Raw genomic sequence first — 72,089 nt, 5'->3', positions numbered from 1 at the left:
AAGCCACAACCTTGATACCAATATTTAATGAAAAACCACAAAATATTTCAGCTTCTTCTTCATCTACTCAAAATTGTGATGGAAAACCTCAAGGCAACATAAATTACATGTTCAGTGTTCAGTTTTCAATATTTTGTTTAACGAATAGAAGTGATGATGGCTGTAGTTGGCTGATGGTGTTTCGATGTCGATGCTGGAGCGGTGAAATTAAATGGTTGAAATGAAATTTTAAAGCATCATTTGTACTAAAGTGTTTTGCTACCGCATTTAACCACAATTCAGCAAAAATTCTGCTAAACATGATAAAAGAATGAATGGATGGACGGACAGAGTAAGAGAGGGACAGTTGAACGAACAACCAATATACAATATATTATTATAAAGCCATACAACAAAAACAAAATGATACACTAATATCATGGCAATGAAGCATGAAGAAACCAAAAATCACCACCTTCAATTTATGGCCACAAAAACACAAAATAACAACAACATTTGCTAAAACTGAAGTAACATTAAGAAACAACATTATCATTATCATCATCATCTCTTCCATCATGTTCAAATCACAGCCAAAAGGCTTTTTGTTCTTTGAAATAAACTCATAAATACCGAAAAGCAATACATAAGGAGAAAAGCTGAAAAATTATAAAGTTCTGCTGGAATTGAGTTGTTTTACTGTTTTATAATTTTGGCAACATTTGTACAAGGTGTAACGAGTCTAAATGTCTTTTTTGGCTGATGTTGTTCATCTGTGTTAATAGTGTTGAATGGGGGAACAACATCAACGGCACATCGTTTCCAGAATCAAGAAAATGTGTTGCAAAATCACACAAAAAATAAGTTGTTAATTTAATAACAGACATTTTTCTGTTACAAATCAATACATTATAATGACGACACCGTTGATGAGTTCCTGTTTTTTAGCCAATAAACAGAAAAATTTACAGAAATTTTTATATGTTTTCAGTTTTTGTTTTAGGCTGAAGAATGCACAGTGGAACTAAAAATATCTAACTTAAATTTAAACTATTTTGCAAATTTTATTTCTTAGTTTATTTTATGGTATTTACCACTTCATATTTATGATTGCCTTCAAATCCATCAGTTGCATGTTACATGCAATTGTGGCAAACCAACAAGATTCCAATCAATTTAAATATTAAAGCTTCTGTTTGGCAAATAACATAAAATAAACTGTAAAATACTTTTTTTTTTAAATTCAACAATTTACTATGCTTGCTTAAGCTTTTAGTGATAAACAAAAAATGGTAATTTAAATAAAATATTCAGCTTTTAAAACTTTAAAAAAGTTAAAGAAAATACTAGTACTTACTGGGAAATTAATCCGAGAAACATCAGTTGGATCTTCAAGACGATAGCTGCAGCCATACTTCTTATGATGTCCTAGTTGGCACGTTTTGGAACATACTTCTAATAGCATGACTATCGACCACACAAATATTTCGATTCTGATTGTAGGAGAGGTGTTTCCCAGCTAACTTGATGGCTATTCAACATGCTTGACCCACTACGATCAGGCTATAAGCTAGAGGATCATTTGCAGCCTGGTAGACGAGAGACTTCGCTGATGGCTTCAGACATAGTATAAGGGTATGCAAACGTCTCTTTATTGAGAAATTTGATAATTCTAGTATAGACACCTTAATAAATTTCCGAATGATATTGGACACTGGATACAATGTTATTAGCATACATGCTATGCCACTAGGTTCTTTTTCAACAACTATTGTAGAAGTTGTCCGTACGAAGAAGATGAATAGGCGATAGCTTACTTACTCTGCGTTTTCTGGATTCTCTCTCCGGTGCTGTTGCCATCTCAATAGATGTCACTGGGTGATGTGATAGAGCAACTTATGTTGAATACCTGAACCCGCTGGGTACATTTTGGGGCATTGTCAGGTTGACACTTGGTGGAACTGATCTAAATTAGAAAAAAATTTGGGAAAGACTCCTTTGCGCTCCAGGAGACTAGTACTGATTAAGTATACCTGATTCAACAGGTGAGTATGTCTCGTTTTGTGGATTTGCCTACTCCTTGTTGGGGTATGCATTAGAATTGATCTCATACTGACTGACAGTCCGCACTCGGCAAGAGATTGAATAGCTCGAGTACTCCACTAAAGTGCATGTACCGGCACAGCCATTTCAGAAGTCGCTGGGGAGCATATGACCGTATTTGAGTCCACCCAGTTAATGGAAAAACACCACCGTGTAATAAGTAAGTCAAGACAGGTGTTCACGTTAAGCTCATTTTCATGGAAAATGTTTGCTGGTAAAATCAAAAACCTTATATAGTGATCAATAAAGATATTATAGTCCGAAGTTAGACAAAATTCCTAAGTATTTTCAATCGGTGTTTGTGAGGATTCCACAAAAGCCTTTCAATGTCAAAGAAAGTGTTCCAGAGATTCACTGACTCCACATGGTCTAAGTACGCTCGTCTATTTCTTGTCCTGTCCACTTAAAACCTTGATGCTCATTCTGAGGAGGCCTCTCGTTCTGCTCTTGTTAGGGTTTCATTATGCGAAAGTTTTTCTACTTGCCAAGGTAACTTTATTGATTTTCTTTACCTTAAAGCCGTTTTTTCAATTATTCCCGAGTGACTATATCTGATATTCGTTGGGCCACTTCCGATGTTGAGCTATTGCCTTCCATTGTATGCCTTATAAGTTGATGAAGCCTTCTATAACCGATTTTGACCCCATCAGCTAATATTAAATGCCGTCCGGCTTTAAACACCGTCCACATAAAGTGATCATAAATATTTTGATATAAAACTATATTAAAAACATAACTGCTTGTTTGAGGATTGAGAATGCAATAATTTTTTAAACATCACAATTTCTATTCAGAATGAACAACATTTAAGATTCTTCACAGACAAACATAATGCCAGTATCAAGTTTTCAAGCTCTTTCCATTTTCATCCAAAAACAATTACTATTATCAGACTTTTAAATTACCCTAGTATTAATTAAAGGAAAAATAAATAATAATACAAAACATGTTTGTGCATGTCTGCAATTGTCTATACACAGACATATTGAATTATATGAAATCATTAGAAAAACACGAAAAAGTGTATTAAAAGTAAATAAACTGCACTTTTCTTCTATTGATTGTGTACACACAATACAGACCGATACTTGGACAGACTTACTGGAGAAAAGAAGAAAACTAAAAGAATAAACTTTGGAAAATATAAATAAACAAAACACTACAAATCTAAACAAAAGCGGGAGAAAGGGAACAAAAGAACAAAACAAACTTTTAATACATGTTGGAAAAAGAATTAAGAATTGAACATGTTAAACTACCTGCAATATTTACTAAAAACCCTTAAGCACTAAACATACGTGCGTACGTAAATCGGGGGAGAAGTTTAGGAGGACAGTAAGATTCTTAAAACTAGTCTATACTTCAGGAAACCAAATCAAAAAATAACCTTTTATTCTTTTTGATTCTTTTATTCTAATCCTTTTATCTTAGAACGATCATAACTGAACAGACAACCCTCTCTCCTTGACAAACAAAACTTGATTGTAAGTACTCGAACTTAATAAATGATCAAAATATTTCATAGAACTAAAGAGTAAATTTACTACAACATAAAAATTCATTGCAAGTTATTAAGAATTAAAATTGTGGTAAGAAGTTGTTCACAGTTGTGTTGGATTTTCAATGGATGTGTTTAGAATTGCAAATTTAAAATGGACTACCTTCAATATGGACTATCTTCAAATATGAAATGCTTCACATGCAGTACCGAAATTTTAAAAATATAAACATAATTTTCATTTAATTTTGTTTTAAATATGCATACTTTAAAAATCGAGCTGAATTAGGAAAATTAATACATTTATTGCAGATTTAAAACCAATTACTTTTCCGAATAGGTCCTAGTAAAGGAAAATAAAGAAAACATTGTAGAATACAACAAGTAATATCCCAGTAAAAAATTTGTAGACTTTAGAAAGCTAAGAAGGGACCTAACTGCATCTGTATTCGCTTACTATTAAGCCTTACTGAGAAGCAGGAAATAAGGGAATACCAATGATAGGAGTAATTTTATAATGTAAGCAGAAAAAAATTAAAAGCTTACTACTATCCCTTACAGAGAAGCAGATTGTAAGTGAAGTATTTAAATAATATTTAAGCTTACTAGTGGGACTGCTTCCAAGTGGGAATTCGCTATATAAAAATCATGCCTTATCGAAGCAGGTTTGTAAAGGAGAAAATAGCTTCGTTCCCTTACAAACCTGCTTGCATGTAAGCTCCAATTTTTACTGGGATGGTAATGCCCTACTAACTAACTAACTAACTAACTAACTAACTAACTAACTAACTAACTAACTAACTAACTAACTAACTAACTAACTAACTAACTAACTAACTAACTAACTAACTAACTAACTAACTAACTAACTAACTAACTAACTAACTAACTAACTAACTAACTAACTAACTAACTAACTAACTAACTAACTAACTAACTAACTAACTAACTAACTAACTAACTAACTAACTAACTAACTAACTAACTAACTAACTAACTAACTAACTAACTAACTAACTAACTAACTAACTAACTAACTAACTAACTAACTAACTAACTAACTAACTAACTAACTAACTAACTAACTAACTAACTAACTAACTAACTAACTAACTAACTAACTAACTAACTAACTAACTAACTAACTAACTAACTAACTAACTAACTAACTAACTAACTAACTAACTAACTAACTAACTAACTAACTAACTAACTAACTAACTAACTAACTAACTAACTAACTAACTAACTAACTAACTAACTAACTAACTAACTAACTAACTAACTAACTAACTAACTAACTAACTAACTAACTAACTAACTAACTAACTAACTAACTAACTAACTAACTAACTAACTAACTAACTAACTAACTAACTAACTAACTAACTAACTAACTAACTAACTAACTAACTAACTAACTAACTAACTAACTAACTAACTAACTAACTAACTAACTAACTAACTAACTAACTAACTAACTAACTAACTAACTAACTAACTAACTAACTAACTAACTAACTACTAACTAACTAACTAACTAACTAACTAACTAACTAACTAACTAACTAACTAACTAACTAACTAACTAACTAACTACTAACTAACTAACTAACTAACTAACTAACTAACTAACTAACTAACTAACTAACTAACTAACTAACTAACGAACTAACTAACTAACTAACTAACTACTAACTAACTAACTACTAACTAACTAACTAACTAACTAACTAACTAACTAACTAACTAACTAACTAACTAACTAACTAACTAACTAACTAACTAACTAACTAACTAACTAACTAACTAACTAACTAACTAACTAACTAACTAACTAACTAACTAACTAACTACTAACTAACTAACTAACTAACTAACTAACTAACTAACTAACTAACTAACTAACTAACTAACTAACTAACTAACTAACTAACTAACTAACTAACTAACTAACTAACTAACTAACTAACTAACTAACTAACTACTAACTAACTACTAACTAACTAACTAACTAACTAACTAACTAACTAACTAACTAACTAACTAACTAACTACTAACTAACTAACTAACAAACTAACTAACTAACTAACTAACTAACTAACTACTAACTAACTAACTAGCTAACTAACTAACTAACTAACTAACTAACTAACGAACTACTAACTAACTACTAACTAACTAACTAACTAACTAACTAACTACTAACTAACTAACTAACTAACTAACTAACTACCTAACTAACTAACTAACTAACTAACTAACTTACTAACTAACTTCGCGAGACATTCAAAACTTTTTAAAAAAAGAAACACTCTAACTGGCATTACCTTGGTATGGATCACTTCATATTGAAATTTCTACGTCTGCCAGAATGCTGTTTGTTAAGGCATTGAAAAGCAGAATGTGTGTCCTTCTTGGATAATGAATACTACATTTAGAAGACTTATTACGTATAAGATTACGTATAAGATTAGATTTAAGTACTACTATTATAGGTTTCAAAAATGTTAAAAAATTCAGAATTCCTATTACAGTATGACATTTTCTTGTCCAAGTACTTTCAAATACAAAAGCAGTAGGTAAATCTTAACCCTAATTGTATTGACTTAAATTGTATTGTTTATTTTAAAGGAAACTATGCCAACTACTAACTAGAACTTTGATCAATATGAAATTTGTTTTGTTTACAGTTTGGCTTGGTAAACAAATATAATGAAAGGAAAAAAATCAGGAATATTTCAACACCTTCATTACAATATAAAATGTAATAAAGAAAGTGTAAGGAAAATGTAACTATAGTTGTAATATACATACTACATGCATGTGCTTGACTTCATAGAATGAACTGTTTATTTAATTGCAAAAATTCATAATATAAACAATAAATGGCTAAAAACATTTTTGAATTTATTAAATTTTGTAACCAAGACTTCATCAGTGCAAAACTTTAATCAGATCCAGAGAGGCAGCCTTAAGAACTTGGCCAAAGCCAAGGTACTAAGAGGCGAAAAAACTTTATACGAGCATCGTTTTCATGCTAATATTGCTACTACTGCCGGGGACAGTAACACGTTCTGGTCATTCACTAAAAGAGTAAAGGATAATGCTAGTTCATCAATTCCGACTCTTATAAGGAGCGATTAATATTCACTGGCCCTATTGAAAAAGCTAAACTTTGAGCTGGTACCGCAATGCTCCGTTCTTTCTCCAACTCTAATCGTTATCTTTCTAAATGACCTTCTATGTCGAATTTCTAGTCCTAAATACTCTTTTGCAGATGAAAGCAACATTTGCATTCTTATTAATTCAACTATAAGCCAAGCCTTATGGAGATGGGGGTTGGATTACTCATTTAAGCAAGATATAGCGGCTATCTCGCATGCCAACAGAGTCATGCGATGTTCGCTGGATTAAACACATATTTCTAGTGTCGAAAGATGCGTCCCAATGTCTCGGTTTTCTAAAACGGTACAACACAAACTTCACTTCCTCTGATCTTCTTACAATATACTCCACTTATACCTGACCTAAAATGGTATACAACTCTCATTTTGGAGCTACTCGACTGCGAACAGGAGAGACGAAGGTACTTATCAGTGATTGTAGGGTATCCAACACTATTGATGAAATGTGAGGTGGAATGCGTTCTTCTGAAATTAGGAAACTTGTTCCCGAAAACTTCATATTTACAACAAATGTCATCCATCAAGAATGACCAGTGGATCGCACAATGCACTACAGAGAGAACACTTTCATTAGTCATACTGTCCGTTTCAATTAAAACCTAATCATATCGAGTGTTCACAAACTCGACTCCCTCTATCTTTCCTCCTATAACCTATTTTCCTAGATCCAACACAATACAAATTTCAAAATACATACCTACTATTACATACAACATGACATTTTTGACACATTACACAAGACGAATATGTTAAAACAACTCATAATCATTAAAGAACCGAAAACTACCTTAAAATGTCATAAAACTAAACCAACCATTCATTACTCTAACATCTAAGTATCTGTATCCGTCCAGTAAGTAAGCAAGTAATGGAAAATTCTAACAAACAGAAAATAAATACAAATACCCAAAAGCCATTAATGCTCAACCATGCAAAAACAAACCTTTCATCAAAACTCCAATAAATTTAAAAGAATAATAAAAATAAAAAAAACCAAATACAAACAACAAAAATTATAATGAAAACAAATTGTTAAAATGGAAAAGAAAAAAAAAACCTTAAACTCAAGTGGGTTTAAGAAAAAAAATTATAAGCAACGAATACGCTTCAATATCATGATCCAACAACATATAGCAACTTCAAACCAATGATGCAAGAAGAAACCCATTCCTTTAACACACATATGGTTATAGTACTGTATCTACAACACCGACTCATCAAATCATCCATACAGTCAGCCAGTCAGTCATTCATTCATTTAGTCAACTATTCAATATACAACAACAAAACCAACTTCTAAATAATAACAATAACATAATAGGCACGTAAAGATAATATTTATTCATTTCCATTTCATCTCTTTCTGTCCTAAGATGCTGGGAAAATGTTACAGTGTTGGTTGTTTATATAAGGCAAACGCCAAATTTTAAAATGTTGAAGTCGCGTTTAATTCTGAATAAAAAAAGTACACCGCAAATAGATACTATAATTTGTATTGAACTGCCTTTGAGATCGTTGGACCCTTATCAATTGCAGTAACACGGGTAATAAGCTGATCATGTTCTAAAGAGAACTTAGCAACTATGAGTGATAAAATGGAATCAGTCCACGAATTATTTCATAAACCAGGAAAAACTCTAAGACTTCAACAAAAACCGAAATATTACTTTTTACAAGAAGATGTAAAATCCCAGAATTCCTCAGAATTTGGAAGTCAAAAACCTTAATATTATTTTGATATTGAGAGCCGAAAAAAATGGCTTAGAAACTTCTATTCTTACACTCGTTTGGAAATCAGAACACATTTGTACATATAATGATTTGTAGAATCACTAACAAATCTTGCTATTGCTCTCTCTATGAGTTCAGCACCCCAGTCTGTACTAACATATTGCAAAACGATCCCGTTCTTAACACCAATTTCAAGTGTATTTTTGATAAATCGTCTATTAGATATAGGCAGGTTTTTACCTTTTCTTCGGGACGCAATTCAGTTTACACTGACGGTTCAAAAACTGTTAAAAATTGTTAAGACTTCTTATAGGTATATATAGCACGAATTTTATGTTTGATGCCAAACAGCTGAAGAGTTGGTACAACACTATCTATTTGATTGAATCGCTTTAAGTACTAAGCTATCTAGGTGTAATCATAATCTAAACTGACTCTAAAATGTTATGGCTCATAGTTCCATTTCTTATGCTCGTGGCTCGTCGAAAAATCGGTCGAATTTGCTTCTTTAAACTAAACCCTGAACATCGAATGATGTCATAAATTTAGAAGGTTTAAGTCGCTCTATCTCGGTAAATAATTCAAAATTCTTGTTCATATAAAATAGATAGCCATTTTACGTTACGAGTATCTGCAGATACTCTTGAATCTTTTACATTCATATTTTTATCTTTAGGCGAAAACAAAAACATATTTGCCGTACTCGACAATAATGTCGTTTTAGGATAAGTATGAAGTAAATATGAAGTGGTCCCAAAATTTGGAATCTAGTGAATCTAAGGTAAGAGAGTACTAACCAACCTAACGCGTATAGTCATCGTTAGCACCATTTGAACGTCAGACATTGTGAGACCTTATTGACCTCTTATTTGGAAAGGGTAACGTGGACCTTTCAAAATAGTTCGTGTACTGCAATATTTTGGAAGTTAGGTGAGAGAGTAATAAAAAACAGATTTAAAAGTTGTCTCTTACACCATTTGGAATTCAGACCAACATCAACATTATGAGATCTTATCAACCTCTTAATATTATTAGATTGATCATTTGGACTAGTACTTTTCTTTCTACTATAACTGGATTAAGCTTATGATTACTTTTAAAATTTAAGTGGACTTGGGACTCAAAGGTTGAAATTACTAATAAAAGTTCTATATATAACGAAAACATAGGTATGTAATTCGATCCGGATTTGGGTAAATTGTGGACCGAACTATTGAGCATTTCTGAGAGTGATTAATTTCTAAGTATAAATAATTATTGCGATTTTTTTCTAAATGCCACGACTTTTAAATTATTTTGTTCAGGAGATGTTTCGTGGAATGAATGATCAATTGTGAACCGATCCTCCTGATATTTGGTAGCCAGCTATGAACGTCATAGTCGGAAAGACGCTTGACAATTTAATCTATATACCAAGTGTTAGGTGATATCGTGTACCGATAATACTTAAGTATTTTCAATTCTAAACATATCTTTTTAGCATGTTTGCGGATTATTGTTATTTCCTATCGATCAGGCACTAGACCTTATAAGAAACAAGTAAGAATGTATAGTCGGGCATGACCGACCATATGATACCCTACACCATTGAGTAGTTTGTAAAAAATTTCAATTATCGCAATTTTAAGTTTTTTAAGTTATTTCTGAAAAAGGGGTTATACGGTAAATATGGGCCTATCCTTATAAATATTGGTAGAGAAAGTTACGTTTTCATTAAAGTCATTTTTGCAGAATTTAAACTAAAACTATGTTTTTTTTCGATTAGAGAGTAGAGATACAAGAACATTTGACATAATTGTGAAAATAAAAGACCTATTCTGGGGGTCCGGGAGAAATAATTGACCGATTTCAACTATTTTCAATATCGTTCGTCCTACGACCAAAATTATCTTTAAAATTGCAATCACTTGAGGCGTGAGCACAATATTTATACGAAACTAATATATCGATGTATTACAAACAGAATGACATTGATTTTGAAGATGGGTATACAAATAATACTGTAACCATATTATTATTGACAGCAGTATAGTAACTTCTTCAATCCATTTGCAAGTATTTATGAATGTATTTAGACGTAGACAAATATTTATAACTTATGACTTTATTAATTGCTATTATTAAAACGTATTTTCATTTAACATTCCCTATATACTCTTAGTCACTTTTGTATACATTTTCATATTTATTTACATTATTATTGTTAGTATTAAGTTTTTTTTTTTTTTTGAGGAAAAAGAATATTTTGTTGCCGTGACTTCTTGAAAGTAAACAAATACCGTAAAAATAACAAAAAACCTCAAAAAAGATGAAAAAAACATAAATGAAACAAACCGAAATTTCAATTGGTTTTATTGATTTCATTGTGAGACTATTGAACAATTTTTTTCAAACATATTTTGTTTCCACCATTCTGAGACACTTGTTGTAGTATCAGTTTCTGTTCCTGTTGTCAATCTATGGGTGGTATCTATGGATGTGTAAGATGTCTATGCATTTCATTTGAGTCTTTTGTATCTTTTGTATTGAGTCTCTAAATAAGATTGTTTAACATTCATTTCAGTTGTTAGACAATATTACATTGAACTCACCGTAGGTGGCAGGAAAGATGTTGTTTGAAGAATGATGAAAAAACTTCAAGCATTTATTTTGAATACAATTGATTGTTTTGTAAAAAAAAAAGATTTACATGTAGGTTTAACTAATATTATCATTTGGAAAAACAACACGAATGAACCACAATATAACAAAACACATAGAAATTGGTTCATTTTTTTTTTTTTCAAACAAATAAATTTAAATTTGTTTACAATGATATGTAAATGGTTGTAGTAAATTTTTCATATAAATAGTTTAATAAATTATATATAAAATTTGTCAAGAAAGAGGTAATTTGATAATTTGTTTATAATTATTGATGGGTTTATAAGAATTTAAATGATAATAGTATTTTAATTTAAGTTTTCTAGAGCAAGTCAAATGTGAAATTTGATACTTTAAATAAAATTCAAAGTTTAATTTTATTAACTAACTGAAAATCTTAAAAATTCTAGATTGAAGCTCCCACACAAATTGAAAACTAACACCAATTTATATTGACCTATTATGTGGAAAATTAGTTTGAGTAACTAAAGCTAAATTTAGTTATTAATTTAAAATGTTTAGGGAATGTTAATTAATTTCTTAAAAACCTATAATCCTATATCTGTATGGATTTCAACGTATTCTCATAATACATAATTTATTAGTTTTAACATTTATCTACAATACAACAACTCTTTAGATAAAAACAATTTATTAATCAGATACAATTTTCCAGACAATTTTACTACAACATCATGATGGTGAATATCATCATCATCAGCATCGTCGTCAACATTATTAACCAACATATGAGACGTTGTCATCAGAGTCAAGTGGCATCATGTTGTCTGCATTTATTGCTCGTATATTCAACTCATTCATCCTCTTATCGTCCATAATATAATAGGGTGGTTCTCCTTTTTAAATGTTTCATTATGAAAATTTCAAGTAGACAACATTTATTATGACAATTCGTATCGAGTCCGATAATTCTAAGCTTTAAAGTTTAACCATTTATTTTACAAGGAAACAATTGACCCACAATGATACACATAAAAATTTGCCACCCTTTTGTGAATCTAAATAACTGACCAATACTTCTGACAATCTTTATAAATTATTTCAGATATAGTTGATTTCTATTTCAGTTCCAGTTCAGTTCTATTTCAGTTCTAGTTCAGTTCTAGTTCAGTTCTAGTTCAGTTCTAGTTCAGTTCTAGTTCAGTTCTAGTTCAGTTCTAGTTCAGTTCTAGTTCAGTTCTAGTTCAGTTCTAGTTCAGTTCTAGTTCAGTTCTAGTTCAGTTCTAGTTCAGTTCTAGTTCAGTTCTAGTTCAGTTCTAGTTCAGTTCTAGTTCAGTTCTAGTTCAGTTCTAGTTCAGTTCTAGTTCAGTTCTAGTTCAGTTCTATTTCAGTTCTAGTTCAGTTCTAGTTCAGTTCTAGTTCATTTCTAGTTCAGTTCTAGTTCAGTTCTAGTTCAGTTCTAGTTCAGTTCTAGTTCAGTTCTAGTTCAGTTCTAGTTCAGTTCTAGTTCAGTTCTAGTTCAGTTCTAGTTCAGTTCTAGTTCAGTTCTAGTTCAGCTATAGTTAAGCTATAGTTCAGCTCTATTTCAGTTCTAGTTCAGTTCTAGTTCAGTACTAGTTCGGTTCTATTTCAGTTCTAGTTCAGTTTTAATTCAGTTCTATTGCAGTTCTAGTATTAGTTCAGTTTTCGTTAAATTTGTAATACATACTTACATCGTCCAAATGTAAACTTTCTAATATCGTTAGACTATATAGTCTGCTACCCTAATGTAAAATATAAACTTGTAAATATTTGTGCATATAATAAGCTTTCTTTACCTACCCCTTCTTCTTCACTTTATTTTAGCTTACTCCCTCCTATCTCATCATTTTACTTTTCAAATATTTAGCTCATTTCATTATTCACATTCACTCACAATTGCCATAATCATCCATAGACATGTGTGTCTCTGTACTCTGAGTATTTATTAATTTTAATGCCATGTAATAACATGGACTTAATAGTTGGATAATCCGTTTGAAATATTTCCAACATTTTCTAATACCACTTGATTTATTACAGGTAAATTGGTAATATAAGCAATTTATTAATATATGCACACACAGGCGCAAGCAGAAGTACAGTAAGTAACTCTGTATAAGTATGTAAATTTATGATCGATTAATTTGTGTAGCATATGTAACAATTAGTCTTAATTTAAATAAATCAAATTTTTTGGTAAAAAAAAGAAATTATGTTTTTGGTTTAACAACGTAGTATAAGAAATAGGTAAGTAGAGTTTTTGGGGGTTTAGATAAATGATAAATATTGAAATTAATTTTCTTTTCTTAAGCTAAGAAAAAAGAGAAAGTTTTATATAGAATAGAATTAATATTTAAACAAGCTTTAAAAACTAAATTATGAAGTTAGTGTTATGAATATTTAAATAAATTAATGTAATCATTTTAACCCTGAACAGCTAAATTAACACCTAACATAGAAAATGCTACATATAAAAACAAATGTAAATTTGCACCTGTTCATGATCAAAAATTATATCGAACATTGGCTTTGAAACTAGTAAGGTCATGACTTGGATCCTAGTAACTATTATATATGTAAACAACGCAAATCATGTGGGAATAACTGGTACCAGATATTAACTTGTATTTAAAACCTCTTACAATTCTATGCCCGAGATCCCTGAGGTATTATTTACTATTCTTAAAATAATTATTTGCAGGATTAGGCTTTTCAGATCAGATCCATCTGATCTGCCTCTATGCCTCGGTGTTTTCAAGCCTCGCCGGACCAGTGCCTCTGAATCCCCAGCACCAAGGTATCGTACAATTCAATCTGAGAGTCGAATCTTTTGATTCTTGCTTAGGTCCATGGGGCCCTTTTCTGATGTTAGGTTCATAGGAGGATATATACTACATCATATCCGACATAATACATCTAGGCTACTGTTCGGACTGTTGCGATCTCCTTTTCATCGGAAAGGTTTGTTGTATTATTTTCCGATGTTCAGACATTCAGTTTCATGAACATAATTCCTAAGAATTTTCCAATCAGTATTCATGAGGGTTGTTATATCCGGAATATTATCACTCTCAAGGTATTTGAATCTAATTTAGACGATAGCCTGAAAATGGCGAAGAAGGTGCTCTAGAGTTTCGTTGTACTCCACATGCTCTACATTCGTCTGAATCAGCACGTCCAATTTTGTATATTTGTATCCGAAATCCTATACGTCCGCTCAAAATACGTATCATCACACTAACCTCAAACTTGCTCATATTTGAGGAGGCTTCTTGATTTATCTCGTTAAAGTCACCCTACAGTATCTTTGAAGCTCTACCCACCGTTTCATTAATCCAAGATGCCTCCAAGGATTCTCTCAAACCACCCCCCCCCCTCCCATTTTGAGTTCGGTCATAAATGGGTCTAATCCAATAGATGCATTCCGCCACTGCTCGTGCTTGTGCATGGAAGCAAGTGTAGTGATTAGGTAAACGGTAGTATGTTTCGATCAGTCCCCCAATTTAGAGCCATCCGTGTAGTAACGGATTCCTACGTGTATTTGCTCTAATTTTATTGAACATGTCATTCTATTTCAAAGTTCCCGACATATTTTGTGTCTGGTATGATATCAGCCACGTCCGATATTTGTATATATCCTTCCAATGTATCCAGTATATATTGATGACGTGTCCTTTGATTAATTCGCTTTAAGTTATGAGCCGTTTGGCTACAAGTTCCGCAACGTTCACAGAACCTTGGTTGACATAGTGCTCCTGGTACCACTTATACCCTAGCAGCATGTACACTGAACTCCCTGTAGTAGTTTTGTATAACACATTTTGTCCAAAGAAGTCCATTAGAAGCACAATTTAGAATTGGTCTCATTACATTTTTATAAAACCAATTTTAGTAGGACTTAGGCCCCATTTCATGTCTATGGTTCTCCTACATAGCGCGTAGCACCGATGTGCCTTGTTGATCTTGTACTCTGTGTGTTATCTCCATTTTAATTTCCGGTCACTTAGGTTTACACCTAAGTACTTAACGCTGTCGGTCACCGGTATATTATTGTATTCAGGTTTTAACATTCTGTCATCTCTGTTGAGTCCCACTTAGGACCGTTTTCAGGACCTATTCAGGCCTTCTAAATAAGTAATTCCGATACTTTCCCCTTATAAGTATTACGCCATCATCTGCATAGCGGACAGGTCTAAGTTCTTTTTCGGTTAGGATCCTTAGGAGGCTATATAGGTCCAATGGGAAAGGTTATATAGGTTCAATGGGAAATATGGACCTATACTTATAAATTTTCATAGAGGGATTTATGTAAACATTATAGTTATTTATGCAGAATTTCATCGTAATGCTATTGTTTAGTGAATTATTGATCGTCAAGTCATTTTCTGAAGGGAACTTTGTATGAGGCAAAGGATCAAACGAGGCCCGATCCATACGAATTTCGGCAGTATTATTTTAACTTATATAAAACAAAGTTTTGTTGATTTTTGTGTTGTTGCGTTACATACATCAGCACAAACCCAATAAAGTGGTGTAGGGTATAATAAAAATCAATTTAACACGATTTACATTAAATATTATATTAAATTTTAAATCTTATAATTTATTCAAAAACATTAAATATTTATATTAAGTAATATATTTATGTACATTTTGGTCTCATATGCATAAAAGATCCTGTAAAGGAAATCAATCAATTTATTGTTTTGTTATTGAATGTCTTCGTATGTTGTTGTATGTTTGTTTACAACAAATCACAAACAATTAATTAAAATTTATTTGCTGGTCTATTGGACAACAACAGGAACAACACCATCTTCATCATCATTAGAAACAACAACAACAACAACAACAAAAATATAAAACAATATCGGCAAATAAACAAAAACATACTTCATCAACGACAACAACTAGAATTGGGAACAATATATTCAATAGCAATAACAACAGGAACAACAACAATAATAACGACAAAAGCTAATAGAAGAAAATCGAAGCAAAATAAAAACAAAATCAAATGAAATAACTGAACCCTATAAAATCATATTAAGGATATTCAAGAGGTACGTAACTTGTAAAACTTTGAATCATCCGATGCATTCTCTATCCTTGGGGAACGAATTATTATAAATTCTTTAACAATTTCTAGAAAGATCGGAAACATTATTATTAAGGAATACAAAGTTTTGGTATTTTTTAAACTTTTTTCATGTTAGAAATACCTCACTAAGTGAACACCCCCCATAAATCTGAAAACAATACTAACAATAAATCTCTAGACTTAAGCATTAAATTAAGTAAAAAAGCCAATTTGTCGTAACCAATATATGAGGCTTATTTATTATTTTATGCTATTATTGTTGTTGTTAATGCTTTTGTTGTTTTTTCTACCATTTTTCCCCCCTTAAGCTCAAAGGGTCAGTGATTATAAGGGGGACACAATATAAAAAAACTCAGCCTAGACTTATCCATAGGGTAGAAAAGAAAGTATAGCCAGCAGCAGAACGGGTAAAAAAAAATCGAACAAAATCAAACCAATATGAATTTATCAATAAGAACATAAATTATTTGAATTTTTGCATCTTTTTACATAAATAAATTACAACAATAATAGGAAATCAAACTGAGAAAATAAATGGGGAGACATTGAAAAAGTCTACTTAAGTCCTTCAAAACTAAACACAACTAGTATAAGCGCTTTTTTAAGGATTAAATCAAATCGGCAAATCAGCTCTAAATAAATAACAACTATTAGATATCAAGCTAATACTGCTGGTAGATGGGAATAAAGCAATAAATTTTAGCTGCAATGAAGTGTGTGAAAAAAATCTCAAGGTATAGAAGATGGAGAGGAGGAAAATATGTTAAAATGGAGTTAGCTTTTCTAAGGGGATATACAAATTGTTAAATAGGGAAATTCGCATGGGGGCTAGTGTCAAATGAGATCCGATAATTATGAAAATGTGCTGTAACATTTATGATTATATAAGTATTAATTTTACCCCAAGACCTACTAGAGTTCACTAGATGAATATGGACCAATTTCAACCAAAATCATAGATATTGTTTTAACGGTTCAAAAAATGATGAAAAAGTCGATTGGTAGTAGACTTTCTGAATCGTTAATGTAATATACATGATTTTGGTATAATAGAATTCATTATTTTATGGGTTACAAATAATAACACAAACCCAATATACGCTCCCCACTAAATGACAAAGTTTAAAGGTTTAAATTCAAAGGCCGCTATCAATCGGTTTGTTTATTTTCGATTACCAACAGAGACAGTCTCCAACGGGCGTATGGTCATCGTCACCCTGCTCGGTAAATTCGTTTAGAAAATAATTTGTAATTGTATTGTAATGGACAAATAAATAAATATATGATTTTTTTATTCCATTTGTAACAAATCGAAATATTGGTCGTAGACCCACAAAATTATAATTATTTGGGTTCTTATTAGATTTTACGACGATATACAACATACATACATAACATTTTCTTATCAAGCATATTTGGATTTGTTCCGTCACTTTATAGAGTTTGAAACATAATTGACCCACGTCCGTATAAAAAGCCCTCTTCCAAAAATCACATTAATGTTCGTATTATGTTCGTAATGCAATATTATATATCGTCGTATCCTAAGCCACCATTAGAACCATCATTACCCATTCCGTATAGATTCATAGGAAAACATTTGTACATCTCGAGGTACTATTCTAAAATATAATTGCAGGGCCCAACATTTTTTAACCCAGAGACTAAAGTATACATTTTTAATAGATTAAGCTGAGCTCAGTCTTCGATATTTCAGGTTAAGATGTCTCGAAAAAAGGAGAAGTTATAACAGATATTAAACCTTTATTTTCGATTCGACAGATTGCACTTTCAGTTACCATTATACAATTGAACACGTCTCAAATATGGCCAAAAGTTAGTTTTTGGAACTATAGAATACGATACCTCTAAAACCTGACGTAACACAGAAATTCTGATGCTGTATAGGGTTATATGCAGACCAGTTCTTTAATAAAGTATTTGATTATTTCAAATATTTTTATTTCATTTAACTTCACAGAAAAAACTAAAAATATGTTTCAATTATCAAAATAATTGTATCAAGCAAGTTTTGCACCTATCACCAAAATGATGATATCAATTATCAAATTTGTAAAAAAATTAAAAAATACTTTTTTTTCCAAATAACGAATTAATCAGAACAATTAATATCAATAATTGAGACAAAATTTTAAATTGATTAATTCATTAATTGTATAAATAAAATATTTAATAAAAACAAGTTAGAGTGCTATATTCGGCTATGCCGAATCTTAAATACCCTCCACCAGCTACTTTTTATTGAAACCCATCTAACTATCTAATTTTTAGATAACTTGCCAAAATTTTTGTCGAACTAATTTTGATTAGGTCCAAAAAAATGTATATTCGAAAATATTTTAATAGAATGATGTAGCTATACACAGAATATGGGAGTTGTGACCAATTATGGACTGATCAGGAAACAATTTAGTATATAGATTTTTATGCAGAAAAAGATCAAGTCTAATTCTACTTCAATAGCTTTATTAATCAATGAAATATGTGAGTTTAGGTGACTTTAGGAAGTGAACTTTATATAGGAGCTATAGGGCCTATCCGAAAAAATTTCGCAGAGTTATTTATGTAAAGACAAAACATATTTGTGTCGAATTTTCTCAAATTAACTTTATTTGAAAATGAAATATGTGTGTTCAAGTGACTCTCAGAAGTGGACCTTATATGGAAGCTATGACCAATAATGGACCGATCCGAGAAAAAAGTGGTAGAATGATTCATATGTACACAAAACTTATTCAAGTCGAATTTTACCCCTATAGCTTTAGAATTCAATGAAATATATGCGTATAAGTGATTTTCGGAAGTGGACCTTATAAGGGAACTATGACCAATTATGGGCCTATTCTGGAAACATTTCGCAGAGTGATTCATATTTGGACAAAACATGTTTGTGTCGAATTTTATCAAGATAGCTTTAGTTGATAATGAAATATGTGCTTTTAAGTGATTTTCGTAAGTGGACCTTATATGGGAGTTAGGACCAATAATGGACCGACCCGTAAAAAATTTATAAAATGATTTGTACGTACACAAAACATATTCAAGTCGAATATTATCCCAATAGCTTTAGAATTCAATGAAATATATGCGTTTAAGTGATTTTCGGAAGTGGACCTTATATGGGAGCTATGACCAATTATGGGCCTATCCGGAAAAAAATTCGTAGAATGATTAATGTTTAGGTAAAACATATTTGTGTCGAATTTTATCAATATAGCTTCGATATCTTCATAATTCAATGAAATATATGCGTTTAAGTGATTTTCGGAAGTGGACCTTATATGGGAGCTATGACCAATTATGGACCTATCCGGAAAAAATTTCGTAGAGTGATTTATATTTCGACTAAACATATTTGTGTCGAATTTCATCAAAATAGCTGTAGATGACAATGAAATATGAGCTTTTAAATGATTTTCGGAAGTGGGCCTTATATGGGAGCTATGACCAATAATGGACCGATCCGTAAAAAATTTGGTAGAATGATTTGTATGTACACAAAACATATCCAACTCGAATTTTATCACAATAGCTTTATTCATCAATGAAATATGTGCGTTTAGGTGATTTTCGGAAGTGGACCTTATATGGGAGCTATGACCAATTGTGGACCGACTGAGATCTACGTTGACAGTATAATTTCTGTTCATATTATATTTACATGTACAAAATTTCGTGTTGATACCGGTATATTTGAGGGAGTTATTAACGATAAACTAATTTCCGGGAATATATAACTTTGTATGGAGCCTATGGGAAATATTGGATCGATTGTAAAGATTTTTAATATAATTGATCACTACCCTGAAAAAATAATGTATGACAAAATTCATCGAAATATCTTTGGTAGTTTCTGAGAAAACTTCAAAAGAATTATGAAAAAAACGTAATTTTTTTCGAGGTAGTCTGAAACTTTTACTCATAACTTTTTACGATGTGAACCGATTTTGCTCATTTTCAATACCAAACTGCTTAGGATAATAATAAATATTTTGGGTGAAGTTGGTTTATTTATTTTGCTTAGTTTTAACGTGAGCGTGTTTTACACAGACAGACAGACAGACAGACAGACGGACAGACGGACATAGCTAAATCGACTCAGAATTTGATGAGGACCCAGAATATATATACTTTGTTGGGTCTTAGATGAATATTTCTTGGTGTTACACACGGAACGACAAACTTATATATACCCTCTATCACCACTGATGGTGGTGGAGGGTATAATAAAATCTAATTTTTATTAATTTATTAATCAAATGAATTAGTTTGTTTGGTAGAAAATGTATTAAAAACAAATTAAGTTGATGATTAAAACAATCAAATTATTAATTGATTACTCACAATGTTAAAGGAATGCTTGACCTTTAACAATGCGTTGAGCATTTACAAAAAATATCACTTTATTATCAAATTTGAATATATAAAGTGTTTTATAAATTGTCAGGAAACTTGAATATTATATGCCTAAAATCGTATTGACTATTTAAGAATTATAAACATTGTTAGCATAAGAAATCAAAATAAAATATTAAAAAAAAACTAAAACAGAAAAGTTGGCCAGAAAATTTTTTTCGATCAATTAAAAAACTAATTGAATCAATTAACAATTTAATCAAATTTGTAAACTTAGGTTTTAAACAACGAGATAATTAAGACAAATAAAAAATTGCTTAAATTAAAGAAAGAGAAAAACATGTTAATTGAAAATAAACTACTGATAATTTTTTCTGTGTTCCCAGCAAACAATTTTCAAATCTTGGTAATGAGTAATAATGTAGTTATTCCATACATTACCTAGTAATAAGGGGGCGTTATCAGTAACATTATTTCATTGTGTTGAATGGTTCTTGTGGTTCTAGAGCGGATAGACTACTAAACATATACAAAACAACTATACAGACGAATTTAAGTCTGGAAAAGTCGAGTAAACTCCTTTTTAAGCAGCTATTTTTTGAACCAAGTCGAACAAAAATAAGTAGTTATTCGGCTAAAATGTAAATAGTTTTACTTTGCTCCAATAGAACGATATTAGCATTAAGTTTATATTTGAATAATATTAATGTTTAACTGCACCCAGAGAGTAAAATCTCAACTCGAAAAACTGCCAACGATTAGCGATAGATTATACTACGAATAACGCCATCCTGTTGAAACCAAAGATGATCCAAGTTTTATCTTCCATTTTTGACCAAAAAAGTGATTCGTACTCAATGGACTATAACGAAATGGAATTGGTGTATGAGAACATCTACATTCTTCGATTTCCTTCATGTTATAGTACATATCGCTCAATGCTCTTCGCAAATGTTTAAATGGCACTTTTCAATACTATTCTAGAATCCAACTTTCTCATTTCTTTCAAATTAATTTCCCTTCTATTCCCTCATAAAACACTATATGTCCAATGACAAATCTCAACTCCACATATTCAAGTTAAAGACACAATTTATTTCCGTTTCCTTTGTGTTGTGCAAAAAATAACATCATCATTATCATGCAGAAAAAAATGGACTCTCGAGTCTATTAAATTTTCTGACAAAATATTACTTAACAACGGAAATTTGTTTTTCTTTATGGTCTTTTTCACAGTTTTTTGTTTGTAAATAGACAGCAATGACTTCGTTTGTTTTTCTATTTGTTAACAACTTTGCAAAACATTTCTTCAGTTGTTCATATAAGTCCTTTGACCAACGTTTCAAATGTAAAACAGTTGATTACAAAATCATTTCAAAACAAACATAAGAAAAGGAAATTTCCTTAGTTTTATTATGTTTAAGGTTAGAGTGTTTAACATTAACTCTCTTTGGTCACTATTAACCCATTCCAATTTTAGTGAAAGTATGAAGAATTTTCCCCCCTTGCTCTTTTGGGTACCCAAAAGTCCAAATGTAAAAAATAACCCTCATTATGTTATTTTACCCTCAATACCACAAACAATTCTATACAAAATATGTACAATTTCCCTGGCTAGTCTTGCCAAGAAGAAAGGTAGGGCTTATTTGACTCTAAAGCCCCGATAAGGGCACTAAAATACCTAGAACATTGCCCGCAGCATAATAGGCCGCTGCTGGTAACTTTGAGGAATCAAATCCTAAAAATCCTAACATGTTAGTGGTAATACATGTCAGAAAAAAGTGCCGCTGCCGTTTCCAAAATTGGGATGGCGACGACTGAAAGGGCTGTCGCAACAGGTCCCAACAAGGACTCTAAAATACCCCAAGACGGTAGCCAAAGCATCATTAGCCAGTACTGGAAAGATTGAGAAATCAAATCCTAAAAGTGAGGAGGAAATAATTCATTCGTTAGAAGATAGAACAGCAGTGCTTTCCAAAATTGGGAAGGCGATAAATAAAAAGATAGCAATTCCTAGATCTGATAAAAGATCGTATGGAGAGACCCTAATGAGAGCATGAGTAGAAATCTACTCAAAATGAGCAAGTCTAAGGTTAGTATGTAGTACATATTCTGAGTGGACACACAGTATTACGGTTACAGCTATACAAAATTAGACGTGCTGATTCAGACGAATGTAGAGCATGTGAAAAAGGACAGTGGAACTTTGAAGCACTTTCTTTGCCACTGTCAGGCATTCGTTGAAGTTAGATCCAAATATCTTGGTAATGATATTATTCCGGATATAACATTCCTAGGGTTCTCACTGGTATAATTACTGGGCACTGCATGATTGGACATATATCTAGGTAGAGCTCTTTTCTATGATCTGAACTGTCTCAGAGATGCGTCACTAGTAAACATGATCGATTTTATTAGAAATACCGGCTGGTTTTCACGGGACCGCAAGACCCAAGTAGTCAACGAAATTAGGGAGAGAAACCATTCTCTCAACATAAGGCAATGGCAATTCTAAGGTTATCACAATGGGCCACAAGGCCTCCGAGTGAACTCGCGATCAAGCCACCTAACCGAACCTATCATCAGTCAAAGGATCAAACTAATAGCATCCATAATGATTGAAAAACAAAAGCAGTCACTAGTATTACCGGGTAGTAATACCGCACAGGCATACACACTGAAACAAATTTACTTCCTTCGTATAATCAAAATCAGCATGTTGTCAGTGTTACCACATTTAATTGCATACATGTGTGTGGTGACAGTTTTTATGGTTTTTGTGGGAGTTATGGCCTAGAAAAAGGAAATTATTAGTAATAAAGTTTTCGTTTATAATATAAACGTATTTACTAGAAATGGAAAAAAGATGAAGTGGATATATAGAGAGTTTTTTTCAACTTTCTTTTGGTATTATTGGATCAGCCTTATTCTAGAATACTACCTCTGTCTTTGTCATACTCTCATCGAAATTAGATAGAAATTTATAAAGTTATTATATCTTAAAAACTAAAGGTGTTTACTCTCTGATGAGAGCGAAATCGGCTCTACGAAGCCTTGTTTTAGATTGGCACTGCGTGAGATGTTTTGCAAGTGGATTAACTTCATTGAAAGATAAACAATTCGTTATTAAAATTGAACGATTTCACCACAGTCCCATGAGAAACATTGAGAAAATATGCCTAACCTCTGGTAGCCCTTTATACCCTACACCACTTTAGTTGGAAGGGTATTATGAGTTTGCACTGATGTTTGTAACACCCAAAAATATTTGTCCTAACTACAACTTGAAATATACCAAATGGCTAAGAATCGTTTTCTGAGTCGATAAAGCTACATATGTATGTGTGTCCATGTAAACCTTGTGTGTACGCTACAGGTCGCAATTTTCAAGCTATTTTGATTTGACACATATTCTTTTATTTACCCAAGAACAAAGCCCATTGAAAATGGTTGTAATCGGTCCTTTTTTTCACAACCATAACCTCCAAATAGGGCATTTGAGCTCATATTATATTAAACGTTTTAGAATCTCCACAAAAATCAATAAAATTTTGTTTAATATAAATCTAAATTATACAAATGATTTTCGTAATGATCGGACCTCTTTTGATCTCTTGAAAATATAACTTGAAAATTAATAATTCACATTAGAATCACGATGAAATTCTGACAGGCTCATATGTACCCTTGCTCTCATATAACCCCTGTTTTTTTGCAACAGATTGTTAAAAAGTTTCGGAATTAAGGTAAAAAGCAACCTAAATTCTTTATTATTAGAAATATTCCTCATTTTTTATATTCTCTCTGGTATAGGGTATTATATGGTCGGCCATGACCGACTACCCTTTTTTTGCTGGTTTTAATTTCTAAAGGTAAAATGTCTATGCAATTTTTCTTCACTCTTGTGTGGTTTATTCATTAAACTTTTCTTGTGTATATTATCCACTTTTCCAATGTCCATTTGGTCAAACAACATATTTTCCATTTTTTTGTAACATAAATTAAGTCATAATTTGTCTCTTTTTTTAGAACAGAAAAAATAATACAAAACCCAAAAAAGGTTTATTATTTCAGTTTTGTTTTGGAATTTTGTCTGACTTTCATTATTCATGCAACAGTTCATTTAATCGTTTCTCTTTATATAAAGGAAGAAAGAAAGAAAATGGAAAAAGAAAATACATAATTTTTCATAATTTTCCAATTGTGTTGGTTGTGCTTTTTGTGTAGTTTTCATAGTTGTTGTTGTTGTTGTTGGTTTGTCATAATGACCCATATAAAGTTTGGTTGAATGAAAAATTTATTTTTTATTGTTTAGTTTTTGCTCTTTTTCTGCAGTTTCCTTTTGCTTAACAAAAGCTTCTTACCATCCACTCCCCCACAAAATGACCAACCACCCTACCCTCTCTCATACATTAACGACATAATCAAATTTGACTTTATATGAGTTGGACATCTGTGTAAATGTGAAATACTATATCTGCTAGAGTGTAGGAAAGTGTGGTCATTTTTTATGATAATTGTTTTTGGTTGTTGTACACTTTTATGGCCTTTATACGAATAGTTACCCACATATGCCTTTTGTCCTTGCTGTGGAGTCTCTTACTTTTATTTAAATTAGTTTTTTTTGTTGTAATTTCTCTGCTACTGCTTTTATTTTATTCGTTTTTGTTGTAAATCTAGTTAGTTGTTGGTCATCATTATTTTAACGATGCATGTAATTGTTTGTTTTGTATTATTGTTTTCTTTTAATGATTATGTTTGTTGTCTTTTGTTTATTTCCTCATTAAAATTTGTACTGTTTAGTAGTTGAGTCCTTCCTTTTTTAGTTGTTGTTGTATTGATAACAAGCTTTTTTCAATGTTAATGATCTGTTAAATGAAATTTGGTTGGCACAATACTTAAAGTGCTTTTTAAAATATCGTTTCCAGCATTTTATATGCTGTCATTGCTGGTCGTCTGCTTAACACTATTCTTGTTTAGATCTTTCTAATAGAGACTAATATGGTAGTAAGTATCTCCAACTTAGACGCAATTCCGCTAGGATCTATTAAAAGATTCTTTCATCGGAAGTCGAGAAATATGTATGTATATGGTAATATTTTGACATTTATTCGTAACTTATCGAAAAAATAAAAATCCGAAGAAATACGCCTAGGCCACTAATGGGGCTTGGGGAATGTATTACATTTCAATATTCAGAAACTTAGTTTCCTGAACGTAATTCCTAACAATGTGATCGGTGTTCGTGAGGAATGTTATATAACTTCGACGAATTGCTTGTCAGTGCCAAAGAAAGTGCTCCACGCTGTACATTCGTCTGAATCTGTACGTCCAATTTTGTATAACTGTGGCCCTAATCATGTGTGTCCACTCAGAATACGTACCATCATACTAACATGTAATTGTGGTTATGGTTCTACTCACCGTTTCGTAATTCCAAATGCCTTATGGGATTCTCTCTCATATTTTCAATTCAGCCTTCCTTGCATCGAACGGTTTTACGTTCGTCAGGTTAATTACTTCCGTGTAGAATTACACCCATATGATGTAAAGCTTACCTCTAGGAGAGTATTCATATAAAGCTTTCATACAATCCAATACGGTTTTAGATTTAACTTTAGCACCTGATATTGCCCTAATTGCCTTCTGACTGTCGGTAAATATGTTAAGCCCTGTGGGCGCCATATTTATTCGAATCCAATTTAAACATTTCGTTATTGCTCGTAATACTGGAAGCATGTGTTGTGATTAGGTAAACGGTGGTATATTTTTGTATCAGGGTCTTCAATTTAAAACCCCAGGCCCACTTTGTCCCCCAATTTAGAGCCATCCGTGTAGCAACAAATTCCTGAGGGTATTTTCTCTAATGTTCCAGTTGTCCAAGACATTCTATCTGAGGTCAGTATTTCAAAGTTTCCGACATATTCTGTGTCTGGTATGCGATCGGACACGTCCGATGATTGACTAGAGAAAAATATACACAATGGCTTATGATTATTTTATTAGCGAAGCACACCGGGTAATGCTTGTAAAAAATAAAACTTGCTTTTAATAAATTTCATGTGTTTATCATCTTTTAGGAGAGAGAAACATAACAGAAAATGCAATAAAAATTGTTAAATTTAGTGCGAGTATAAATTTTAACTTAAGTTTTTAACATGTTATTATCATAAACATTATTTTAAACATGTTGACATTAATTTATTATATCAACATGTTTATAACATTTTTTCATTAACAGTTGTGTTTATCAACATTTCTTATCAACACACACTCTCTCTGTTATCTTGTCAACATGTGGATATTATACATTTGCCCATCAACATATTTATGTTATTAATTAACATTAACATTCAATGTTAAAGCAGAAAAGGCAGCAACCCAACAAGCATAAACGGTTGAATGTTTTTAATTCCACTTTTTTACATATTTTTTATAATAAAGAAATACAGCGGACCCTCGATTTTAGAATAAATTTTCCCTGTTAATCGAGTTTTAAGAACCTCATTTCCATATTTTTTGAGAGAATTTGAACACAAACGTTGCTTTTTGAATGTTCATTAATTAGATTAACTTGGTCTTTCATATTAATGAATTTTCCTTGACTTTTAACCGCTGCTAAGGGTACCAGCCCTGTCTGTATATAATAATTTCATTTCGATTATAATATTTGAAAGTATTTTATATATTAACTGTAACCTTCCTTTGTTTTCATTTCAGCAAACCAAAATGTTCACTGGGTAATTTGTCACGCGACTTGTGGTTGTTGCCTTATTGAATACATTAACATAATGTTGATAAAGAAATGTTTTTAAACCTATTTAAATCATTAATTTAAAATGTGTCTGTCTCTCTTCTGTGCAACTCATTGCAATCTGTTAACAGTTTAATGTTTGTCGATACTAAAATATAATTCATGTGACGATGAGTTTTTCCCAATTATGTACAATCTTTAACTAGCTAGAGAAAATGTAGAAAACGTGTCTTCCATCTGCAGCTGACTCGTTATAAGTTGTTATTTTTATGGAAATTTCGATTCAATCGACATTAAATTATGCATGATTTCTAGCCGATCGACGACCACCCATTGCTGTAACATGACATCTATTTAGAGAGCGCTGTAAGTCGGTATTTATAAAAACATGTGTTAAGAAATTAATCATTATAAATAAAGGATTTTAAGAACATAATTTAATTATTAAAAATTTGTATTACGAGTGTAAGCTGCTGGAGTTCTTGATAATTAATTGAATAGATACTAAGCCCTTAAACATTTTTATACCTACTGATACAGCACTACTTGGTTCCAAAATTGGTTCTTTGGTAAAGAATCTGTAAGATTAGGTATAGTAGAAAAAAATAGATAGAAGAGGAAGAGAAAGAGGAAGGAGTGAAAAATAGAGACCTAATATGAATGCTTACGCCCAGCGTAGTGTGAATTTCTGGTTCACCCCCATTTGGACAAGTTCAAAAAGCAGATAGCCGTTCTAATTTAACACTTGATAGATCATTAAAATATATTGGTTTGAAATCGGGCTGTGTTCAAAGCTGGACAATGACAGAGAGGATGAACTTCAGTCTCCTCTTCGTTGTCATTATGATAACTTCTGCAGAAATCATTATGCGCTAAACGAATACGCCTATCATGGTTACCAAATTTACAGTGGCCAGTTATGACCGATACCAGATAACCTAACTCAATCTACCTAATTTAACATACTTGCACAGTGTTCTAAAGACCGAACAAGTCTGTTCTCTCGACCAACGGATTTGAGCATTAGAGTGGCAAATTTCAAAAATGTGCCTTTTTGTGGCAGGTCTGTGTAAAACAGATTCTGCATATATAGTTCATTTTCCTGACCCATAATATGCTGTACCCGGGGGTTTACGGTTCTTGGATAAGAATAAGCTGCTCCCCTCTCTTCCTCCAGCCTTCCGGAGGAGCAGCGAATGTTGTCTTGGAAAGGTGAAGGTTAATCTGAATTGCATTTACGATCTCTGTAACGTCGAGATCTGTATCCTGAGAACTAAAGTCGTCCTCCGCTACCATCAGATTACCAAAAAGAAGGTTAATCTGAGTTGCATTCACTTTCTCGATAACCTCGAGAAACGTCGGGCTCCGCTACCTTTAGATTGCCAAAAAGATCTCCCATTAAAACTGTGGTGGACTAAGAGTCTCCTTGGTTTTCCTAACTAGCGGGTTTGATAGGCGGAACTTCCAGCATATGTGGCGGCACTGGATTTGGCATCGCTTCGAAAAATGCGGAGGGAAATTCTATCGAAATCTCCTTATTTAGAACTACATTTGCCTTTATAACTGCCCCATATATGAGAAGAGACCTTTACCACCTTCCAATTCACAATTTCCGCCGGGTTACCTCTAACCTTGCACCTCGCCTCAGTTCCCAAAGGGACTTGAGAAAAAATACAAAGCGCTCATTCGAGCATGCTAAAACTTTAATGTGACCCTGGAGTCAACCAGCAGCATCGTTTGGTATCTTCCAGTACACGCTCAGTATCTTTCGACGGATAGTTTATCTTTCGACGAATAGCTCTGTCGCTGCTACGGCCAATAATAGCCCTTATTAGCGTGTCTCTAGCTACCTCACTGAAAGTCATATTAATGACGATGGTTTGCGCCCTATTTGGACAACTCTGCCAAGTTTTGACCATCCATCTGCGAAAAGGTCCATAGCTGTTAGAGGATATGCATTTTTTTTTAATATTCCCGATTGTTGAGAAAAAATTGTTATTGAAAACTGACCAAAAGGTTGACCCAAGGGAATATCTAGTGATGTGAAAACATTTCTGAACTAAAGCCAACACGAAAATAAATTTTGAACAATAATTAAATTTAGAAAGGGACCTAGTGGAAGACTTAGTATTCTACAGTGACCTTATGCGATTCACTCTTATTTTTAACATTTCAATAAAAAAAAAACACATTTAATCTTTTGATCAACCTGTTATAAAATCAATAATTTAAATTATAACTAAAAACACTTTCAAATTCAATGACCTCTAAGCTAATAGATATTTACATAACAAATTCCTTTTAAACTCCAAAACTCCTCAATTACTTAGAGACCAATTAAAACACGTTTATTTCGAAATTTTTCAATATTTTCCTGACCCACTTTCAACGCACAAACTTAATCACTTTATTATCTACTCCAAGATTTAATTGATAAACGAACAAATAATGTGTATGAGTGTGTGGAAAACTGTATGTCTGTCTATCTTACAACCAACGATGTTTATCTTAAATGTCTTTTCAGTCTGCAAGTTTCTTGAAAAACACATTCATATAATAATGACTTTATTTTCTTTTAAATTTCAATAGAAAAATAAACCCCATCTAACAATCAATAAAATAAAATAAAAAACAAATTTCGAGACAATATACAAATACATTGTCTATCTATATAGTCATATCTATCGGTACAACAACAACAATTCACCATATAATATTGGTGTGTATGTTTAAGTTTATCGATGGTCGCTGTTCGTATCGTATAAATGTGTGAGCGAGAGTTTGTGACTAGTTAATTGGCGGCGCTATGTCTATGAAAACGTTTCTAATTACATGCTCTGTAAAATAAAGTCAAAAACCAATTTACAACAATAATAAACATCTAAATACAAACACACATTTACATAGATACGAGTATTAGGCAGGCAGCATATGTATGTATGTTGCCGTACAGCGTAACAAATAGAGATCAAAATTAAAATAAACTCATACGAGTACATAGTTAGTTCACTTACCAAGTAAGTAATTTTTGTCGAACCAAAAACCAATAGTAATAACAACAACTTACTTAGATACATTTTTCTGGTATCTAGATGGGTGTTTTGTAGGTAATAGGGTGTTGCAAAAGTAAGACATTGTTAACGTTTTAACATTAGTATTTCAAATGGTCCCGGAGCAGCTAAAGTTCCCGGAGCAGCTAAAGTATTTGAAAATAATTAAGTGACTAGATTTTTATTGGCATCAAAGCCATAGGTAGTATGATTCTAAATATTTAAACTTGAGGACGAAACTTTTTGTAACTTGTCCCTAAATTCATTAACTTGGTCTAGCCCATGTTTTTGAAGCAGAATATCTTAGCCCTGTTTAACAGGAGGTGTACAATGGTTTAGAAACTCTTTTTCGGTTTCACTGCAACAATTAGATATATAGCAACGATATTTCACAAGTTTAGAGCTAAGGTATTTATTTATTGACAATTGTAGGTGGTCGAGGGCGAATTGGGGGCCAGTGTCTAGCCCTTCAAAGTTGGTCAACTTGGGTATACATTTCTTTTAAAAAATTGCCAAAGATTCATTCACGATCTTGAGAAGATCTACAAAAAATACGTATATATCTCTTTAAGAGATATTTACTTTAAAGTTGGGGGCATGTTACCTTGGCGAAATCTTCATGTTGGTGTTATTGCAATATCCCGGGGAAAAGAGGTGTCACCAATACGTCTAGCGTGCCGGGACTATAAACTGGTGATGAACCAGAGCACCAGATAATCGGATACAAGGGGTGGCCGGTTACCAGCAGGACTTGTCCTGGCTGGTCAGTTGGTTGAGGTATCTTCGGGATGCACGTAGTGGCTGTAGTTTAAACCCAAATTCGCGGGGAGAGAATGTTGTTTTAAGGACTGATATATGCCATATATATCTGAATTCTCTCTCCGGTGCTGTTGCCATCTCAACAGATGTCACTGAGTGATGTGACAGAGCAAGTTATGCTGCATTCATGAACCCGTTGAGTATTTCTTACTCTTTGCGTAGTGAGGCGCGCAGTAAAGGTCGAGGAATTTTCAGGTTGACACTTGGTAGTTGCCTGTTATTCCGTAGATCGTTCTTTAAGGTCTGAAAATGGAACTAATGTAAGTTGGTGAATGATCAGGAAAGACTCCCTTGTGACGGGATCAGAGAATCAACAGGGCCATCTTAGTAGTGTGGTTGCGCGAGCCTTAAGAGGTTAACGAATGCACTGGAATGGGTCATTAGTTGATGGGAATTGCATTTTAAATAATGCAATCTTTTATGACATCTAAAAGGTGGCAACCTTCCAGTATACCGAAAGATGGATTTCACCTGATGTTAGCTCGTCCCAACATTAGGCACAGCCTTGTACAAAAATTACATATCAAGGGCATCCAGTGGATAAAAAAACACCACCGTGAAATAAGGCCGTCAAGGCAGGTGGCAAGTTTAAGCCCTTAGACATTCTTGTCCCTATTAAATATTAGACGCATCCAAAGTTTCAACTGTAGAAAAAAATTTTCTTCCGGACTATATAAACATTTTATATGATCCCGAAAGAGAACTTAATGCATAATCATCTTAAATAAAATTTGGATCATATAAGCGGGCTGGAGACGTTGCCTAGCACCATCCAAATTTGGCCAATTTTGAATAAAAACATTTAATTTGTGTAAAAAAATCTTAAAACGCAAAGCACCGATCCTCATAATGGCTTTATATCTATATAAACCGATATTGTCCTTAAAGATATCCGAAGCCTTTTTACTATCACACGGATATTAACGTCACAGTGGGCACTTTTGTCAAAAAGCATCTTTTTTGAACAGATTTGTTTCGCTTAAGGAATTTCGGTTGGAAAACAGAATCTGACGATTCCTAAGTATCCAATTTGGCACCTTAAAATGTTTTTATTCTTGTTTTCACCTTCAGTTGGCTCAAGAGTTCCACTTGACGAAAGTATTTAGATGTTCATATTAAGCGGGCCCACAATTGATGCATACATCTTCTACTTGATATTAGTCCAATGCCAATGATTAGCGCATTGAGAAATGCGTTTTTCTTTCGGAATCTGTGGGTATTTGTAACTCGAGGTTAAAATTTTACCAAAAAATTTTCTGCTATTGTCACTGCAGACCTGTCAGGCCTTCGGCAGGTCGGCCTGGACGATTATATACTTCTTCGATAAGTTGCTGACTTCAGCTATGCCTTAACTGAAGGTTCGTAGTTCATAATTGAAGTTTGAGAAATCCTCATGAAGTAATTACTGGAATAATCCCTAACTGAACCAACAGAAAAGTTCTAACGTAAAAAATGTGGGCGAAGAGCGGCATTTAAGCATGAAAACCTTAGTCATAAATAAATCGAACTGGAACAAGTTTATTATGTTAACTGCTTCTAGGAACCATAGGAATACATGACTTCTATGCCCACAGACTTTACATAAATGTTTCAGAACCAAAACTTGAATCATATGAATGAGTTGATCTAACAGCAACACCCTTTAACTATTACCAACATATGCTACATATTACTATATAGTTCAAATCCAGTGTGACTATTGTAACTAAACTAAAAACCAACCACAGGTATATTGGAAAATAACAAAAACTCAATGAACAAAATTTGATGCCTATAAAAATTGTAGGCTTATATATACTGTACTAACACGGTTAAATGGTGGGTATTTAGTGTTTTACTATATGTATTTATTGATGTTGTTGTTGTTGTTTTTGTAACCATTTTTCCATTCGAGATCATTTGATAACAAAACGCAACCTGTATTTAACTCAAACGATTGAGTTGCTCATGTTACTGATAATTGGCATTTATGTCGCCTGCATTTATATACAAACTCAGCTACAGTTGATACTCTCGTACATACTACATATCTATAACCATACCCACCCATAGATACATTTGATGCTGTTTTGGTAGTTAGTATTGGTTAACCAAGTATCCAGCAGAATGTATTTAACAGAAAAATACCAATTTTTTGTGATAGACAATCAATTGGCCAGACAGAAATATAAGAATGGGGAAAAGCGATTGATATACACTGTACAAAAACTAACTAACTAACTAACTAACTAACTAACTAACTAACTAAACTAACTAACTACTAACTAACTACTAACTAACTAACTAACTAACTACTAACTAACTAACTACTACTAACTAACAAACTAACTAACTAAAACTAACTAACTAACTAACTAACTAACTAACTAACTAACTAACTAACTAACTAACTAACTAACTAACTAACTAAAAACTAACTAACTACTAACTAACTAACTAACTAACTAACTAACTAACACTAACTAACTAACTAACTAACTAACTAAACTAACTAACTAACTAACTAACTAACTAACTAACTAACTAACTAACTAACTAACTAACTAACTAACTAACTAACTAACTAACTAACTAACTAACTAACTAAAACTAACTAACTAACTAAAAACTAACTAACTAACTAACTAACTAACTAACTAACTAACTAACTAACTAACTAACTAACTAACTAACTAACTAACTAACTAACTAACTAACTAACTAACTAACTAACTACTAACTAACTAACTAACTAACTAACTACTAACTAACTAACTAACTAACTAACTAACTAACTAACTAACTAACTAACTAACTAACTAACTAACTAACTAACTAACTAACTAACTAACTAACTAACTAACTAACTAACTAACTAACTAACTAACTAACTAACTAACTAACTAACTAACTAACTAACTAACTAACTAACTAACTAACTAACTAACTAACTAACTAACTAACTAACTAACTAACTAACTAACTAACTAACTAACTAACTAACTAACTAACTAACTAACTAACTAACTAACTAACTAACTAACTAACTAACTAACTAACTAACTAACTAACTAACTAACTACTAACTAACTAACTAACTAACTAACTAACTAACTAACTAACTAACTAACTAACTAACTAACTAACTAACTAACTAACTAACTAACTAACTACCTAACTAACTAGCTAAATAACTACTAACTAACTAACTAACTAACTAACTAACTAACTAACTAACTAACTAACTAACTAACTAACTAACTAACTAACTAACTAACTAACTACCTAACTAACAAACTAACTAACTAAATGAAATTTGCAACATACTTCACTCTCTCTTCTAGTTTCTCTACAAAAAACGGATTAACTAAGTTTTTTGTATAATTCGTAATGATACTGACGATTTTCGTAATAATCGGACCTCATTTGTCCCTAGCCATCATACAAAGTCCTTTTCAGAAAATGACTAAAAGGTAAATTAAGTATTCACTTGTAAATACTATGACGATAAAAGTTTGTACAAATTGCTATACTGTAAATCCTTCCAAATTTACCATTGCCCCCTACCAATGTCAGTAAAAATATTTCGAAATTAAGGCAAAAAACTTAAATGCTTTTTTTAGTAATCCGCAGTATGACATACTGATACCCTGCTGTTGTATGGTATCATATGGCGGTCATGCCCGACTTTTATATTTTTACTTGTTGTCAGTATGTCAAAAATACAATGATTCTTAGGACCGATCTTCTTGATATCTCAACTATACATGCTGCTGAAATTTCTGACCTGAGATTTCTTAACTTTGAGGTTTTTTGAACATAATTACCCACCAATAATTAGCAGGCATTCGATCTATTCTTATATCTCCTTAATTTTGCCTTTCCCCCATTTTCCAAATAACATTTCTATTTCACCGTGTACTGTCGCATTCGAATACAAAAACAAATATCAAAAATAAACCCAACTCTTGGGTATCGTTTATCTCTTCAAATACAACAAGTTAAATGGATAAACATGATACATCATGCATCCAATGGATTTCCAACGAAATAAGTGAAGGTGAGAGCGAAAAAGGAGTGTGAAGAGGATAAATAAAAATAAAAACAAAACTACAACTAAACATTTACTTACTGACAAACAAATAGTCAGTATATATAACAACAAGAACCGCAGTTTAAATGTTTGTAACACGACACAACGTCAAGTGCATTTTGTGGCAGCACCCAAATCGTATCAGTATCAAAAAACAACAACTACTTTCAACTTTACTACACTCGATTCGAAGTCAACAAAAACAAAATAAAACAGGTAACGACAGACAACAACAATATGCTGAGACTACCATTAAAAGCGGCCTTAATAGCAACAAAAAAACATTAACAAAACAAGACGAAAAGGCATGACAATGTTGCCGTTTTGGCCTTTTTTTTCGATTTTTTCATTATAAATATTTATGTTTACTTTTTTTGCGCGCAAGTTTTTATTAAAACACACGGCAACGCCCGCCAACAACATAGAACAGCAATACTTTAATTAGTTTTTTTTTCGAATTTTTTGTTTTGCTTTCAGACCGCCTGGTTTTATTATAAAATCACATATACATAGTTAATGTAATTTTTCATTTAATGTTTTTATCAATAAATCGGTTTTAATATTACTTTTATATACACATACACTTAGGTCAAAATATTTGGGTAAGAGATGAATTTTAAGTACTCTAATCATTACAATTCCTTTTGTGTATAACTACCGTTGTCTGAGTCCTTTTAAATGTAAAGGGGACATCCATATCTGTATATAAGTCCGCCTGTTGCTGGCACAATAGAGTCCCGGGGAAAGAATCTTGGGATAATTGTACATTTACATACAAAACACATCCCTATGAATTTTGCGTTGAAGTGATTTTTTGAGTTAGACCTATTAAGGAGCTATTACCAGTTATGGGCCGATCTATAAAAAATTTCACAGAATGATTTGTTTATGTACAAAACATTTTCGTTATTTACGATTAAGTGATTTTTGAATGCGGACTTTATATGGGAGATATGTATGAACAAATATGAGCCGATGGAAAATATATTCGTGTTAAATATTCTCCCGATTTGGGTTATTTGTAAATGAATTACATATGTATGTATGTATGTGTGTTTAAGCCTTATATTGGAACTATGAGCAATTATGTGTTGATTCGAAAAAATTTCACTCATATTTGTGGGCCGTTTTTGCTAAAAGAAATCTTCTTGCTGGTATGTCTGATAGAATTATTGATGATTAGGATTTCGAATTTATCTGGGGTCTTTCGAAAATTAATTTCAGCATACATAAGGCAGACGTTTAAAATAAATCTATAAAATGGGGTTTGCATAGTCGAACAGACGGGCATCACTATGACGACTTCGATACCTATAAGGATTCAGAAAATTTATATAAAGTCTTTTCATATTTTCATGAAGAGGCAAATCAGTCAAAATGAAGGAAACTAAGAACCTAAAATCCAGTAGAAGGACATAATTAGTTGAAATATTCAACTCAATTGCGATATTCAGGAATTCTAAATGCAACATGCACCAAGATTAATCACAATGGACCTTATGGTCTCCGCGTGGTTATGCATCTTTTAATGCTGCATAACCTTTCCAAACCTAAACCTAATGCATCAAGGTTAGAAGCAATTCTATTCGGAAGAACAGTGCCCCTTTCTGAAATCCTAAAGAAATATTTCAATACATTTCAATACATATTTTAATAACGCACTTACTTTTGCCTACTACATACCATCTGCATTACTTTTAAGTACACTTATAATGACTTACATATAATCAGATAATTATAGTTTTACCGTTTTATTGGCACATTTTATCGTTGTGTGAGCAAATTTTCTTGGGGCGTAAAACAAAACTACTTTTCGACTCCCTATTTGTAAGCACTTATGTTAGTCATTATTTGTAAGCGAGTGTGGTAAATACTTGCTGCCCCCAATGTCAACAACGGGTTAAAATAAAATGCTAATGAAGAAGTAATTTTAAATTACTAAGTTGTTGCCGGGTAATTGTGTGGTGACCTTATGATTATGGAAGCCGATTTAGAGCCGTTTAAATAAATCAAAACATATGTTCATATATACATATGTATGAGGATGGAAATAATGTAATGAAAAACTTAATATAACTATATATTGGAATAAAATAAATATGGCGCCCACAGCGCTTAATACATTTACCGATAGCCAGAAGGCAATTAGGGCGATATTAGGCGATATAACTAAATCTAAGACCGTATTGGATTATAAGTAAGCTTTAACTGAATACTCTCCCAGAGGTAAGGTCGACATCATATGGGTACCAGCCCACTCGGGAGTAGTCGGTAACGAAAGGGCAAATGTAATAGCTTTAAAGGGTAGGGAGCTCGAGGCAGTTAACCTGACAAACGCGAAACCATTCGACGCAACAAAAGCTGAACTAAAAATATGGGTGAAAGAATCCCATAAGGCCTCTTGGAATAATGAAACAGTGGGTAGAACCACGAAGATCTTATGGGGTGACCCTGATGAGAGCAAGACAAAAAATCTCGTCAAAATGAACAAGTCTGAAGTTAGTATGATGGTACGTATTCTGAGTGGACACACAGGATTACGAGCACATCTATGCAAAATTGGACGTGCGGATTCAGACGAATGTAGAACATGTGGAGAAGACAATGAAGCTCTGGAGCACTTTCTTTGCCACTGCCAGGCATTCGTCGAAGTTAAATCCAAGTATCTTGGAAGTGATGTTATTCCAGAAATAACATTCCTGACTAACACTGATTGGAACATTCTTAGGAATTACGTTCAGGAAACTGAGTTTATGAACACTGAAAAATAATTCATTCAGTTCCCTTTTTTTCATGATAAGGAGCGCACAACAGGCCCGATAGTGGTCTAGGTATATATCTTCGGATTTGATGTAGTATACATCCTCCTATCAACCTACCTACCTAATATAACTATTATTTATCTATAGAGTTAATAAATAATAACAGGTTGTATAACTATTATAAAATATCCATGTTTAACAACACATGTAGTACAACATTTAAATGAAAATATTGAATGCAGAAGAGTTATAAACTTGGAGAAAATAACAACGCTGGTGGCGATATTTTAATTTTTTCCCAATCATAGATTATTACAACGTAATTAATAGCAGCACAGAATCCATGAAACTAGAACATTTCTGACATTATCAAAAAGGTAAAAAAAACGTACGTACATAGCAGATAGTTTACAATGTATATTAAATTTAAGTTTAAATATTAGTCTGTTCCCGTACTTGTTTGGGTTGCAAATTCTGATTACATCTGCCAATTTCCGGCTAAAACCAGCAAATAAAATATGTAAATTAAAATTAAAAGTAGACTAAAATATCAATATTCAATAAAAAATATATGAAAAAATATTTCGCAGCCGGTAGGATTCGAACCTACGCTCCCAGAGGGAATCTGATTTCGAGTCAGACGCCTTAACCACTCGGCCACGACTGCTTGTGCAAGCCGCTTGACTAAATCGTTATTTGTTACTATTTACTTACATTAAAGTTATTTATAGCTACAACAACTGTTAACAACATTTGTTCTTATACTACTCAATAGCTGTTAGAAAACAGTGTAATGTTAACAGAGTAAATGATAATAACAGTGTTGATAAATAAGTATGAATGTATGTAAGTAAAGTAGGTTTGTATACAACTCTTGTTGTTTGTTGTTTATTTTTCGTAAATAAATCAGCAATAAATTTAAATGTTTTTTTTTTGTTGTTGTTGTTATATTTAGGTATTTAATTGCTGAATAAGTATGTTAAAGTTAAATGTGCACAATAACATAAACTAAAATGTTTAAGATAAAAATGACGTAAATTTTAATGTTTAGCTATTTTTCATTAAAAAGTGTTCGTTTGATAAGGTGGAGGAAGGAAAAGGCGATTAAAGCAATACAAATTTTTTTAAAAATATGTTTGCAAATAATTAAACAAATAGTCAAGCTTAATTATATCTACATATGGATATACACTTTACGTGAACACCTGCCCTACGGTCTACCATCGGCCCATCAATCTTCAATGAAGAAATCATGTGGCAATTTTTGTACATGATTAAGCCGGTCCATATACAAGCACTTTGCTGAAGTATTCAAGCTATCTAAACTCTTGCCATAGTAGCTCCGTTGGGAAAAGACAGGTTTCATTGACTCACTGGTTAGAGTCAATAGAAGGGGCGGACCCAACCAACATCAGGTGAAAACACCCTATTGATGTTATGAGAAAATGCTCTGTCCCTACAAACATTCTCATCATCTAAACATTCACCCCAGAGCATTCCTGGACCTCTTAAAGTCGCCCAACCACACTACTGAGATGGCTTCTGTTGGTTTGGCAACGCCACCTAGAGATGTACTTGGTAGCCTGAAATACCTGAACCCAATAATTGCCCCGACAAATAGTCGCGTAGCATGAATCAATATATCCTGTTGAGATAGCAACAGCACCAAGAAACTTCCCCGAAGCATAAAAAGGCATACTAAATCAGTACTAATCTCCAATATATGGAGACTTTCCCAATCTTTCACCAATTTTTACATCAGTTCCATTCCCATGATCATAAAGATCTTTCTACGGAATGACAGGCAACAACTGAACGCTAAGATGTAAAGATCACCTTTAAACACTAATAGCGCTATGAAATTCTGCATAAATGACTTTAATGTCATCGTAAATCGCTATTCTAAACTTTATACAGATATCATATTTACCTTGACCCATTTATAACCCGCGGTGTGGCAAAGAAACTATTCCCCAAATAAATCCCCAAATTTTGCCCTAACATCTTTAAAATCCATATAAAGAGAGAGGGCGTGGCACCCCCATATAAATTAAATACAAAAATTCGTATATCTAGGAAACTATTAGAGCTAGAATCCTCAAGTTTTGCATGACATCAATGTGAACATTTGTGTAATATATTGGCGGCTAAGTAATAAGGACGTGGCAGCTACCCACATGAACAAATACAAAAATTCGCATATCTGGGAAACCGTTAGATCTGAAATTCAACGAAAAATCTTCTAATCATATCTAAGTAAACTAATTTTCGGAAAGTGACTTCATATGGGGCCTAGCGTCAAATGAATAACAAACGTGACAAAAATCAGCAGAAGGCTTAGATTAGAAGTAGATTTGCCGAATTTGATAGTGATACTAAGATTCACGGTACTTGTGCTTATTCTTAAGCTGTATTAAGTGTTTAAGTTCTAAATCTAGTGAAGCACTTAGAAACATTTTTCTTTGTCCTCCGAGCAAATAGAAGTTGAATCTTTTAGAAACCAAATAAGGAATATTCTTAAGTTTAAATTCTTTAAACATCAGGGATTATTTCTCTGAAAAAAAAATCATAAAAAACGCATTTTATTTTTCATTTTATTTTAAAAAACTATTTTTATTATTATTTTTATCATTTAACTTTAACATAATATTAACAAATTTAACATAAAAAAACAATACTTTTATCACTTTAAATTTCAACGTCTATGATTTCACACATAGAGAAATTAAAAAAAAAAATCCTAAAATTACAAATGCGTATTGTGTTCAGATTTCACATCCCCATTATCTACGACATCGGGCATAAATGCTTTATTATCCAAACCATTATTACTGGCACGCACACAATTATTCGTCTGGCAATTATGATCGCAAATATGTTCGTGCAAGGCATTCGTAACGATACCATTTAAATGACCCTTTGCCTCCGAAGCCAAGGCAATGGCATCAATGGTGCTGATATTGCCATTGGTATCTTTAGCAGACTCTTGATCGGTAAGTTTGAGTTTACGATTAAGTTGACGTTGGAAATTGTACATCCAGCTGTATAAGAAACGAAAAAATATATTAATAGAAATTCTTTTAAACTTTCTTTTTCCAAACTTACAAGAATATTATCACAGCCAATACGGTAATACCGCCTCCCAGTATATAAAATGCACCGGGAAATACTTTTATAGTGGCAGCATATAGTGTACTATACATGGGAGCATACACTACCGGCATAAGAGCTTCCGCCACTCCAAACAATGAGTTTACTTTACCCAATTCATCCTTTGACACCAGTTTAGTGGCCATAGAACGCATGGCTATAAATGAGGTACCATTGAAGATCTCTACAATAGCACCTACATACATATGCCAGGGTAACGTGGCAAAGGCATACACAAAGCCCGATAGAATCTTAGAAGTACTGGATAGAACACCAATCAGAGCATCATCGATTTTAAGTTTATGCGATAAAACACCCACACAAAACATAACACCTGCGAGAGGGAAATTCGAAAGATCAACACAAATTTTTATTTTCAAATTCATTAAAAAACTTACCCACTAAACCTGTTACCACCGCAAAGGTATTGAAAACACTGAAATCCACTTCATTCCAATTGAATCGGTAGCGAGTAAATAAATACATGACATTCATTTCACCTGTTAAATAATAATTAACATTATATCTGATTTTGATGAGGGGATTTGATTTAAAATTTTTACCATAAATGGGTCCTATGACTACCATTACGACAATCATGAGTAAAATAACACGTGCTCTTCTTTTATTTTCTCCCTTTTTGAAGGCCACTCGGAATGTTTCCACTATATGTTGTTTATCGAAAAAGTCGGCTAACAAGCTTTTAGGCTTCTCTTTTGTCTCCGGTTGTATGCAACGGGGACGGGGTTCGGGTAAAAAGAAGAAACCATAAACCAAAGAGAAGACATACAAACTGGCCGAAATAGAGAAAACTCCATAAAATCCAATTTTTCTAGAATAAAAAGTTTAAAAACACATATTTAGATTCTTTAAATCTTGTCTATCTCATAAATATACTTACTTCAGCAAAACCCCACTAAGAGCCGTACCTATAGGCACGCCCACCGAGAAGCAGATATTTAAAATACCAACTCTCAGTGTTCTCTCCTCTTCGGTGGTTATATCGGCTATATAACTGAAAACTCCCATAAGCATGACAAACCAACCACCACTTAGCGAAGGAAATATGGCCTCCGTTAGACCAGCCACTTCCATGGGTGTTTGTTTGAAATATACGCACAACATTAGACCTACGGTACCCAAAAATTCTCCCACTATTGGAATCATAATGCAAGGTTTTCTCCGATGATGTCTATCACTCCACGAACCCCAAAACAATATTAGCAAGCAGGGAAATAGAGATTGTATCACAGTTTTCCAGGCCACCATGTGGGCAACCATTTTTTGGATGGTTTCTTCTTCCCTAGAAAGAAAAATATTAACAATTGTTCTTACTGTCTTAAATCTGATTGTTTTACTCACATCGTATAATTAGTTGTCTCTCTTCTCGTCAAGGCATCACAGATCTCATCACCATAGTTCATATTTACACGGCAGGCTTTTTCCAAATTTAAATTTTGTGTTGCCAAATTTGACAATACACTCGGCATAATATATGCCGCCACCACCGGCTCTACAGTAATATTTTTTATGATTTTGTCCAGTTTTTCTCGCCATGTTAGTGATGGTTTTTCATCTAATTTAGATTTTGTTACGGCCACAGTTTTACAGGGTTCACTAGCGACACCCATGGTCTGTATCTAGAAAAGTAGAAAATTATTCTAATAGATTATAGTCTAGTCTATAGTCTAGTCTATAGTCTAGTCTATAGTCTAGTCTATAGTCTAGTCTATAGTCTAGTCTATAGTCTAGTCTATAGTCTAGTCTATAGTCTAGTCTATAGTCTAGTCTATAGTCTAGTCCAGGGGTCGGCAAACTTTTGAGTTGGAAGAGCCAAAATTTACAGTTTACAAAACATGTGTTTTAAAAGAGCCACAAAATGTTTGTTTATTAAAACTTTACAAATCGTCATATGAAATCCAAAGTTACAAAAAAATCAAAATCGACTTTTTGATTGATTATAACGCACCGTATCAAAATATATGTTCCTGCTAAATTTTACACTCCCACAATTAAAATCAGCGTCCCTATCAAAGAAATTTTAAAAGGTTATGTTCTAAAATTACCTTAAAATTCATGAAAATTTTAAAATTCTTTTAAATTTTTAACTTCGAAACTGTGAAATGTTAAAAGTTAATTTAAACAAAAATGGCACTTTTAGCGAATCCTTGTAATATAGAGATTATTTTAACAGTTTTAGAATTTTTTCAAAGAAAAATTCCAATTTCCGAAAATCTTTATAAAAACAAAGAAGCTTTATGATTTTTTCGGCCTATTTGACCAACAAAACCAGATTTGAATTTAGTTGAAAATGTTAAAACTTACTATTTTTAATGTAACTTACGCTCTTTTGGGTTTAAGAAAAATACAAATTCTCAAGGGCGTATGTTTCATATCTCCGTAAGCAAAACAAAAACGGTTTTTTGCTTCTCCTAAAAAATTTGTTCAATGTAACTTAGGGCTTTTTGGATTTCATATGACGAAATACTTTTTGAATTCACTTCAAAAACATAATTTTTGATTTAATTATCTACAGGACATTATGCAAGGAATCTTTCTTATAGATTTTTGACTACAAATACTTTTTGAATTTTTATGTGTCATTCGAATGCATTTTTTAAAGACTCGTTTTATAAAAATATAGAAGTTTATTAGAGTAGGGCGACAGTGCTATAATTTAAAAGGCTTTTCGAAGCATATCAGGAAATGTAAAAATAACGAAAATTGATGACGCAGATAATACAGCATAAAGTAATATATTAATTTGGCGGCAATCAAGATAAAGTTTTTTTTATGCATACAAAAATTATATTGTGATGTATTGCGGACATCGAACCATATTTTACCAACCCCAATATAAGGTCCTTTTCAGAAAATGACTAACGATCATAATTGACTTAACAGTAGCAATATTTCAACGAAATTCAAAATAAACAACTTTTATAAGAACCAATATCTATCTTCCAAATTTGATTTTAACGCTCATAACTGTCTTAATAATAGCTGTATTATGACTAAATTCAACACAAACAAGAACAAAAATCTCTTTACCAAATTTGGTGACTATCGACTCATAATTGATCCTTCCACCATATAAGATCACCACTAGAAAATTACCCTACCGCTCTTAAGTGTCCTAATAATAGCAGTAAGCGACGAAATTTGACACAAACAAGTTTTATAAGAACAAAATTTCTCGACCAAATTTTAAGACGATCCGAACATAATTGACCAATCCCCTTTTATGAGGTCTACTTCGGAAAATGACTCTAACAAGTATTATAGGAAGAAAAATCTCTCTCCAAAATTTTTTAATGATCAGTTCATTGTTGACCATACCCGCATACCCGCAAATTCTTCTTCAGAAAATGACTTTAACGCTCATAACAGGCTTAATAATACCAGCATAGTTGTGAAATTCGTCATAAACAAATTTATAGAAACAAAAATATCTGTACCAAATTCTGTAAGGATGGGTCCATAATACGCTTTCTGGTCCCTTACTTATAGCCAAACATGTTATGTCGAAAATATATAAATCTTTTATAGATCACTGTAAAACGTTTCTAAAACATGCAATATTTAAATATTGAGGTTTTCAAGTTTTTAGTATTTAACTGTATCCAAACTCTCCACATTATTAATTAATTAATTACGATACTTTCAATTTCCAAAAAATATCTTTTAATTCGAAAAACATGAAAATTTCGGAATGTATGATCATGATTTACATCTTATCTTCGTAGGAGCGCTCATGATGCCCCTTTCGTTTATAGTGAACTTTTCAATTAAACATTTAAAGAATTAAACATTTTCTTACAATACTACCTTATACATGGAATTCAGTGGGAGAGAGAGGTTTATATGGCTTTAAAAACTTTGGATCACAACTTGTTGTTTAAAGTTTCACAAACGACTCTAAACTTTCAATTGTTAGTTGGCTTTTTACCTAACTCTATCAACTGGCTTTTAAACTTTGACAATTTTCCACAACCAAAGCTTTACTTTTTAAATTGATCAACTGCATTTCTAGAGATCCAGTACCAATTCCAAATGGCACAAGGGTAAATAAAAGCAAGGAAATTACTGAAAACTAATTGTTTTGTTTTCGTTCTTTCTCGCCCAAAAAGAATTTGCTTTATTTTGCCTACGTACAGAACGATTAAACAAAGATGAAAAGTTGTGTATATTGTATAAACGTTTGCGAATTGTTTTGTTAATTTTAACAAACACTGCTCGTTAATCAATTCCGAAATTTTTTAAAATATATAAATGGTTTTTTATAAATAAGAAAGTGTTTATGAAACTAAAGAGCCACAGCTCCACATCCAAAGAGCCGCCTTTGGCTCGCGAGCCGTAGTTTGCCGACCCCTGGTCTAGTCTATAGTCTAGTCTATAGTCTAGTCTATAGTCTAGTCTATAGTCTAGTCTATAGTCTAGTCTATAGTCTAGTCTATAGTCTAGTCTAGTCTAGTCTAGTCTATAGTCTAGTCTATAGTCTAGTCTATAGTCTAGTCTATAGTCTAGTCTATAGTCTAGTCTATAGTCTAGTCTATAGTCTAGTCTATAGTCTAGTCTATAGTCTAGTCTATAGTCTAGTCTATAGTCTAGTCTATAGTCTAGTCTATAGTCTAGTCTAGTCTATAGTCTAGTCTATAGTCTAGTCTATAGTCTAGTCTATAGTCTAGTCTATAGTCTAGTCTATAGTCTAGTCTATAGTCTAGTCTATAGTCTAGTCTATAGTCGAGTCTATAGTCTAGTCTATAGTCTAGTCTATAGTCTAGTCTATAGTTGTCATAGTCTAGTCTATATGTCTATGTATAGTCTATAGTCTAGTCTATAGTCTAGTCTATAGTCTAGTCTATAGTCTAGTCTATAGTCTAGTCTATAGTCTAGTTCTATGTCTAGTCTATAGTCTAGTCTATAGTCTAGTCTAAGTCTAGTCTCTCGTCTAGTCTATAGTTAGTCTATAGTCTAGTCTATAGTCTAGTCTATAGTCTAGTCTATAGTCTAGTGTATAGTCTACTCTATAGTTCTAGTCTATAGTCTACTCTATAGTATAGTCTATTCTATAGTCTAGTCTTTAGTCTACTCTATAGTCTAGTCTATAATCTAGTCTATAGTCTAGTCTATAGTCTGGTCTATAGTCTGGTCTATAGTCTAATCTACATATTCTAGCTGAAAATCAGTTTGATACTTTAAACCTAAAAAAGTACTATTTTGTTATAAAATTTTGATTTTCCCTGTTTGGTCTCATTTGTGCCTTCGCGTTTTGCAAGCAAAACACAGGCGATACAGGACCATGTACCAGAGCTTTGCTCAAGTATATATAATCTGTGGTCATTACAGAAATGTCTCACAATCTTCACACCATATCTAAAGTCTTTCTCAACATTGACACAGTGTTTTAAGAGCCTGTTGATTAGATGAAAACTCCTAGTCACATATTTTATGGCCTGAAGCATGAATAGAATAAACTGAAATACAAAGAGGCATAATACAAGGACAGGAGTACACTATATCCCTCACCGAAATACGTATTAATTTTGGGTTTTAACCAGAACCACCACTTGTACATCGAAGAAACCTCTCCAGAATAATAGGAAGTTCAAGACACTTCCCTACAAGCATTGTAAGGTTCTCAGGTTGGCTGACGAGTCGCATGACTTCTTCAATTTATAGCAATGGCGTAACAGATGTACACCTATATAATCCGACATTTAAATAACAACATCAAAATAACATGCCCCAGATGGAACCTGTATTACATAATTCGATTCTAGAATAAAATAGATATAGCATTGAAAATGGTGTAACTATCGAATTTTTCCCATTTCTCTACATTGTTTTTTACTTAATAACGCTCCCACAAAAACAGTCAAGACACGAAATAATTAAACAATATTAATATTGAATAATTTTATCTAAAGTTCAAAAAAAAAAATCTCACTTAAATTAGAACAGTTCTTATGGGACTTATATATAAATATGAAAACAAAAAATAGTTAAAATATTTGAAAAAAAATTTTCACATGACTAACCCCATGAACAAATCAAAACGTGTAGTTAAATAGTAGAAATTCAAATTGAAAATATTTGAAAATCCCATAATTTGTTGTGATTTTTATGACTAAAAAATAAGGTATTTATTTATTAATTTTTTTTTTTTTGATAAATCATTGAAGCCTGACGTTTGCTAAAGTGACGTCATTAAAATAATTTTATTTAATTTAATTTTTAACAATATCATTGTTTTTGCACTTTGTGCTTTTTTAGTATCCGTATAAGTTTTTTTTTTGGGAAAATAAAAAATTCTATTAAAATTAACTTAACGACAACAGCAACAATAAATTTACAAGTGGGAGTAAATTAAAAATATCACAAAAAACAGCAGCAACAGCTTAATCTTCTAATTGTTTTTTTTTTTTGTGTTCAAAATATGTGTGAAAAGTATTTCATTTATTCATATTCATTTACTATTAGAAATTTCGATGATTACGAAACATATTGTTAGTTGTTCCCAGTTACATCAAAGGCAAATTATGAGAACCATATGGTAATGAGGGGGAATTTGTTATCGTAAATTATCGGGAAATAATATTTAAAATTAAAATTGTTGAGAATGTCTTGAAGTGATTGTCGTATAAGGAAAACTATTAGGGTCAAAGTGTTAAGTGTTATGAATTGAATTGGGTCCGAATGCATGACTCTATACTCTAAATTGATTTCAATAACTTGTTGCATTCTTTACACATTTTGGCCCATAAAAAACTATTAAGATAATGATTATTGAATTGGATAATTTATTACCGTCATAACCTAAATTAATTTACAAAATTAATTAAAAAATGTAATAACAACTTTACTATCTAGATAACAATTATACAAACAAACAAAACAAGGAACTCATACCGGTCCATATACAAGCACTTTGCTCAAGTACTCGAGCTATCTAAACTCTATAGTAGCCCGTTGCGGAATGACAGGTATTATGAGACAAGCCCAAAACATATCCCTACAAGGAAAAGGCAATCACTGGTTTAGAACCAATAGAAGGGGCGCACTTAACATAAGGTGAAAACACCCTATTGATGCTATGAGGAAAGCTCCATCCCTAAGGCATTCTCAACATCTAAAGACTCACCCCAGTGCATTCATAAACCTCCTAAAGTAGCACAGCCACACTACTAAGATGGTTCTGTTGTTTCGGTAACAGCACCTAGAGACGTAATTGGTGGTCAAATATAAGGAACCATTCTAATTTACAAGACTTATTGCGGACCTATTGTGATAAGTTAATAATGTTTTAGAGTAAATTCCAAAACACTCAACTAAATCCCTGATAAATTAAAGATTAAAGTATTACCAGCTTCACTCAGCTTAACCAAACATATCACTCCATTCGTCACACATCAAAAGCAACTCAGAATCCCCCTCTCATCCATAAGATACAAGTATCCGATGGTACATCGCACATCATATCCAATATTTGAATTACCTGCTCAAATACAACATTTTATTAATACACAGGGTGACTTCGCGCGAATTTTGGTTTAAACCGTAGCCTATTGATGATATGAGGAAAGTTCCATCCCTAAGGCATTCTCAACATCTAAAGACTCACCCCAGTCCATTCCTTAACCTCCTAAAGTAGCACAACCACACTACTGAAATGGTTCTGTTGTTTCGGTAACAGCACCTAGAGACGTTATTGGTGGTCCGAACTGCGGATTCATTTTAATTTACAAGACTTATTGCGGACTTATTGCGGACCTATTGCAATAGGTTAATAATGTTTTAGAGTAAACTCCAACACACTCAACTAAATCCCTGATAATTAAAGATTAAATTATTACCAGCTTCACTCAGCTTAACCAAACAACTCAATCCATTCGTCACACCTCAAAAACAACTCAGAATCCCCCTCTCTTCCATAAGATACAAGTATCCGGTGGTACATCAACTCATACCCAATATTTGCATTATCTACTCAAATCCAACAGTTTATTAATACACAGGGAGACTTCGCGCGAATTCTGGTTTAAACCGAAGCCATTACGTGAATTCCGAAGGAACTTAAGCCAACTGACCAGCCAAGACGAAATCAGTAACAGATTATCTAGTGCTCTGGTTCGACCCCATGGCTAAGGAAAGGCCGAGGATGCATTTCATCATCACCAGTTTATAGTCCCGGCAGACTAGAGGTACTGATAGCACATCTTTTCCAAGGGCTTGCAATAACACCACGATGAAAAGGGTCATCAAGGTTACATGCCCTCGGGATATTCTCTATTTGATAAGATTTCGAAATGGTTTTATGTGAACACCTACCATAGTGCAATAATATAGAAACAACAATCCAAATCCGCTTCATTGAAATTTTAAAACTACTTAATTTATAAAATTTTCTCAAAATCTTATTTAAATTACAACGAAACTACTCATCGTTTTAATGAATTACATCAACATTAATCAAATTTTAGTAGTTTCAATTAGTTTTCGCTTAAATTTTTACACTTTCGTTAATTAAAATGCCAGAAACCATTAAAATAAAGATTTATTTAATTTAGGGTAAGTATATGTACGTACATACATATGTATGCATGTATGTATGAATGTATGTATGTTTTTATGTATGAATACATTGAGAGGGTTTTTGTATGAGAATGTATTGTTTTGGGTTTGCTTTTATTATCTTCTTTTTTTGTTGGCGCCTAGACACATGCTTTTAATTTACATCATAATAAAATGCTACGACTATTTATTGCTATTTGCTGTAGTCGTACAGTAAACGAGTATGAAATGAATAAATAAAACAACAACTACTTGTAGAGCATGAATAACATTTAAAAAAAATAAATTCAATATGTCTGTCTTTCCGCCTTGTATGTGTATATTTAATTATTGTTGTAGTTGTAAATCAAAATAATTGTTCATAAACTTGACATTGTATCATCAAACTACAAAAAAAACAATTTAAATTTTTGCACAAATCAAGTTGAACTGCATTTAAGCAAAAAATTAAATAGTTGAACAATAAAAAAAACTAAACGAAAATAAACTAAAAATGTATGTATAAAAGAAATAATTAAGTACTAAATAAATACTTACATACATACATATGTATGTACTCATACACAAATCTCTTTATAAAACTGCAAACATACATTTTTAAATGTTTTTTTTTAATTTTTTGCATTTAAATGAAAAATTATTTATCTAAATTAACTATAACGGAAGTTTATACACATCCATACAGATATTTTATTTATAATGATTTTTTTCTGAAAAGATGACGATGTTGATTAGGGCGTTTTTCGTTTAGGGACTATAATAGTATAAATAAATAGTATAAAGTATGTACTATAGAACAATCTATAGTCTGCAAAATAGAATAGTCTATAGTCTGGTCTATAAAATAGTCTATAGTCAAAACTACAGAATATTTCACAGTCTGGACTATAGAATAGTCTGTGCTATAGAATAGTCTATAGTCTGGACTATAGAATAGTCTATAGTCTGAACTGTAGAATAGTCTATAGTCTGGACTATAGAATAGTCTATAGTCTGGACCACAGAACAGTCTATAGTCTGGACCGCAGAACATTCTATAGTCTGGACCACAGAACATTCTATAGTCTGGACTATAGAATATTCTGTAGTCTGGACTATAGAATAGTTTATAGGCTGGACTATAGCATAGTCTATAGTATGGACTATAGAATAGTCTATAATGTGGACTACAGAATAGTCTATAATCTGGACTATAGAATAGTCTATAGTCTGGACTATACAATAGTTTATAGTCTGGACTATAGAATAGTCTATAATCTGGACTATAGAATAGTCTATAGTCTGGACTATGCAATAGTTTATAGTCTGGACTATAGAATAGTCTATAGTCTGTACTATAGAACAGGCTATAGTCTGGACTATAGAATAGTCTATAGTGTGGACTATAGAATAGTATATAATCTGGACTATAAAATAGTATATAGTCTGGGCTATATATATATATATAGTCCATAGTCTGTACTGTAGAATAGTCTATAGTCTGGACTATAGAATAGCCAATAGTGTGAATTATAGAATAGTTTACAGGCTGGACTATAAAATAGTCTATAGTCTGGACTATAGAATAGTCTATAGTTTGGTCTATAGAATAGTCTGTAGCCAGGACTAAAGAAAAGTCTATAGCCAGAAGTATAGAAGAGGCTATAGTCTTGACTATAAAGAAGTCTATAGTCTAGACTATGGAATATTCTTTAGTCTGGGCTACAGAATAGTCTATAGTCTGGACTATAGAACGGTCTCTAGTCTGGACTATGGAATAGTCTATAGTCTGGACTATAAAATACTCTACAGTCTGGACTATAGAAAAGTCTATATTCTGCACTATGGAATAGTCTATAGTCTGTACTATGGAATAGTCTATAGTCGGGACTATAGAAAAGTCTATAGAGTGGACTATAGAATAGTCTCTAGTCTGGACTATAGAACAGTATATAGTCTGAACTATAGAATAGTCTTTAGTTTGGACTATAGAATAGTCCGTAGTCTGGACCATAGAATAGTCCATAGTCTGGACTATAGAATAGTCCATAGTCTGGATTATTGAATAGTCTATAGTCTGGACTATAGAATAGAGTATAGTCTGAACTATAGAATTGTCTATAGTCTGGACTATAGAATAGTCTATAGTCTGGACTATAGAATAGTCTATAGTTTGGGCTATAGAGTAGTTTATTGTCTGGATTATAGAATAGTCCATAGTCAGGACTATAGAGTAGTTTATTGTCTGGATTATAGAATAGTCTATAATAAAGAATAGTCTACAGTCCGAACTATAGAATAGGCTATAGTCTGGACTATAGAGAAGTCTATACTATAGAATAGTCTATATTCTGGACTTTTGAATAGTCTATAATCTGGTCTATGAAATAGTCTTTAGTCTGGGCTATAGAATAGTCTATAGCCTTGACTAGAGAATAGTCTATAGTCTGGACTATAGAGTAGTCTCGACTATAGAATAGTCTATAGTCTGGACTATAGAATAGTCTATATTCTGGATTATAGAATTGTCTATAGTCTGTACAATGGAATAGTCTCTAGTCGGGACTATAGAAAAGTCTATAGAGTTACTACTGAATAGTCTTTAGTCTGGACTATAGAAAAGTGTATAGTACGGACTATAGAATAATATAGGATATTCTATATTTTGGACTATAGAATAGTATATAGTCTGGACTATAAAGTAGTCTATAGTCTGGACTATAGAATAGTCTATAGTCTGGACTATAGAATAGTCTATAGTCTGGACTATAGAATAGTCTATAGTCTGGACTATAGAATGGTCTATGGTCTGAACTATAGAGTAGTTTATTATCTGCGCTATAGGGTACTCTATAGTCCGGACTATAGAATACCCTAACAAGCGTAAGTATTTGTATGTGCTTAGATTTTTTTAATTTTAGCGTTTTCTAAATGCTATTTAATGACAGTAAAATGCATAAAGTTTTTAGTCAAAGATATACATAAACTGGGGGGAAATTTATTAAAAAAATTTAAATTAAAACATACATTTTTGAATTTCCTAGAAAAAAACTTATTGTTTAATTAATGTTGCCCACAATAATTTTGTTGCAAATTTTCAAAAAAATACATATTTTTTTTTTATATATTAAGGAAAAGTTCTGTAGAATAAGAAATCACGCTTCCAAATAACGTGAATGATGTAGTAATTAAATATCACAGCTATAAATGTAAGCGAATAATTTATAAAGTTTAAATTTCGTTTAATTTATTTTAAGAATTATAGTATTTACTGTGATTGTCCGAAACAATTTTGCCAATTAAAGATAAAATGTTTAACTTTTTTTTATACAATATTAATTTCAAATTTATTTTTAATTTTCCAACATTAATTGCAACCCACTATAAATAGATCTAGATGATTTTGTTTTTAGTTGTCAACAATTTCAATTGCACTATAATTATTAATATAATATAATTAATAACAAATTAATTAAAACATTTAATTGCTTATAACTACGTGTCGCCCCTAAACAAAAATGCAGTTATATTTTTGTTATAAATAATTACAAAATGTAAGAATTTCTATGGCAGCAAAAAAAAATCAAAATAATATCACATAATTTTATAAATTATTTTGTAAAAAAAATTACTATGATTGTAATTAGTTACGTGTTAAATTGAAAGTTTTTTTTTTTTTTTTTTTTGAATTGCAGATTATTTCAGAAAAATGTAGAGCAAAAGTATATAGAAGTTGAAAAATTCTTTGGAAAATTCCACAGATATTCTTCAATAAGAAAGAGATAGCAAATTTGAAAAAAAAAATTCCACTAGTGTGGAATTGAATTAAAATTAAATATTTTGCAATAATAAATATTCATATAAACATTTACAAAAACCTCAATAAATTGTACAAAGCGGAAGAATTTTAGTTAAGTAAGTTTTTAAATTATTATTTGATATTTATATAAAAATATATATAATAAACAATTAATTGTTTATTTAGTTTTGTAAATAATACTTGATTACAAATGTTCTTTTTTCATATGTTTTATATTAAAAAAAAATAAAAATTCATGAAACCCAATAGTAAATGTGTATACTTTTGACCACATTTGATCATTCTTATACTCTAGGGAATCCTAAATTTGATCCAAAATTTGTTCAACATGAAACTAATTTTCACCATTGCTATGGATTGATAAGCTTGAAGGTCTTGAAAATGCGATATATTGGTCCACGACATGGGGACTAGAATCAAATTTGCAAGAGAGTTACAGTAAAATTCTATACAATTACTCCATAACCATAGATTACAAAAATCAACTAATTACAATAGAAATTTTTTCCATACAATTCCAATATTACAAATAAAAAATATTTACTAATGTTAAGTAATAAATTATTTAAATTTTTTTCCAACCCATAGTAGTATTTATTTGTTTTTCAACTTCCCTAATCAGTCGCAACAAAATAATGAAAAAATACTCTTATCAAATCGTCAATAATTAAACAAATGACTGATATTTAGAATAAAACTACACGAAATGAAAATAATTATAGAAAATGTCATTAAACAGTAATTAAATTAAATAAAATATTTAGATAAAAATAAAATAAGTATCCATTTAAAATTTAAAACAAGTTTAAATAAATGGGTAAATAAAATAAATTAGATACAATTCAATAGCGCATACTAAAGATTCTTATTTACTATATTTGCAATTAAAACACGCAAACTTAAACTGTTTAGCAATAATACAATGATAACAATTTAATAATTACACATTAAACAACAACAACAAAAAACACATACTACACACATTATAAGATGTTGAGGAATCACAGCAATTAAACATTTAATTATTTTATTACGTTCCTATTAACGACAAAAATAAATTATTAAGTGCTAGAAAAAGGTTAATGACAAACAAAAACTTTCATTAAGTATGACGTTTCTTTTTTGGCTGATAAGAATATTTTTAAATAATATAATTCGTTTAGATTTGGAAAGTACATGTTATTTATTGATTTTATGAAATCTTATAGATAATTTAACAAAATTTATTTCACACGATTTTTTTTTTACATAAATTACTATAACGACTGCAAACAGTTAACAAATTTGAAAAATTCGTATGGGATTTCCCCTTATTTTAAAATATTTATTACATTTAAGAAGACGTTACAGAACTATGTTAACAATTTTGCAGTGGAAAAATTAACAGCAATTAACGTTTTTATAATGAACGTATAACTGGTACTTTGTTGGAAATATAGTGGGATTAATATGTGATGTCTTCCTAATCGTAGTATTCAATCACATCCCACAAATATTCATAAGAAGGTGGCAAGCCTGCGGGAGAGAGGGAGGGGGCCAAAACGAACTAACGAAACGAACGAACGAACGAACGAAGAACGAACGAACGAACGAACGACGAACGAACGAAACGAACGAACGAACGAACGAAACGAACGAACGAACGAACGAACGAACGAACGAACGAACGAACGAAAAACGAAAGAACGAACAACGAACAACGAACGAACGAACGAACGAACGAACGAACGAACGAACAAACGAACGAACGAACGAACGAAACGAACGAACGAACGAACGAAAAGAACGAACGAACGAACGAACGAACGAACGAACGAACGAACGAACGAACGAACGAACGAACGAACGAACGAACGAACAACGAACGAACGAACGAACGAACGAAAACGAACGAAAGAACGAACGAACGAACGAACGAACGAACGAACGAACGAACGAACGAAACGAACGAACGAACGAACGAACGAAACGAACGAACGAACGAACGAACGAACGAACGAACGAACGAACGAACGAACGAACGAAACGAACGAAGAACGAACGAACGAAACGAACGAACGAACGAAAGAACGAAAACGAACGAACGAACGAACGAACGAACGAACGAACGAACGAACGAACGAAACGAAGAACGAACGAACGAACGAACGAACGAAAGAACGAAAACGAACGAACGAACGAACGAACGAACGAACGAAAAACGAACGAACGAACGAACGAACGAACGAACGAACGAACGAACGAATCGAACGAACGAACGAACGAACGAACGAACGAACGAACGAACGAACGAACGAACGAACGAACGAACGAACGAACGAACAACGAACGAACGAACGAACGAAACGAACGAAACGAACGAACGAACTAACGAACGAACGAACGAACGAACGAACGAACGAACGACAACGAACGAACGAACGAACGAACGAACGAACGAACGAACGAACGAAGAACGAACTGAACGAACGAACGAACGAACGAACGAACGAAACGAAACGAACGAACGAACGAACGAAAACGAACGAACGAACGAAACGAACGAACGAACTGAACGAACGAAGAACGAACGAACGAACGAACGAACGAACGAACGAACGAAACGAACAAGAACGAACGAACGAACGAACGAACGAACGAACGAACGAAACGAAACGAACGAACGAACGAACGAACGAACTAACGAATAACGAACGAACGAACGAACGAACGAACTAACGAACTAACGAACTAACTAACGAACTAACGAACTAACGAACTAACTAACGAACGAACTAACGAACTAACTAACTAACTAACTAACTAACTAACTAACTAACTAACTAACTAACTAACTAACTAACTAACTAACTAACTAACTAACTAACTAACTAACTAACTAACTAACTAGTATTGTTTGGTTACAAAATTTGGAAGAAGGATAAATCTCGGCCTCTGATAGTTGTTTATAAAAAAATTTCGATTTTATGCTAATAAATTAATATTTAGTTTAGAGAAAATATCGAAAACTTTAAAGCATTTGTCGCGGAAACTTATTAACGCTCGAAAAAAATTGATATACTTTTGCAAGGAACTTTTTTGATTCCATATGCGGAATAGATATAATATAATAGAAATTTTCAAACATTTTATAAAAGTTCATACACAAATCACTCTACCAACTCATATAAGGTCCATTGCAAAATATCTGCGAATTTTTTTTTTCGGATCGAATCACATGTAGGAATACCTCTCAATCGAAGCGTATTTATGTACTGAACAGTTCGTCAGTTCCTTCTCTTCGGTTAAAAATTTTTCTACTATCATTCGAAATGGACCTCAAAAATTTGGTAAAAATTCATGAGAAAAATATTTTAAATATTGTTTTTTAGATTATTTTTGGTCCACAAAGTGATTTTGAAGAACTGTTTGGCTTTTGGTTTGGTCCATTTCAGGATTTTTTATATTATTTTGGAATTTCGTTTTGCCGACCTCAATTATTCAAACAAAAAGTTTAATTATTTTTCTCACGATAAGGTATTTAAGATTCGGCATAGCCTAATATACAACTCTAACTTGTTTTGTTTAAATTTTAATGATAAAAATTCCCAAAATTCCTACATTTTTTCTATGTCCCACCCAAAAGAAAAACAAAGATGCGATATGACCCCAATAACAGTCCAATTAACACAGTACTTTTTTCACTAAAATCAATATTTATTGGAAAGTACACTCGTTTTTCAGTTATCAACAATTAATAAGTATTCGTGCAAATAATTTGGGATCACACATATTGCATGTTACTCGTATATTTAATCTTTTTATATGAATTTGAAGCGTGTATAAAGAGTAAACAATTAATATTTATTTATTACACGAGTATTATTTTGTAATAATAAAACGAGTTTATTGTCCTATATTGTAATAACTAGTTACATCTGTTAAGAACTCTAATTAAAATGTATACAATTTAGCCTATTTAACTTCTACCAGAAAAACATCGGACTTTTTATAGGGACTTATTTTAATAATGGTCCAAACTTTGTTTGTTGAAATTTTCTTCTTTCAGTATCTAGCTGTTCCCGTACTGCCCCTATGCTTTATTGTGTTGTATAGGTGAGACCAGCTGAAATAGTTGCCAAGTTTTTACTGAATAAGAATAAAGTGTCCATTATTGCAATAATTTCTTTAAGAACTTCCTTTCCAAAGCTAAATATTATATACTTATTTTATAAAATTTAATTGAATTTTTTTAATCAAGAAAATAATTTTAGTTGCGACAATTCCACTTTTGCACTTAATCAACTGATTCACTTATATCAATTGAATATTAAAGCGGTTGTATAATAAGAACCGATTACTGAAACTGATTCATTCGTTTTGTTATAAAATCGGTTTTTACAATAAATCGATTCTATTTTTATTATTAAACGGACTTGTGTAATAGGATTTTCAGTAAATGTTTTTATTATGATTAAAAAACATGTTGTAAACAAAGAAGAAATCGGAGTAAAATTTTCTTCGATATTTAAGACATACCCAGCAATAATGGCCAATTTTGCATAGATGCGCCCGTAATCATATGTGTGTCCACTCAGAATACGTTGATGGTACGTAACTAACTTCAGACTTGCTCATTTCAATGAAATTTTTCGTCTTGCTCTCATCAGGGTCACCCCATAGAATCTTCGTGGTTCTACCCACTGTATCATAACTCCAAGAGGACTTTTTAGTTCAGCTTTTGTTGCGTCGAATGGTTTTGCGTTTGTCAGGTTAACTGTCTCGAGCTCCCATCCTTTTAAAGCTATTACATTCGCCCTTTCGTTGCCGACTATTTCCGATTTGGCTGGTTCCCAGTTAAAGTTGTAAGAAACAATCCAATGCGGTCTTAGATTTAATTCTATCACCTGATATCGCCCTAATTGCCTTCTGGCTGTCGGTAAATATATTAAGGGCTGTGGGCGCCATATTTATTCTAATCCAATTTACTCATTCCGTTATTGCTCGTACTTCTGCCTGGAAGCTTATGTTATAATTTGGTAAACGGTGGTATATTTCTGTTTCTGGGTCTTCAATATAGAACCCGAGCCCCACTTTGTCCCACAATTTAGAGCCATCCGTGTAAAAACGGGGGTTGATTAAGAATCAATCATTAGCTCAGGCAATTTCGGTTAGCTACATACATATTTAACATAATTATAAGCTCTTATGTCATATTCGATAGCTCCCTGAGGACCGGCTAGAACCGATTTCAACCAAAATCCGTAGGGTTCGTCCTTGTTCCCAATAGTAACATGTGTGCCAATGCTCATTAAGTTACCTTTAAAATTAGAACTGTGTTGCCATTACAAGGGTTAATTTTTGGTAAAAGATTTTTTATGAGGGCTTGGCTTAATTATGAACCAAGCTCTTAACGATTTGAGAGAGAGAAATTAATAAGTTATAGGGTCAATTATGGACCGATCCTCATAAAATTGTGTACATCGATTTTGGTTTGTATAGAACTTCATTATGTCGAATTTAATCACTATACTCGTATACATAAACCTCATTTAAAATCAATTTCTGAATGAGGCCTTATGGGAACCGATCTTCAAAAAATTTGTATAAAACTTGAATTTCAACGCTGTACTCATATTTTCAAGTTAGTAATGAGCGTTAAAGTTATTTTCTGAAGGGACCTTATATGGAGGTAGAGTCAATTATACACCGATCCTCATAAAATTTGTTAGAGAGATTTCGGTTCATATAAAACATGTTTATGTCGAAGTTCAGCTTAGTACTCGTACTATATTTAAGACAGTAAGGAGCGTTGAAGTCATTTTCTGAAAAGTTTTATATGCAGACAGGGGTCAATTATGGATTGATCCTCAAAAAATTTGCTATAGAGATTTCGGTTTATATTAAACTTGTTTATGTAGAATTTTGTATCGCTATCCTGATATTTTTAAACAGTTATGACTGTTAAAAATGATTTCCTGGGTGTGAAAACATAGACCGATATTGCCCATCAATATCAATAAGAAACAAAACTTATCTATAAGGAAAATTTGTGGAAATTTTCAACATTCTAGCTTTTTCCGTATCCAGATCATATCGTGTTTTCAACAGACGGACACACGGACGGACATAGCTAGATCGTCTTAGAATAGGGTCAATTATGGACTGATCCTCATAAATTTTGCTATAGAGATTTCGGTTCATATTAAACTTGTTTATATAGATTTTTTATCGCTATACTGGTAGTTTTAAACAATTGTGACAGTTTAAACTGATTTCCTGAGGGCCACATGAATGGGTGCTATAAGAAAACATAGACCGATATTGCCCATCTATAGCAATAACAAACAACAGTTATCTATAAGGAACATTTGAGGAAATTTTCAATCCTATAGCTTTTTCCATTGAAATCCTATCATATTTTCAACAGACAGACGGACATGGCTTGATAGTCTTAGAATTTAGTAAAGAACCCAGACTTTTGTGGGTCTATGGCCAAAATTTCGATGTGTTACAAATGAAATGGTGGGCTCACATCTCTATGACGAACTATTTTATGATATTTCTTCCAATGTTTCCATTATACTAGAAGTCTTAGGTGACATATATGTATATATAAAAGTACATATTTTATGCTGTGCTTTGATTACAAGGTTTTCATGGACGGACTAAGGAATGACGGATATGGTTTGATCGACCCAGAAAATGATTCTAAGTGAATGTAATACTTTAAGGTGGCTGTAGAAACAATATTTTTGTGACTTCAGCACAAACTCATAATACCCAATGAGTGTAAAGCTGATTTTTAGAAGAGTATCATTTTTGGGGGCCTAGCTTATGGACTAGCTTATTATGGATCATACGATCTGAGAAAAAGATTAATTTATTTAAGCTTTAAAATGTTTTGATTTTGTGGTTTAGTCTGATAATCTTTAATTACTTTTCAAACTCACACTTCTTAGAAGAGATTTTTTTCGTAAATTTTAGAAAATTTTTTATTTATTGTATATTTTTTTTAATAAATATTACCTTTAATTTTGAGTTGTAACGTTTTTATGACAGGAAAAAGTATTGCAAATATAAACAACAACTAAGTATTGCAGCTAGTAAATCAAACATTCACGTTCACACACTCATATGAATTCTTTTCTAATACTCAAACTCGGATACAATAGAGTTTTTTTTTTGTTAATATTTTATTTCAAAATTTATTTTTTTTTTATTAAAACCCAAATAATTGAAAATAATAAGTGTTTGTTGTTTGTTGTTAATTTTTTTTTGCAATAAATAACAACAATGTTGTTGTTATTACAATTGCCGTTTTATAGTTGAGATGGGAATATGGTTTTAAATATAATATTATTTTACAACAAATAATTATTAAATAATTTTCGTTTATTTTTGTTGTAGTTTTTGTATTGTTGGTTAATTTTCATAAATAAATATTTTTTCACATGTGGAAATTTTTCGTGTTGAATTTCCAGTTTTTTTTCGACAAATTATTGGTTTTTGTTGTTTGCTGCTATTAGTAGCTATTAATACATTATTTATGGTTAATTTTTTATTATATTTATTTTATTTGTATGTTAATTAAGGTTTTTTTTAATTTTTATTTAAATTTTAATAATACTTTAATTAAATTTTTTATAATTTTAATTGTTTTGTAAAGGGTATTTTTGTTAATTAGTTAAAATTTCAATTTTTTTTATGATAAAATATTGTTATTCTTTTCTATTATACGTTAAATTCAAATTTGATTTCATTGTTTATTAATTTTCGTTTTCTTTTTTTTTTTTATTATTATAATTTTTTCGTGTTTTTTTTTTTATATTATTGTACAAGTACTTTATTTGTCAACAAATAAATTAATTGAAATTTGAAAAATATAAAACCACATCTATTCAATATATAAATCCAAAAATCCAACTGTCTGCGCTGGCTTAAAGTCAGTGACTAAAATTCGCATTGATACGCTGAGCTACCGTTACCTAAAGTCAAGTTCAGCACTCAGCAACTGCAGCCAGTAGTCGTCGTAACTTGGGTCGGTGGTTAGACAAAGCTTTATCATCTACTAAATACGACAAATACAACAAAAAAACACATACAGATACTCTATCAAAACAGAGTCAAATACAATCATACGAATTCAGCCGACAAATCCATATACTAAAAGTAAGTCTCTAAATCAGTCGCTTAAGTTTAACAATCTACTATATTATTTTGGAAAACGCTTCTTCTTTATGTAGAAATCAAAAAAATATTACATTGAAATTTTGTTAGTTTAGGTCGACTATATTGTATACTATTTGGATTTACCACACTTTGCCCGACTAATTGTAAATTTTCCATAAAATTATAATTTATTGAAGATTTTCTATTAATAACATAGGTCAACAAATTTTTAATCCACTGACTTGAGCTGCGAATCTGGTGTTAGAATCACTTCAGTTATAGTTCTCTATAGTTGAAAAAATCCATGTTTGGTCCATATTTCAGATGTTATAGTAACGCGAAGAAACGTTTCTTTAAAGTTCAATCTGATCTCTGGGGTTTGAGTTTTCTAAAATTTCATTGGAGTGTGTAATATGTCTAACATTTTATATGACAATTTGTTTAGGAATTTCTTAACATTAGAACGGGATCTATGGCGACAAATGTCGGTCGTCGTCATCCTAGAATCAATAGCAATTGACTGCAACGGGGTGGGTACCTTGACCTCAATGGCGAATAATGTAAAGCATATCATTGGTAAACATGTATAGGTGAAAGAGAATGATAATGAACCTTAGCGTTCACTAACCTGGCCTCCGGTTGGTTAGTGGTTAGATTTCTAGTCTGATAGACCGGAGTTGGTGAGTTCGATTCCCACCTGAGGCACTGGTTAAGGAGCGCACAACAGGCCCAATAGAATCATAGGTGTATTTCTTCGGATTCGATGTATATACATCCTCCTTTCAAACTAAGTAACTAGCTTTCAAATACAGTTTGGGGATCCGACCCCGATCCTTCAGAGGATAATAATGTCATCAATGAAGTAGAGCGAATAGTGGTAAAGATGACTAAAAGCATAGACCATGGAAATACATTCAAATACAATTTGGGGATCTGACTCTGATCCCTCAAAGGATAATAATACCATCAATGAAATAGAGTGAATAGTGGTAAAGGTGATTAAAAGCATAGACCATGAAAAAAGTCGATCTGGAGCACAGAGAGATTAGTAGTAGTAATATAAAGTAGTTCTCCAGAAGATAGATCATATTGGGTTAACACCAGCACACTACGAAGTATATATCGGATTATCTTTTAAACTCTGAGACATAGACTAGCTGAACATTGAGAACAAAATCTTAAAGAAGTCTCTAGTCAGAACCCTGCATATGAGGTGGACGTATCACCGTCTACTTGAGATCCGTAAGCATTTTTGTACATGACGACCACCATGGACCATGCACTAGCATTTTATTCAAGTACTTAATGTATCTAATATCTAACCATCACTGCCCCATAGCATAATTACATCGTTTATAACCAGAATTACGGCATTTAAATCTCATTCATTTGACATCAACTCATTCTCATCATATAGACCCCCGCTAAGGGGGTCTCAGTAGTTTTTACGACAACAGGAACGAACTTATCCCGAAGTATATAAGTGCAATAATGTTTAAACCAAAATGTTCTTCCCGACATTTGGGTTCACCCACGATCATCTAAACAGGCACAAGATAAATTTTGAAACTCTGCACTGCAGTCCACCGGTTTCTATGGTAGCAGATAGGTTAGGTTCTCTGGTCAGATCGTGAACCAAATGACTCAAATTACTTTAAAGTCCCGGTAGACCAGAGATACTAGTAGTAACTCTTTTTCTCAGGATTGCTATAACACTAAGATAAGGGCGGTTCACCAACTCGAGGGAAGTGTATGACGAAGCCAAACAAGCTATTGTGAAGAATAGCACGTTGATGTAATGATGTCTGAAAACAACCGACTACCGGAATATGAATAAGTATTCAATATCGAAAACAATTTTCTGTAAAATTTTTTCAATTAAAATTATATTTATACTTACACCACATACTTACATTTCGCTAATCTGCCATTGCTGATTGTAGCGTACATAATTACAAAAAAAATTAAGAAAATTCCAAAATACACAAATTGTGCGCGTTAATTGACTTGAACTTTATCTATTCTTTTATCTTCTTTCACGTGCCAAAATGTTCTTAAAGAAAAAAAGTCGGATTATTAATTTAAAGCAATACATACATACATACATTCATACATACATATGTATGTATATATAAAAAATGACAAAGTAAAGTCTGAGTCTACGATTATAAATATTACGGTAATAAATTAAGAAATGCTGCACAGAGAAAACATTCTCAGTTGTTACAATCAAATTTAAACAAAAAGAATAAATTCGATATCAATAAGCGAATTTTCAATTCGCGGGAAAAAAATTAGTTAGGCAAAACAAAATACGCTTAAAGTAACTGAATTTTTAGTAAAGATTTTGCTTATTACAACTATCGTTGGGAGTATTATAAAAAAGTATAAGGAAACGTGCAGTTAGTTTTTTTAAATATTCTATTTCTTAAATAGATTTCCAAGAAAATAGTTAAAATAAAAATTTTTAATTTACAAATTTAGTTGCTATTTCTGTAATTACAACGAATATTGATCGTAAATCCGGAAATGATTTCTGATTATAATTACTTAAAATATTTAAATAAAACAAGTTCTAATGGAAGATATAAAAGGAGGTAATTTGATATTTGAAAAGTTGTTTATTTATTTCTGCTGTACGCCTCGGATTCGCCTCGAAAGAACCAACATGTTCTATATCACAAAAAATTTTATAATCGACATCTTAAAGAAGTAACAAGGACGGAATAGATATGGCCAGATACTTGCGCCGAAAATTAATGTCGGCGGAAACTAATGTCCGAGACCTTTGTATCTGATTCACCAGATACTTAGGTCTCGGACTTCTTTTTAATCCAAATTGGAATAACAAAGAAATTTTGCAAAATTGCTAATGCTGGCCAGCCCAAATCTCTTGATATGATAATTATGGAAAGGTCCACACAAAGGTCCTATTTTAATATAAAAGAAGTAAGAGCGCTATATTCGGCCATTCCGATTCTTATATAACAACTATCAAACCGAATGTTGTAAAACAGTTAGGAACGTTAAGGTCATTTTATGAAGAAGACCTTATATGGGTGTAGGGTCAATTATGGACCGATCCTTATAAAATTTGGTATAGATACATTGACTCCTATAAAACTTGTTTTCGTAAAATTTTATAACTATAAGAATAATTTATTTTGAGCCAGCGCTAAGCGTAAAAGTCATTTTCTGGAGAGTGCCTTATATGAGAAAGAGATTCAAATATGGACGGATCAAAATAGAATTAGTAGAAAGACTTTGGTTTCTATAAAACTTGTTTTGTATAATCTCATAACTATACGGGTATTTTAAGCCAGTTATGAGCTTTAAAGTGATTTTCTGAAGGTGTCCTTATATGGGGGGTAGAGTCAATTATAAACCGATCCACATAACATTTAGTAGAGATATTTTGGTTCCTATAAAACATGTTAATGTCGACCCCCTCAAAGAATCACTTTATAAGCAATAATGTGATTCCCTGATAGGATTAATTATGGACCGATCTTTATAAAATTTGGTAGAGAGATTTTTGTTTTCTTCGGTATACTGGTGTTATTAAGCCAGAGCATGAAAGTGATTTGCTTAAGGAGTCCTTATATGGGAGTTAGCACCAGTCCAGTTACCATAGCCTTGACTTTGTAATATTAACATATTTCCTTGAGTCTGAATATTAGTCCTTGTTGTGAACACAACCAGTTTCGATTGGCAGGGATTTATCATCAGGCAACTTACAGAATGTCGACTGGAGGCTAAGTGACCCTAAATAAATATTCATCACATACCTACGGAGACCCTTAGGAGTGAAATAGGCACATATTTCCACTATGACACACTTTATAAAAACGATATTAGAGCAAGTCTAACTTACACATCAATACTTTACCACGACAACTGGATCTTTGCTCCGGAACGACCCGATTCATGCTCGGCCGTAGATAGTCAACCCAGGGACAGCTGTATCAGCCGAAAGTTTTTTTTTCGGTCAAAGACGGTCTGTAATAACTCCTCCAGTTGAGAAGTACATATACTCAAATAGCTTTTATCTTTAGCCAAATTGTATTAAAATTTGTAGAGTTCTATCATGTTCTATCTATGAACAGTTCTACAATTTTTGGTAAGATATCGAGCACGTGCGATATTTGCATATATAATATCGATAACATACAATAGATAGAATATCTTTAAAACAAATACACGAGATTGACTAGGAGAACCCAGAAACTAAAACATAATACCGTCTACCTAATCACAACATGGCACGGCAGAAGTCCATGATATGTATAATGGAATGAGATTGAGATTGACTCGGAGAACCCAGAAACTAAAGCATAATACCGTCGACCTAATCACAACATGGCACGGCAAAAGTCCATGATATGTATAATGGAAATAATGGATTTGAACAAATCCATTATTGGTTATTATTATGACGCCAACAAGTTACACTTTTTACGAATCTTTTTCGACAAGCAAAAAGGCAATTAATGCGATATCAGCTGATAAGTTTAAATCTAAGATTATATGGGACTGTAAGAGAGCAATAAACGAATACTCTTTCAGTGGTAAACTCTGCATTATATAGATATCAAGCCATTCAGGAATAAAGACAAGAGAACTTGAGGTGTTAACCTGGGAAATGCAAAATAGTTCGATACAACGAGGTCTGAATTAAAAACATGGGCGAGAGAGTCCAATAAGAGCAACCATAACGAAAGATGAACGTCAAGTCTTCTCAATGGTAACAAATCTGAAGTTAGTTTGATCACTGGACAAACAGGTTTAGGGCGAAAATTTTCTCCTATAGGAAAATATATTATTCTAGATATAACATCCCTCAGAAATATTGATCATTATAGATCTTTCTTTACATTTTTAAAGCAAGGAAGGGCACAACATGCCCGATAGCAGATTAGGAGTTGATGCACAAAATATCCTCCTATTAACATTACCTAACTAAGATGATTAAAGGAATCACTACTGATATTGCTCTGCATTAGCAGAGTAGTGCTTGTGGAAATTTTCAGCTTTTTATATTATACAATTTAATGACGTCTTATATGTACTATGTAGTTTATATTACTCTGAAAACATTTTGTAGGATAAAAATTTGAATTTTTTTTCGAAAATTTAGTTAATGAGATTATAAAAGTGTGTTTAAATTAAATTTTTTGAATAAATTGAAATACATTGTTGTGAGTTAAACTGGTTCACGTGTGCATTTCGATGTTGCAAAGCACATTCCAAACCGTAGCTAACTCTTAATAGAGTAGGGTATAAAACCGATCGTTGTGTTTATTTATTATTTTCGCAAGCTTCCTCAGTAGCTGATAGCTAGACAATATTTTTAAATTGACAGCTGTTAGCGTCAGCGTTTAAATCTAAGCGTTTTTTGTCGTTGTTGCTGGCTGTGTACGTGTGTGCCCAAAGAAAGCAGAAAAAAAATGCGTTTGTTTAGTTTTTATGAAAATTTTTTGCTCTTTTAACGAATCTTTTGTTTGTTATTATTTTTGTTTACTTTTTTGATTTTTATTATTTTTTGTTGTTGTCATACCTATTATTATTATTTTTTAGCAAATTTTTGTGTACATTTTTTTCTGCTTGATTTTATTGTTATAATTTTATTTAGCATGTTTTATCAAAATTGAGTATTTCACTTTATTTTTGACAAATTGTGATTTGCGTACTCGTTTAAGTTTTAGCACAATCGTTGAATTTGTTGTTGCGTGTGTAACGCCTGTTCTAAATATTAATAGATTTCGTTTTAAATTAGCATTGATATTGAAAATTTTGTTTCAGGTTGAATAATTTATATTCTAGTAATTAAATTTGGGTTTGACTAAAAACCTAAAGAATTGGATTTTAAGCTATTATTTCTTCTGGGAGTAGTTTGAATATATAAGTATTAGTTCTGAATACAATATTATTTCTAAACTTTAGGACTTAGATTAAGGTTTTAGCATAATAATCAATTTTTCAGAAACGTCAAAAAAAAAAACGAGGCCCACTACATACCAAATGTTGGCCACTTTGTATATAAAAATCTATATTTATTAACAATTATTTTCCACATTACCATACATAAAGTATACAAAACTATAAAAAATGCAATTTTAAAAAATATTAAATGTAAAGTCATACAAACATTCGAATTTACTTCAAGGCTAAATTTAAAAGACTAAAAGTTGTCACTAGAAAATAAGTTTACTAAAGAATAAAACCAAAAATAATTAAATAAATCTATGACATTTAAAAGTGTTATTTTAACTATGAATATTTAAACAAATACATTAATGTTACAACATTATAAAATATATAACCTATTGAAAAACGAATATCTAAAGAAGAGAACCGGTATAGAACTAGTACAGGATCTTTGACACTATTGCCAATTTGACGTTTTCCCCGTCATATATTAGCGGGAGATTTGGAATTTTTTCTCAGGTAAAACATTTGTATTAAACATTGAGTCTATAGTCTAGTCTATAGTCTAGTCTATAGTCTAGTCTATAGTCTAGTCTATAGTCTAGTCTATAGTCTAGTCTAGTCTAGTCTATAGTCTAGTCTAGTCTATAGTCTAGTCTATAGTCTAGTCTATAGTCTAGTCTATAGTCTAGTCTATAGTCTAGTCTATAGTCTAGTCTATAGTCTAGTCTATAGTCTAGTCTATAGTCTAGTCTATAGTCTAGTCTATAGTCTAGTCTATAGTCTAGTCTATAGTCTAGTCTATAGTCTAGTCTATAGTCTAGTCTATAGTCTAGTCTATAGTCTAGTCTATAGTCTAGTCTATAGTCTAGTCTATAGTCTAGTCATAGTCTAGTCTATAGTCTAGTCTATAGTCTAGTCTATAGTCTAGTCTATAGTCTAGTCTATAGTCTAGTCTATAGTCTAGTCTATAGTCTAGTCTATAGTCTAGTCTATAGTCTAGTCTATAGTCTAGTCTATAGTCTAGTCTATAGTCTAGTCTATAGTCTAGTCTATAGTCTAGTCTATAGTCTAGTCTATAGTCTAGTCTATAGTCTAGTCTATAGTCTAGTCTATAGTCTAGTCTATAGTCTAGTCTATAGTCTAGTCTATAGTCTAGTCTATAGTCTAGTCTATAGTCTAGTCTATAGTCTAGTCTATAGTCTAGTCTATAGTCTAGTCTATAGTCTAGTCTGTAGTCTAGTCTATAGTCTAGTCTATAGTCTAGTCTATAGTCTAGTCTATAGTCTAGTCTATAGTCTAGTCTATAGTCTAGTCTATAGTCTAGTCTATAGTCTAGTCTATAGTCTAGTCTATAGTCTAGTCTATAGTCTAGTCTATAGTCTAGTCTATAGTCCAGTCTATAGTCTAGTCTATAGTCTAGTCTATAGTCTAGTCTATAGTCTAGTCTATAGTCTAGTCTATAGTCTAGTCTATAGTCTAGACTATAGTCTAGTCTATGGTCTAGTCTATAGTCTAGTCTATAGTCTAGTCTATAGTCTAGTCTATAGTCTAGTCTATAGTCTAGTCTATAATCTAGTCTATGGTCTAGTCTATAGTCTAGTCTATAGTCTAGTCTATAGTCTAGTCTATAGTCTAGTCTATAGTCTAGTCTATAGTCTAGTCTATAGTCTAGTCTATAGTCTAGTCTATAGTCTAGTCTATAATCTAGTCTATAGTCTAATCTATAGTCTCGTCTATAGTCTAGTCTATAGTCTAGTCTATAGTCTAGTCTATAGTCTAGTCTATAGTCTAGTCTATAGTCTAGTCTATAGTCTAGTCTATAGTCTAGTCTATAGTCTAGTCTATAGTCTAGTCTATAGTCTAGTCTATAGTCTAGTCTATAGTCTAGTCTATAGTCTAGTCTATAGTCTAGTCTATAGTCTAGTCTATAGTCTAGTCTATAGTCTAGTCTATAGTCTAGTCTATAGTCTAGTCTATAGTCTAGTCTATAATCTAGTCTATAGTCTAGTCTATAGTCTAGTCTATAATCTAGTCTATAGTCTAGTCTATAGTCTAGTCTATAGACTAGTCTATAGTCTAGTCTATAGTCTAGTCTATAGTCTAGTCTATAATCTAGTCTATAGTCTAGTCTATAGTCTAGTCTATAATCAGTCTATAGTCTAGTCTATAATCCAGTCTAAGACAGTCTATAGTCTAGTCTATAGTCTAGTCTATAGTCAAGTCTATAGTCTAGTCTATAGTCTAGTCTATAGTCTGTCTATAGTCTAGTCCATAGTCTAGTCTATAGTCTAGTCTAGTCTATAGTCTAGTCTAGTCTAGTCTATATTCTAGTCTATAGTTCTAGTCTATAGTCTAGTCTATAGTCTAGTCTATAGTCTAGTCTATAGTCTAGTCTATAGTCTAGTCTATAGTCTAGTCTATAGTCTAGTCTATAGTCTATCTATAGTCTAGTCTAGTCTATAGTCTAGTCTATAGCTAGTCTATAGTCTAGTCTATAGTCTAGTCTATAGTCTAGTCTATAGTCTAGTCCGAGTCTAGTCTTAGTCTAGTCATAGTCTATCTATAGTCTAGTCAAGTCTAGTCTATAGTCTAGTCTATAGTCTAGTCTATAGTCTAGTCTATAGTCTAGTCTATAGTCTAGTCTATAGTCTAGTCTTATAGTCTAGTCTATAGTCTAGTCTATAGTTTAGTCTATAGTCTAGTCTATAGTCTAGTCTATAGTCTAGTCTATAGTCTAGTCTATAGTCTAGTCTATAGTCTAGTCTATAGTTTAGTCTATAGTCTAGTCTGTAGTCTAGTCGGTAGTATAGTCCATAGTCTAGTCTATAGTCTAGTTTATAGTCAAGGGTATACGAGTACTGGTCCTTATAAACATGATTTACTAATAAAACGTATGTACTGCTTCAAACTAAGTCAAGTTTAACACTGCGCGCTTCATTGATGTTACACAAGTCTCTTTTGTTGTATTTCATATAAGAATATAGATATGTATTTATTATTTCGTACAGAAAAAAAACGATTATTAGATAAATTTAATACTGGTAATTATTAATAAAATCTATAATATAATAAAGATATCAAGTTAATAATTTACATAGTACATCAATAATATTAACCCTTTAGTGCTTCATATACATATTTTGACGGGAGCTAGAACCATTTTGCCAAAACCAGACATAGAAAACTCGGAAGTATTCACCTCTCAACCATTATCAAAAATATATATTTTTGATCTATGTATGCACTAGACCAAATGTCCACTACCTCCTAGGACTTCACAAATCGCAATTACTTTGATATCAGGTATTACTGGTCATTGCAATAATATGACACATTGGCTTTATAAATGTGTAATCTGTTGGACTTCTTTATTGGTGGAGTGATTGTACCTTTCCCACTCTAATAATTAGTTTATAAATATATATAAACTTTTCCCAATTATAGAAATCACTGCAGTCAACAAAAGGTTAATTTTAACTAGAAAATAAAAAAATGTTCCTACAAATATAAAATACATTGAAATACATTCATATTTACATACATGTGTAATAGATTCTAAAAATAATATTAAATATCAAAAGTTTTAATTAATACTCGTAAACTAAACCATGTTACAACACAAGATTTTCATTTTAAAAATTTTATACGTTTTTGTAAAACAACATATGTTTTAATATCAAATACATACATATAAATATATGTACATACATATTTATGTATTTAAATTGTAATATTTTATTTATTTTGTCATCTCTTTTATTAAATAACAAAAAATTATTAAATAAATAAGAATAATCAAATAAAAATAAAAAATTATAAAGAATAGCAAATATTTTTAAATTTTTGGGGAAAAACTTTTTCTCAAAATTTAAACAATTGTTATCAACAAACCAAGTTCAAGGTAAACAATAAAAGAGATCTTTAATTTATTAAATGAAAAGCTTAAAGAACAAAATTTCAAGACTATCATTTAAAAACTGAAACATTTCTACCGATGTACAAGAAACAGTAGATATTTAAAAATTTTCAATATTTTTTAATATAATAATTTCCGTTAAAAAATATACATAAATATTTATTTATTACATGTACAACATAAAACAATCAGCCTTACAAATCTCCCTGCAACTAATTGGGTTCAAAAAAACTTTCTCAGATTTACGGTATTAAATTTTGAAAAATTCAAATTTTATAAATGCAAAAGCAATATTTTTAAAAACCATATAAACACGATTTAGCCACAAAAAGTATTAAACTTAAATAAATTAATATTTATAAACTTTAATTTGCTAATGAATACCGTTGTCGATTTAAGTCCAAAATCCACAAAAAAGTCAACAATTATACTGGTTTTAGAGCGTGAAAAAATATTTAAAGATGATACAAAAAAAATTAATTATTAATTTTTTTATTTTAACATAAAC

At 31.9% G+C, this 72,089-nt stretch overlaps 1 protein-coding gene and 1 non-coding gene across 2 annotated transcripts; both read right to left on the bottom strand.

Moving 5' to 3' along the window:
- Window positions 1–38,645: 38,645 nt before the first annotated feature.
- Window positions 38,646–38,727, bottom strand: Trnas-cga. Its single transcript has one exon. It is a non-coding gene; the product is annotated as a tRNA-Ser (tRNA).
- Window positions 38,728–40,651: 1,924 nt separating this feature from the next.
- Window positions 40,652–61,543, bottom strand: LOC119603081 (tetracycline resistance protein, class A). Its single transcript, XM_037954960.1, has 7 exons — window positions 60,592–61,543; window positions 42,573–42,850; window positions 42,112–42,513; window positions 41,774–42,042; window positions 41,609–41,710; window positions 41,166–41,544; window positions 40,652–41,101 (listed from the first exon to the last, which is right to left on the bottom strand). The coding sequence occupies exons 2-7, from the start codon at window positions 42,839–42,841 to the stop codon at window positions 40,807–40,809; spliced, it is 1,716 nt and encodes a 571-aa protein (XP_037810888.1). The 5' UTR covers window positions 42,842–42,850; window positions 60,592–61,543; the 3' UTR covers window positions 40,652–40,806.
- Window positions 61,544–72,089: the final 10,546 nt, after the last annotated feature.

The sequence above is a fragment of the Lucilia sericata genome, unplaced genomic scaffold, assembly GCF_015586225.1.
Source record: "Lucilia sericata isolate MDLA Ls3-8-SP2 unplaced genomic scaffold, ASM1558622v1 Contig000273F_arrow, whole genome shotgun sequence".
In the NCBI taxonomy this organism is placed as follows: domain Eukaryota; kingdom Metazoa; phylum Arthropoda; class Insecta; order Diptera; family Calliphoridae; genus Lucilia; species Lucilia sericata.
This window is presented reverse-complemented; position numbering and strand designations above follow the sequence as displayed.

Bases quoted from the DNA above. Each gene is read 5' to 3' on its own strand.
- LOC119603081 (XM_037954960.1), bottom strand. From the start codon at position 42,841: ATGGGTGTCGCTAGTGAACCCTGTAAAACTGTGGCCGTAACAAAATCT. The intron at 42,514-42,572 runs GTGAGTAAAACA...TTTTCTTTCTAG, and splicing joins GAGACAACTAATTATACGAT to GGAAGAAGAAACCATCCAAA. The intron at 41,545-41,608 runs GTAAGTTTTTTA...TCCCTCTCGCAG, and splicing joins GGTGGTAACAGGTTTAGTGG to GTGTTATGTTTTGTGTGGGT.